A 72,089-nucleotide genomic window follows, 5' to 3' on the forward strand; every position below is an offset into this window, starting at 1 on the left:
TTGGGGAGAATTAGTAGGTAATTTTATATATATATATATATTTTTAAATCACTTTTAGCATGAAAGCCCAAATTTCTAACAGTGTTGACTCCAGAATATAATTATAAATGCCACGTTGAATCTCTGAACCAGAAATAAGAGCTTTCTTTTAAGATATAATAAACGCTTTACGTATTGGGGCACTGTTTCTCAGTAGAGATGAAGAGTAGAATTATAGGCTACTATTGAATTGTAATCCCTCAAGTAGTTTATTATTTATTTTTAAATTTCCATAATCTCCCAGGGGTAATTTGTGTCTGAAAAAAATGTGGCAGGTTCTGGAAGGAGACTCAATGAAAGGACCAGCACGGCCTCAGGAAAGATACAACCCAAGGTTTGGGCACTGATTTGGCAAATGTAAGACGCCCAGAGTTGCAGTTTCGCTCCTGTACTCCTGAAACAAAGACAAGAAGAGGGTTAGAACACGGGATCCTGACAAAGGAAGTACCTTCGAAGGGAGGGTAGCCTGGGGTGTCCCCAGGCAGCTCAGTGGAGGCAGGTCCTCCTACCTTCACACTCTCCTGGGACCAGTGCGCTGGGGCCACCAGCTGGAGGTTTAAACAACAAAGGCTTCCTTTTGTGTTTGAGGCTGAAGTCTGAGATCAAGGTGCCTATAGGACTGGCCTCCTCTGGGGCCTGTGTCTGACCCGTGGATGGTCACCCTCTGGCTGCCTCTTTTCTTGGTGCCTTTATCACAACAAGGACACGAACTGTACCGGGCTGATGTCCACGTACTGTCCCGCTCTACGCTAACCACCTCCCTGAAAACCCTGCATGTAAACAGGCAGCTTCACATCCGCCCATATAAGCTCCCTTTTACCTTAGTTACGTCTTTGTAGACTCACGTTCTGGGCCACTGGGGTCGGGTCTTTAACAGGAATCTGGAGGACACACGCTAGCCCCATTGCTTTCTTGATGCTGCCGTAGCATGTTTGGGCAGGTGATGTACCCGTGGTTCACAGATGTAGGCTGCCTCTTATGTGGTGCTTAAAGGAAGAGTTACAGGAGATGGAGGCTGTCCACCTGCACAGAGATGCTTTGGGCACTGAGAATTGTAGGAAACGAGCTTTATTTGGGCTGAACTAGTTTTTAACTTTTGGAGTGGACATTTGAGCCGTGCTTCAAATGGAGAAAATAGTACAACTATTTTCTAATGGTGCAACTGCCTGCGTTCCTTGACTGGGTTCAACAATTGTGAACCCAGACTCTTGTTCCATCCATCCTTCTCCCTTAAATGTTTTTCAACATAAGCTTGGTTGCTGTGTCATTTTATTCCGTGCCTCTTAAATATGAATATTTAATCATGAGACTATTAAAACACAAATACTATCTTACATGATGATAATGCCATTCTCATGCCTTAAAAATGAATACTGATCTCACACTTCAATCCCAATTCAAATTTTCCTCATCTCAAGTAAATTATAATTTATTGTACAAAGCAGGAGTCTAGGCAATATTGTTATTACATTTGGTTTTTAGAAGACCATTTGTTGTGGGAAAATGGTATTTCCAGAGACAGCCACTTAGCTTATCCTGTAAAGTTGGCATTGTGTTTAGTTTACTTGGAACTGGTCCCAAATACCCAAATACCTGATGGAGTGGGCCTGGATAGAACTGTGTAGGTTTTAGACTTGATGGGTTCTGCAGGTTGACCTGGTGAGTGGCCAGCCTTACCACACACACACACACACACACACACACACACACACAAACTAGCTTTCTTTTTAGAGTCTCTATTCCTGTGTCGTTGTAGTCTATAATGTTTCCTCTAAGCATAGATAACTTCTCTAATACAAAACACAATGCTCCCCAGTTTATTCTTACATAGCCTGGATTTCAACTGTCCTTCTCCATCCCTCTTTACAAAAACTTGTCGTTAGTTCCACTGCCACTCAAGGCCACTGCCCTTTATTGAGTCTTCCAAGCTCAATGTCTGTCTCCTCATGGACACTCCACACTTGCGGCCACAGGAACTGCCTGTTTTATCCACACAACTAGACAAGACCCAGCTCCCTCGGGGGTTTCCACAAACTGTCACTCACACCCACTCAGCATTGTGAGGGCTTTGTCACTTTTAACTATAGGAGTAGAGCCAGCGAGATGGCCCATGGAGTTAAAGACACTTGCTATACAAACCTGAGAACCTGAGTTTGATTCCCAAAAGAAATGGTGGTTGGAGAGGTGTCTCCAAAAACATAGTTGTTCTCAGACCTTCACACCAAGTGTCCCATGTGTGTGTGCGCACACACACACACACACACACAAATAATAACAACAACAACAATAATAATAAACAATAAAAATAATTTGGGGTTGCCACATGGGTCAAAACCACTCTCTCTCTCCCTCTCCCTCTTTCCCTCTCTCTCTTTTCTCTCTCCCTCCCTCCCTCTCTCTCTTCTCCCTCCCTCTCTCTCTCTTTTCTCTCCCCCTCTTCCCCTCTCTCCCTCTCTCTTTTCCCTCTCTCTCTCTCTTCTCTCTCTCCCTCTCTCTCTCCTTCTCTCTCTCCCTCCCTTTCTCTCCCTCCCTCTCTCTCTCTCTTCTCTCTCCCCTCTCTCTCTCCTTCCCTCCCTCCTTCTCTCTCTCTTCTCCCTCCCTCTTTCCCCCTCCCTCTCCCTCTCTCTCCCTCTCTCTCTGTGTATGCTCTCCAGTCTACTCCATCACACTCTCTTTTTACTTCCTCTTTTTATCTCATCCAGAGCAACTTAATAGCATGTCTAGATTAGATTCTTGGTTCTCACTCTCTACTTTGGATGGCTTGCTAAAATCCTTCTCCATCCCAGTATGTGCAGGGCTTGCCTTCAGATGAGTGTTGACGAATGAGCTCTTGTCCACCTTCTTGTAAGTAGACATTGATTAGCCCCTTCTTCCAAGCCAGCTCCTGTACCCGCCTTCCACCATCCCACAGTGTGCTGTAGCTGTCTCTCCAAAAGCCCTTCCCTAATGGAGCAGGGCTCTGGGAATGCTTCATGCCTGGTACATCTGCCACTGTTCAGAAAATACAATCAGAAAACATAAAAAATGATGTCCCTTACGCTGAATGGCTTTTAAACTTTGTTGAAATGCATCACACCATGAGTATAGAAGTTCCCAGGGTTACCTGTGTGCAGCTCTCACCACCACCACTGAAAACCTGCCCTTTTGGGGCATTTGAATTTTCTCAACCTCTAGTCAGTATTCCTGTGGCCAAGGAATTCCCACTTACAACAGAAACACAGCAAAAGCAAAACAAAATTCTGAATAACTGTGTCTCACCCAATTCAGCAGAGCACAAAGGCTAAATGGAATGTTCTCTTTGAACTTGGCTTCAGGAGGATATCCAATAATACAAGAAACCCTGGCTGCCCAAATCCATCAATATGAGACTCAGTTCTGGCCCCCATATCTTGAATCTTTCCCTCCTGGAGTAGGATGTGTACTTATAGTCCTCTCTCTCTCTCTCTCTCTCTCTCTCTCTCTCTCTCTCTCTCTCTCTGTGTGTGTGTGTGTGTGTGTGTGGTGTAGGTTTGGACATGTTTACATGTGGGAATAAGTATGAAGATCAGGAATGGACATCAGGTATCTTCCTCAATTGCTTTTCTTCTGTAATTATTTATTTATTTACTTATTTATTTATTTATTCTTGAGATAGGACTTTTCACTGAACCTGGGCCTTCCTGAGACCAGGCTTTTCCTATTCCATCTCCTCAGTACTGGGATTATAGGCCCAAGCTGCTCCACTGAGCTCAGATTTTTATGGGATCCTGGGGATGGAACTCAGACCTTCATGCTTGTGTGGCAAGCAGTTTTCTGAGGGAACTATCTATCTTCCCAGCTCTGGTCCAGGTTCTTCATCTTTCCCTTCCTCCACGGTCCTCTGTCACTTTCCTCTGCTTGCAGTCAACTTAAACTTGCAGTTCCCCCGAGGACTCAAACACCAGCTGCCATTCCAGCATCCAAAGACAGCTCTCCTTACGAGTGAGAACATTGACTGTGAGCGAGTGCACTTGAGCCACATAGTTTTTTCAACTCATCCAAACTTCCTAACACAGAGAAATGCACCTCATGGAGTGGGTGTGTGCACATAACAACGCCTGCAAGATGTCCACATGCACGTGGGAAGCCATGGTCAGGGTCAGGAGCCCCTGACTCTAGTCCTTGAAAGAAAGGAATCGCAAGATCTTAATTCCCTCCTTTCTAAGCCACAGTGTTGGCCATTTTTGCTATCAGGACTTCCTGTCGCGAAAATGCATCTACCGTCTGACCATGCATCCCCTGGGTCTGTTTGCAAAGGGTATTCTAATGGCTGCACTATTTGAATCACTCTGCATTTCCAATGTGCTGGCCTCATTATCTTACAAAATCTGTCTGTCCTTTGTTTGGAAGTGTGCATACTGTGAAGGCTGGTACATCTTACATCTCAGGTGAAAATAGTAGATTTATGAGCTGTCCTCCAGTTCTTGCCTGTCCTCTCCAATGGCCACAACCTGGAAACATCGGTCACTGAAACCTGTTTTGATGCTAGCTCTGAAATTCTGCTTTTTTAAGAACAGTTCATAATGAAGCCTTGGAAACAAGCACACAGAGGTTTCACTCCTGACATACCCCAGAAGGTCACATGCTCTAATTCAGCTTAAAGGGACACTAATCATATTCAGTGTGTGAGCAGAGAGGCTTACAGTTGGAGATGACACCATCATTTGCATAGGATGTAAAAATGAAGGACCATTAATTTTATAGCATTAATTGAAGAGCAGAAGTGTTAGACCTCTATAATTATCTTCAGTGAATACATTTCAAAGACATCTCCACAAATGAGGCTTGTGCGTGTGAATGTGTGAGGGCGTAGACACAGAGAGCAAAGCCAGGCCCCCACTTTGTCCTCCTTCAAGATGCACAGATTAGTGAATTGTTAAGTTAAAAGCCTAACTTAAATTTGAATTGCTTCTTCTGTGTGGAAACAAGACGTGTGAATTCTAGGCTCCCAGGGGGATAGTTTTCACAGAAGGAGGCTACCCAGCCTGAATGCCACATTTCAGAGCCACTGAGATGGAGAACAAGAGAAGTGGCAGCTCCAGGGGGTAAGCCATGTCCCCATATGTCCTCCAACACTCCAAGCTCCATCAATCATAGCTTCACGGGGACCAGAGACCCTTCCTCTTAGCATGCGTTTTTTTTTCCAGAAGCTGTATTTACCCGTCCTGTGTGTGTTCCCACAAGCTGGTGCCTCGGCTCAATAGATAGGGGTTCAAATAACTAATTTTAGAGGTTTGCAATCCAAGGTCAAAATGAAAGTGTTCTCTCTCTCTCTCTCTCTCTCTCTCTCTCTCTCTCTCTCTCTGTGTGTGTGTGTGTGTGTGTGTGTGTGTGTGTGTGTGTGTGTGGCTTTGAGGCAGGGTTTCATGTAGTTCAGGCTGGCTACAAACTTGAAGCCTTGAACTACTTGATCCTTCTGCCCCCCCACCTCATGAGTGCTGTCGTGAACCACTATACCCGGTGGGAAACTAGCATTTCTAAAAATTTAAGCAGAGTATTATAGAAGTCATTTAAGTGCCACTAGTTTTGGAGTCAAAAAAGTCAAAGTAGAATAAAGGATATGGCTTATTGGGGAAGGGAAAAGAAGTGACAGAAAGGAAAGCCAGCTGTGTGATGGAAGCTTGACACTGAGCTGAGTAAAAAGCATCTCTCAGTTCTCAGGGCTGCTGGCCCATTGTTTTGAGTGCTGAGGTCTTGGGAGCAGAGGAGTCTGGGAATGGGAGGTGCAGCCTGAGGCTTAAGAGCTACTTGGGAGTTTTAGTAATTATATTGACATGAAAGACTCATCACTTTTAAAAATATGAGCTACCTCTGAACCTTCGAGTCCCAGAATCTCCCTGGGGTATAATTTGGGGTTCCTGAGGGAAAGGTTGGAAGCCAGTGGTGTAAATCTAGAAAGCCTTTAGCTAATGAGCTAACCCGATGCATACACTCAGTTTAAACGCCCCTGTCCCCAGGGTCCCTGCAGGAATGATAACATTGGTGAGAGTCTCAGGTACCACTATACACCAGTAGAGGAGGAACTTGGGAGCATGATGGGCTGTTAAGGTATCTTACCCTATGGAGCATCGTCTAACTCTGTAAAAAGCATCTCTGGGTTTAAGGGGTTACTAGGGGTGGTGACAGCTCCCAGCTCAATTTGCTTTTCATTTCATGCTTCATTTACTTAGTCTGGTACGACAACCTTTTCTTTTTCTAAGGCTTCCTTGAGGTAGATTGTATATACAATGAACTTTACATATTTAAAGTGTGCAATTGGATGTGTTTGGAAACACACATGCACACGCACACCTACTCGTGAAGTCAAAGCATCAAATATTTCTATTACTAACCCAGAGCTTCCTGTCCTCTTGCAAGGCTACCGCCCTTCCGCCCTTCCCCAGCAACTGCTGACCTGTTTGCTGTTGAAGACTGGCGTGCGTTTTCTAGATGCACACACGAATGCCCATCTCACTCCTTTCGGCAGGGTCCTCTGCTTCATCAGTACTGCATGCTGCTAGAGGCATTCCTCCATCGAGCTAAAAATAGCTTCACACTCTGAGATGGTCCTCGATGTGACATTATGTGTCTTACAAAGGATGTGAGCACTAGTCTTTGTATAATGCTTGTTCTGAGACATTCATGGAACTGGACAGATCATTTGCTTTTTTTTTTTTTTTTTAAAGATAAATTCTTATCATTTAGTCTTCTTTTGAGGTTTAAAATGAGGACTTGGGGGGGGGTCCTTCAGATCAGTCCATGAACCTGGGTGTGAAACATCCTCATTTCTTTCTATTAGGTCAATAAAGCAGCATGCTGACCTTTTGTGTGGAATGTTAACCAACCTGGTGCGCCTGTGAGAGAGACTTACTTCCTGATTGTTTTTCTGGCAGCCCCTTGCCCACGCGCACGCACACGCACAAGCACACACACACACACACACACACACACACACACACACACCTTCAGAGCAGCCTCACTTCAGGCTGAAGTCTGTTTAGATGTTCCAGGCCACACTTCTACGCTTGTAAATGGCAGAAAAGTAACACAAGGCAATGTACGTGAAAAATGAACCAAACCAAAGTAGGCTGTGGCCCAAGCAGTTAAAAGTCCTGGGATTGGCTGGACTGGATCCAGAGGCTCAAGCATGTCCACACCCAGCTCTTTTTAGCCCTGTCTTTCTCTGTATTGATTTTCCTCCCAGGCCATTCTCTCTGCATAGCCATCTCCTGCAACTTCGGGCTCAAGCCTGATGACTTCAAGACTAGGAGTTTCTCAACCCACTGTCCCAACACAAGCAAAACAGGAAGAAGGAATATGCTGGACCCGCTTCACTGAGTATTCACCCAGGGCTAAGGGTGGAAAAGGGCAGACAATCCCTGGGTGCCTTTTCACCCCAGGGAAATTAAGTATGTTAACTAAAAAAGGAATTTGGGGATGGGGCATAGATTCTAATCACAAAATGGGAGATGCTCACTGAAATCATTCTAGCTTCTGCAAGCCAGGGCACAAGTATATTAACAGGACCTAAAAATCAAACACACTTGGAGAATTTGAAACGATGCAAAGAAAGGAATATTGAATGATCTCTGTGGTGGAGAGGCTGTCATCTTTCAGAAGAGTGACAATGTCCTAGAGGAAGTATCCTGTGCTGAGTACCAGCTGCATGCTGGTATGGGGTAAGGTGGGGGTTCTCCCCTAGAGCACGAACACTGGCTATGGCTCTATAAACATAACTACTTTTTAGCTCTCTGTGAACTGAACTGATTAATGTGATTAATACATCATATATCTGTGCATCTTAGCTCATATGCACTGACTTCTTGTTACTGACATAGCAAAATAGAGAGTTTAACTGTTCTGTTTCTGTGCAGAGCGTTTCTACTGGGTTCCTAGGGACTTCCACATATTGCTATGTGTGGAGTAGAACTCAGTAGAAGACTACAGCAACTTTAAGAACCCTTTGACCAATACATTGATCTCAAGAGCAATTTTAGGCTATTAAACATATAAAGAAATGAGTGCCTCATATGGATTTTCTAGTGGAAACCTCAGATAGCACTAAAGGCCAGGTACCAGGAGAAAAATTCTTAATGTTCTTCTAGATTATCATCCTCTGAGAGTGAGCCTTGGGGATGTTGTAACAGGAGGAATTTAAGTACATAGATGATGTTAATTCCTCAAGCGTACATCAAATTGTGCCAAAGAGTTTAATTTCCATCCTCAGGACATGATCATAAAAAGGGGGACCTCTTGGTACTAAGCTAAACTAACCCTCTCAGGTACAGTGATGAAGCTCAAATTTGGTTATGATGTAGTAGCCAAATTACAATGCTAATGGAAAATCATAGCCTTATCGAGTCTTTCATGTCAAAGTTAGGGCATACTTAATGGAGAAGAAAGGGGCCTTGGGAATTTAATTTAAGGACATATAAAAATCTTCCAGTGGTTCAAAGAACCCTGACTTTTCAGTGGTTCTAAACATCTGGCCTATCACCAATGAGTATCTGGACTTGCAGACTAATGGAATGTCCGCTAAGGTTGCAGCAATGATGTTGGCTGGACAATAGCGTATTCAAAGCTTGGGGTAGTCTGTGTAGCATAGAGTGTATCCTCAGACCCATAATGTATTTTGGTTGCTCTTTGACCTTTTATAACATAAAATGCATGGACTCAGAATCAAAAAGTAGAAGCTCAAAAGGTACAGAAAATCAAACAAGCCTACTGTAGAAGGTCTCCCTGCAGTCCCTACAATTCTGGGATCTTCCAACTTAAGGGACAAATTGTTCTGCTGAGAAAGGACATGCTACCATTGAATTAGAAAGTGAGACTCCTCTTAAAGAGGGGCTCGTTTAGACTCTTTATGCCCCTGCAAAATCAGGCAACAAAATCAGTGTTGCCTAGGGAATTGGTTCTTACTGACATAGCAAAATAGAGAGTTATACCATTCTGTACAATGAGAATACAGCTCTGCACAAGCTTGCTTCTGGGACCCCAGCGACCCTCTGGGTACCTCCACATATCACCATGTCTTGGAGTAGAAGACAATAGCAAAAATATATCAGAGGTCCACCAGGAAGCATTCCTCACCCCCAGATGATGGATGAAAGAGTCTATTCATCAGGTAAAGGGTTTTCACCTGCTAGTTTTAAAGAGCTCTAGTTGTTGTTATTTTTAAGCATAGCATAATTAAGTTGAAAAGTGTCATAAAATCCACGGCCATATGATTTCTTACATAAATGATATCATGGCTCCTCATTTGTGCTCCTTGCCGTATACAGGTGTGTCCACTTTTCTTCCCCTTTCTTTTTTTACCTTCCTCTTATTTCTATAACATCATGTGGGTAGGAACAGGCAGTACCTGGCCCACAGAACATCAACATGGATTGATTCAACTGAAGGCAGTGTGAATCCCCCAGTGACCTGAGCCTAGAACCAAAAGTGTAAATGGAGGAAGCGCTAACTCACTGCCTTGGGGTGGGGTGGGGGTGCTGCCTATCTCTTAGTCATGAAAAGAATTACTGCGGGATGTTAGGCAGTAGCATTTGTTCTCGTCTGTGTTGTTCAGAACTTTAATATAGAAGAAGCCGAAAGGAAGACTGGGTGGCTAAAAGGTAGATAGATGCTATGGCTGTACTTCACACCACGAGTCACCATTCACCTCTTTAGTGTTTGGAAGGCCTTCCACCTGCCCATGGCAGAGGTTGGAAACTTGCTTTTTCTCAGCAGAAGATGAGCCATGTGACCAGATATGCCATGTGAGATTTCGTTTTGAAAGAGAATGTCATTAACATGACACCTGAAGAAGGTAGTTTGGTCAGGGAGGCAGAGACTCATTAAGCTGTCTGAGACATCAGAGTCAGATGTTCTGGCCATGGTAGCCATGCCATTTCGCTGGGGGAATGACGGCATCTGTTTCATGAATCACCCCAGTGACACATCCTGAAGACTGTTACTATACCCCCCACCCCCAACTTGATTCTGAGGCCATCTAGAGATTTTCTAGGCTACCAAAAAATTCATTACCGAGTTCCTTGTCCTGCTTCACCTAGCTGGAGTTGGTTGGTTGTTCCCTGCTAAGGACTCTTGCTGAGAGTCACAAAAGCTCTTCCTGCCTGTCCTAGCCCCTGCTGAAAAAGGAATCTTCTACTCCTGCAGATGTTTCTGTATCCCCATTGTCCCCTGCTCAACACTCTGGACACACATCAGGTAAAAGGACGTGTTGCAACTTAAACAGTTCTTTACACAAAGGGACATTAGCACAGCTGTGGTTTGCCTAGGAAACTTAAGAGTGGCCCATACAGGGAAAGCCCATCTGTTTGGGGACATTAAATCTGCTGGCAGTCCGCAGGATGTCGCACACCCAAAGCAGGGACTCTAACTGCGAAGCCTAATTCTATAGACAAATTGTATTTGCCCCTTCTGGCAGCCTAGTGGGATACATCACTGTGTGCAGGAGCTGTTCATTGCATCAGTCTGTAGCTGTTATACGTTAACAGGTCTGCTGTGTAGTTCGACTAAATGTAAGTTTCATACTGGATTTGAGAAAAATTCTGAAACAGCTTATCCCAAAGAACGCAGAATGTGTTTTCAGCTCAAAATTCCTAGAAAGCCCTTTAAAAAAAAAAATACCTCAAGATTTTTAACTAAGAAGAATGCTTAATAAGCCAGATTCCTAAGAATTCTTAATTGTCATTTATCAGGTGCTCAAAATGAATTTTTCTTGTAATTTGTGCTTTTAAGGTCTGGATATGGGACTTAAAACAGTCCAGTCCGTCAAAGCTTATGTCATGCTGGGTTAGTGGACTAGAACGAAGACTGTTATCAAAAGGGTAGCTTGTTCTCTGATTACTCACACGTACAAACTATCTTTCCTTTATAGCCCATTTTAGTACAAGTGCCCAACATCCGCCTGCTTTGCTGGTACCATATGGTGTTGATGTAGGTTTATTTAGGCTCTGTGTTATCTGGGGAACTGAAAATTGACTGGGGAGTTAGGCAAACTCTTATCTCCTGCTGGCTCCTTTGCTTGCTTATGCTGCACTTTAAATAAATCACTGAGCCCCTGAGCCTCTGTTTTCCCATTTAGAGAATGGGATGGGTGAATGTCTTCTTCGCAGGCTCTTGGGAAGCCAGGGACTGAAGATGTGCTGTGTGCCGGAAGGCGAAGAGCTATTGGAGACAAATGCATGCAGAAGTGTTGTCTGTGAGAAGGCCACACAGGCCTGCAGAGGAGAGATACTGCCTCTCCCTAGACTCATTCAGAGAGCTCAAAAGCAAGCATGACCCCTTTCACATTTCCCTCCAGAGGATTTCCTGTCCTTTCCCTGGTATTAATTGATGGTGGGCACCCAAATTCCACATCCTCAAAGGAAGGAAATGAAAGTTACTCCCTTACTCTCCCTTGCCCTTGTTTGGATTATTTGTTTTCTCAGAGGCAGAAAGGAGAGGAGCTGTGGCTCTGAGGGTTAAATTTGCAGACCCAAATGTGTATGCACAAAGTGGCGGGGCCCATCTTGTCCTGCCCCCTGTCTCCACAGAGCTATCCTTTCAAGAAGACAGTTGGGACAAGAGATGGGGAACTCACTACCTCTCCTCTAAAGAGGCATAACCCCATGCATACCAGTTAAGGTGAAGGTTACAGTCCATATCAAGAGACCCAACTACATAGTGACTTTTCACACCCACCTCACCCCATCTCTCTGAGCAGGCTAGCCTAGCCTAGTGGCTATCTCCTCTTCCCCTTGCTGGTATTCTACCTTCCTGAGTACAGTTCTGCTCATGATGTGAGATATCAGTATAGAACACTTTAGAACATCGTTCTGCTAAGTCAAGGATACTTGGTGATGATGGGAATGCTTTATCTCTTCTTTGAATGTCTATTTTGATGGGATCAGAAACAGTTCCCTGTTTTTTTGTTTTTTTGTTTTGTTTTGTTTTGTTTTGTTTTTTGACATTTGACCCTTCCATTTGATGAGAACCTTGGGCAGTGGCTTTTCTAGGCCCAAACTGCTCGTAATTTATGGTCCTCTTCCTAACCCAGTTCCCTGGAGACTTGGAGACAGGTATGTGAACAGGCACTCTGTCCAACAGGGACTCTAGTTCTGGTGGGGATACCCACAGGATAAGAATGAGGAAATCACAGGTAAAGTGCCTCAGTAGAGGCTCCAGCAAAGCTCTCAACATCTAGAGGACACTTTCTCGGGAAAGTGTGACCAGGTTTCCCAAACAGAAGGAGCTCACTATAAGCTAGCTTGACTGAAGAATGAAAGGGACATTTTGGTTAGCACCTCTGCAGTCTGCAGTCTGCCTGCATCAAAGAAAGGTCACAGCACTCGTCTCCCTGGCCAGACTTAGAATCAGTGAACCGTACTCGGAAGACTGGAAGGCGTTTTGCAGATAGACAGCTGAAGCCTATAAGAGCCCAATCAGAAGAGCTTCATTTCTGCAGAAACCACTATCACCTGCGTCTCTGCTAGAGCGGTTGATTCAGCTTTTATGTATTTTCCCTGTAGATGGGTTGTTTGAGCATCCACCCTGTAATTTTCTTGGCTGAGTACCCAAAGCCAGTGGGGGGTAGATCCAAGAATAGAATCTAACCTTCTCACTACAGCCTGCCACAGACTTGCCCAGTGACCTCAGACCATGAGTGACCTTTTCCCAAGGCACAGAATGCCAAAGACAATAGGAAGGCATTTTAGAATAGTGTTCTCTTCTGTCTTTAGTTGTTACAACACAACATTTAGAGCATTGTATTTGTTCTCATTTCAGGGCAATGTGAATTATAGCAAACAGACAAATCAATCCTCAGTTAGGATGACGTGATACAAAGGAAGTTCTTTTTTCCTTCTCCTAACAGCTCCTGGAAAGTGCTCAGTTGGTTGTTGAAGGGATGTGGGGAGGGATTTGCTTCTTATGGTCATTTAAGGATGGCAGAACCCAAGTTGATTTCAACCCTTGCTTCCAAGGGCACCTGGGAATTCCCTAGGCAGGAGAAAAGGAAACCTGGAGGATGGAGCTTCAAACATCCAGACATGGAAGTACTACGCCCATTGTAATGAAGCCAAAAATGAGGGGAGAAATACAGAAGAAATAAATCATTATAAACAAATAATTCCTGAGTGACCTGTAAAACAAAATGAAGATGCTTTTAGGAACAGGTGTGGGAAAAGCCAGTGGAATCTGGAGGTTCTCTTTTGGTTTATTTTCTACAATTTCCAGATTGTTCATGCACCATCCATTCACAAACGTCTATTAAACTCCCTTTCTGAGTGTATGTATGTATACCACATGGATGTAGTGTCTACAGAGACAAGAAGAAGACATCAGGTCCTCTGGAACAGAGTTACATGTGACTGAGCTGCCCAATGTGGGTGCTGAACCCAAACTCAGGCCCTTGGGGAGCATTCTCAATTCCTGAGCCATCTTTCCAACCTCTATTCAGCTCTTGCTGTATATCCGATACTGTGCTAAATGCCTAAAGGGAACTTGAAGCATATAAAATTTGATCTCTAGCACAAGGAGTTCACAGACTAATAGGAGAAACAGTAACAAAAAGCAGTAGCAAATGTGCTGGGGATGCAGAGTACTTGCTTAGCAAGTTTGATTTCTTTCACAGCATATAAAAGTAGATGTGGTAACGCGTATCTCCCTGTAATCCCAGCACTAAAGAGGTAGAAAAGGAAGATCGGAAGTCCAAGGTCATCTTCAGCAACATAGGGAGTTCCAGGTTGGTCTAAGATACATGAGACCCTGTCTTAAAATGCAATAATAACAAATAAAACAATAGAAGGATTTGTACGTAAGGGATGCTGAATATAAAGGATTGCATAAACACAAAGGGGAGGTCTGCCCACATGGGCCCTTAGTTATGAAGAACTTCCCTATACAAAAGGAAGAAAAGGACAGTTTTGGATGGGCACCAGCAAATACATAAACTAGTGAAAGGTTAGTAAGTACTTAAAAAGAATGTGGGGGAAGCAGGCAGCTGCTCAGTGGTTTAAGAGTTTGCACTGCTCCTCCAGAGGACCAAAGTTTGATCCCTAGCACCCCTGACAGATGCCTTAACTCCATCTCTGTGGGGACCTGGCCCTTCTGTTTCCTTGGGTATCTGCACCATACATCCACTTTACCCACACAGACACAAATAACATGCTCAAAATTATTAAAAACTAAACCCATACAAAATGGAACGTGGCGAAAGTGGTGGGTAGAGCAAAGAACGAGGAAAGAGATGCGTGGGCAACAAAGTTGCAAAGGTAGGTTATTATTAAATTACTAAAGCCACACACACTTGTGACAATTTTTTTTTCTTTTTCTAATTACACACTCTTCCCCTTCTCAAATACCTGGTTCAAACCCTCCATCTCTGAGTATTCAGGCATGGCTAGATTCAGACCCAAGTGCTCTCTGTCTCTATACTGTCCCCTCCATCTGTTTGTAGCAGTGAAGCCTCCAGCTTGGTACAGTAGCCAAGTAGAGGTATACTTGGTCTCTCCATGACTCATCTTCTCACTCAACAGAAAGATACAGCAAAGTTACTTGGTTTACAGAACTTGTGTCTCCATCCCTAAACCATCTCATTCTCCCGTTAACCAGTTGCTGAGACTCTTGCTCTGGTTCTCAGATTGGAGTTGGTAAAGGTTGGTTATTCAAAAGAAAACCAAGGTACAGTTACAGGGTAAGGGGTGAATGGGCTCTTAAAAGGGGGAAAAAAGTTCACTACCCAGAATTCCACAGAACAGGATCTCCAGCCCAACTGGTAGATTGTCAGTGCCCAAAACACACCTTGGTTCTCTAACACTTCTACCTTTTAGCAAACCATATTTCTTTTTAAATTTCCCTACTTCTTTTAAATTCCATCTTCTTTAAAAATTAAGCAAAAAAAAAATCCATTTTTAAGGAGGTCTGGTATGTTTAAACCTTCCTATAAGTAAACAACACTTCATGTCTATGAGTGCTATTAAAGAACACCTAAGAATTCTTTAGGGAAACCACTCATGTGTGTGTGTGTGTGTGTGTGTGTGTGTGTGTGTGTGTGTGTGTGTTCATGTGTGTGAGATCAGAAGACAGCTGCAATTATTTGTCCTTCTCAGGCACCATTCAGCTTGGTTTTTGAACCACAGATATGGGTAAGCTGTCTATTCAGCATGCCCCATTGAGCCACCCATCACCATTGCCCCAGTACTGGGATGATAACCATGAGCCACCACACCCAGCTTTTCTATGTAGGTTCTAGGGGTTGAGCTCAGGTATCCAGGTTTTCCAGCAAGTTCTTATCAACTGAGCTCTCTCATCAGCCTCTGCTGTCTCTTGATAGTTCATTTACATTCCACTTGATTTACATGTTTCAATTCTGCCTTGTTCTGAAGTGAGTTTAAGATAGCTTGCTAAATGCATATGCACCACAAAGTTGAATAAAACTAAAGCGGGAGAGAGTAAGGTTCTTCGGGGAATTCAGTTACCATCTAAGAAACATGACTACTCTAAAATTGCCATTCCAGGCAATACAGGACTGCCCATGGCAAGTGGTCTGTCTGCTAGCCCTTCATTGCTTCACTCAGGCATCAGACTTATGAACAAAGAAATAATGTTTGGCAGTTCAGCCCAGAATATAGACAATGAAGCAGAATAAGGAACTCTAATCAGTAGCCGGAAGTTAGGATCAAGAAATAGGCAAGTCTTCCTTGGTGTGCCCAGCATGGAAACCATTCCTGTTGAGACCTCAAATGTGATGAGGTACATATAAATCCTACATATATGTCCTGATAATTCTAGACACAAAATCACATTCCAGGAACTTCATTAGGCACAGAGGTGGTGCGGGGAACATCAGTCTTGTGTTTAACCGTCATAGAGTATAGAATGCAAATCTCTGAGGAAATGGAAAGCTAAGATTTGTACACAGTAGTCTTGGTCTAGATAAGGTAGAATAATCACACAGTGTCTCTCTCAGCTAGAAAACCCGCAGAATGAGTCAAGGACTTTGAGAGGTATAGACCTAAGTACACTGGAAAAGACTAGAGTTTGAAGGACCATTATTTGTCCTGGTCTTATTCTTCAGACTGGACTCCACATAGCCCAGCACCTGGCAAAGGTATGCACAGACAAGCCATCTTGTTCTGTTTGAACAGCAGGAAAAGCTTTCCTAATATTTTCTCTATCTCTGTGGTTCTTTCCATTCTCTCATACCCTACTTACTACCAAGCAAGGTGTTGCGGTGGTATCAGCCCAGAGGTTCATGGAACTAAAATCTACAGGAGGGTTATCTCCCTCTCTGATCGGTGGATCTGAAACTACTGCTGTTTTCATTCCAAGTCTGGACCTGGGCACAGCTGCAGGAAGTGCACACAAGGGTGGGATGTGCAAAGTTCCATGCAGAGTTAAAACAGGAGCCTGGAGAGTGCAAAGTATCTGAGTGATTCCAAATCTTTTACACGTTCTTGGTCTTACTTTGAAACTTCAGTCTGTGAACTTCACCATAAAGAGCATACCAATATTCAGAGAGTGAATCATGAGATAATCTACCACCTAGGCCTCCAATTAGCTAATGAGCAGCATACATATGGGACAAATTTAAATGGCAATGAAAGGTCTTTACCAACCATCAAAATCCTCTAACATAAAATTGTCAATATTCTCCATAGACTTTAGAAAAGACAAGAGTTCATCACAGAAATTTAAAATATCCAGAATAAAATTTAGAAAAGACAAGAATTCATCACAGAAATTTAAACTATCCAGAACATGACCCAAATTAATCAGCATGCAAAGTCCCACAAAAATCTCACTCAACTCACAGGATGTTGGTCAATCGATGTCAATGATAAGATCAAGAATGCAAGCATCTACCATTTAGTTGCTCCCTCGGGGAAGGCTAAAAATTAATGAAATAATATTATCAGCAAGGAAATAAGATACAACACATGGACATTTTAGTTGAAGAAACACCTAAAGATTAAAAACCAAACCCACTACATGGAGCAGACTGGAAATGAAGGAGTAAGAGCCAACAAAGTAGAGAAGACACTGGTAGAAATTATCTTAAAACAGTGAAGGGGGAAAGTGTTAAATAAGAAATGCATAACCCCCCCCCCCAGAATTGTATATATCAAAAGGCATAATATTCTTGTCACCAGAGTCTCTGGGAAGACAATAGAGATTATGGTAAATAAATAATATTTGAAGAAATAATGCCTCAAAACATCAATTTGGTGAAAAGCACAATCTAAACTCACAGAACTAAGCAATCCCAAAAGAACTAAGCAATGGCAAATAGAATAATCTTTAAAGTCACACCCAGAAATAGCATAACCAAACTACTGAAACCAAATGGCAAAGGAGACACACCTTGGTAGACGGACTTGTTACTAAGTCAGGAAGGCCAGGCAGAAGCGGTACAGATGTTTGAAGTACAGAAAGAAATACATCTCTAGGAAGAATTTTTGCCCAGAGAAAATGTGCTTGAGGAATTAAGGTGGAAAAGGCATCTACACAGGAGGAGAACTAAAACAGAGTGCTGCTAATTGGTCTACTCCAAAGGAATTGCTTAATTTTTTCCCCCAGAGAATTGAAACTATAAGAAAATGTATGGTATTAGTGACTGGAGATACTGTTCGGGTCGTGCTTGTCACAAACACATGAGGACTTGAGCTCATATCCCCAGAACACATGTAAAATGTCAAGCAGGGTGGCACACAACACTAATTCCAGTATTTGGAGTGAAAGTGGAGTACAGAGATAGGAGGGCCCTGGGGTTCCCTGACCAGCAAGCCCAACAGTGAGAGAGCCTGTCTGAAAAATAAGAGAGAGGGTGATTGAAAAATATATGTAACATCTGACCTCCACACTCAAGTGCTTCCCCATAGGTGAAAGCAGAACACAACAGAGAGAGAGAGAAGGAGAGAGACAGAGACAGAGACATGGACAGACAGATAGACGGAGAGACAGAGAGACAGAGAGAGACAAGAAACTTTACTATATTATAAAGAACAAAAGATGGTAAATATCTGAATCAATATAATATATTTTACAAGGTTTTGCCACATGGTAATATAATACACATGCAACTATGATACTATGATGGACCTATAAAGAATGGTAAAGATTTTTTGATTTGTTTTGTCTTTTGATTATTTTTAAGACAGGTTTCTCTGTGTATCCTTGAATACCCTGAAACTCTCTGTATATATCAAGATGGATTTGAGCTCAGAATCCATCTGCCTCTGCCTTCCAAGTCCTGGAACTAAAAGCATGTGGCACCACACTCAGAGGTAAAGGGATTTTTGTTTGCTTTTGGAAATGGTGAAATTTTGATTATAAGTAGGCTAAATATGTATACTACCCACTAAAATATACATATACATACAGCAATTGAAAAGAATCCCATGTAAAAACACAGCAAGAAGTACAGTAGATAATTTAAGCTAGAATACTAAGCCATATTCAAACAACACAAATTAGAGTAGGATTCAGGAAATTAAATGAAGAACAAATGATAAAAACAGACACAAGTACAGAATATAAAACATAGCATTAAATATAAATGATCAGCCTGGTGGTGGTGGCACATACCTTTAATCCCAGTACTTAGGAGGCAGAGACAGATGGATCTCTGTGAGTTTAAGACCAGCCTAGTCTACAGAGTGAGTTCCAGGACAACCAGGGCTTCATAGAGAGACTCTGTCTTGAAAAACCAAATACATATTTTTTTCACATATGTGTGTGTGAACAATTTGAAGATGCCAAATAAAAAGCAGATATTGATGCAATAAAAATATAGCCAAACTATATTCTATCTATAGTCTACAATGGTAATGGTGTATTAAAATGCAAATTATGATATGTTGTGAAAGACATTATTGATAAAGGCATGTATAATAAAAGAAAAAGGACAGAAAATATTCCATGCAAAAAACTAATTCAAAGAAAGTTTGAAGGGCTGTATTAATGTAGAACAAGGTAGACTGCATACCAAAGAAAATTAACATGGGTAAGAGGAATATTATATAACTATAATAGAACCAATTCACTAAGAAGAATGTGAATACCTAATTGCAGAGTCAAGATACATTAAGCAAAAGTTACAGAACAGAAAGGAAAACTAGATGGATTCCAAATTATATTTGATGACTTGAACCTTTTGTTCAGTGATGGGAGATGTCATTCTGTAAATATGTTTCTCTTATTGGTTAATGAATAAAGCACTGTTGGCCAATAGGAAAGCAAGATAGGTGGGACTAGGAGACTGGAGGAGAGAGGAAGTGGTAGGGGGGAAGATCCAAGATGGAGGACAGAGAGAGAAGAACGCCAGCCCCTCTCTCCAGTAAGATAAGACCACGTGGAAGTACTTAGATTAATAGAAATGGGTTAATCATTAAGAAAGAGCCAGCCAATAAGAAATGCTAGTAACAGGCCAACAGCATTATATCAAATACAGAGTCCCTGTGAATTATTTGGGGCTGGCACGGCGGTGGGACCGGGCCGTTGGAAAACCTACTCGTAACAGTTCAGTTTTAATAGAAGTTGTATTTAATGACCCAGGATAAAGAAATGACTAGCACCATCAACTGAGTGCCACCAATATTTACAGACCTCCCCACTAGAAAACAGTAAATTCATATTTTTCTATGAACACAGGAAGTTCACCAAAGGAGATAATATCTGTGCCATAATACACACATTTTAAATATGTTTTTAAAAATTCAGGTCATTAAAACTATGCCCATTGATGATCATTGAATTAAAGTAAAAATTAAGAACCATATAAGAAAAGGCATTTTTTTTTTTTTTTTTTTTTTTTTTTTTTTTTAGATATAAGGCTGTTGGCCAGTTACTAGTTTCTTAGCTAGCTCTGTCTTAAATATTAACCCATTTCTATTAATCAAAGTATTTCCACGTGGTCCACTGGAGAGAGGGCCCAGACCTCTGTTCTCTCAAGTCTCTAGATGTTGACTCCTCCCTACTACTTCCTCGAATCCTTCTTGTCTCCTAGTCCCGCCTATCTTGCTTTCCTATTGGCCAACAGTGCTTTATTCATTAACCAATAAGAGAAACATATATACAGAATGACATCTCCCATCATCTCTTCTTTTCTGTCTGAAAAGAAGGGTTTTAACCTTAACATAGCAAAATATATAACAAAACAGTTATCAAATAAGAACTACAGTTAACAATATTTAGTTCATTAACATTTAGTAAGACTTAAAGAAAATATTTCATTATCTATTCTATCTTTGTGAGTCTAAAGTTCTATATGTAATTTATCTTTAATCCTAACTAGGGAAAACTATAACCATAACTGTCTTAAACTCCATCAAAGACCACAGAAGGATATACAAACTCTAAAAGGAAAATTTTTATACACAGAAATTAAGTAATTTATTTCAAAATAGTTCATGGTTCAAAGAGGAACTCCTGAGACAATTTTCCTATCTTTCTTTTATTGAAAATAGATGTTTTAATCAGAATAATATCCTGATTAAAGTCTCCCTTCTCTAACAATCCTGAGATTCCCCCACCCCGTACAAATCCATACCCTTTCTGTACATTCTTAGGAAACCAACAGACATCTAAAGGATAATAATAAAATAAAATGAAACAAAAACAAACAAATCAGAATAGAACAACAATAACAAAAAACCCAAATAAACAAGAAGAATAGCCAAATAAAAAGTGCAAGAAACACACATAGATGCAGAGACACAGAAGTTTACACACAAAGGAATCCCATAAAAACCCCAAGCCAGAAGGCATCATAAATATGCAAAGGACCTGTAAGGTAGGGGGAAAAAATGTCCTGACAAAACATTGTGAAAAATCTCTGCGTTTGTGTGTTTGTTTTGTGTTGGCCATCTACTGCTGGGTACTGGGCCTGCCCTTAAGAGTGGTTTGCATTCCTAATGAGACTCTAATTTTCATTTATGCATGGTAATCAATTGGAGCTGGCTTCTGGGTTAGGAATGGAGGCTTATGTTCACTTCTCCCTCAGCGATGGGACCACCTGACATAGACACAAGCAAGCCCTGGGTGCTACTAGTGTCTGTGAGTTCATCTGTGCATCGATCTGCTGTGTTTAGAAGGCCTCATTTCTTCGGTGTCCTCCATCCCCTCTGGCTCTTACAAATCTTTCTGTTCCTCTTCCACAGGCTTCCCTGAGCCCTGAAGGGATGGCTTAATGGAGACATCCCATTTAGGACTGAGTGTTCCAAGGTCTCTGACTTCCCCATAGATGTGTAGATGTGGGTCTCTGTACTTGTTCCCTCTATTGCAGGAGGAAGCTCCTCTGATGATGGCTGAGCAAGGCGCTGGTCTATGAGCATAGCATTGCTGCTGTTCATCTGTCTAGGTTGTAAGTTATTTCTCCCTGAATAAACATCTATTCAGCCTATTGTTTATCCTGATCCTTATTAAACTGCAATAGTCATGAGCCATTATTATGTTCTTTTAGCAAAACAGTAGTATTTGGCTTTCCCATAGGAGCCTGATCTATCTGATCTCAGGTCCCTGGCCACCTGAATAGGTAGGGGACAGGTTCTGTCATATGGAGTGGGACTTAAATCCAATTAGATATTGGTTGGTTACTCTAACAAGCTTTGTACCACAATTGCACTAGCACATCTTACAGGCAGATAACCATTGTAAATTAAATGATTTGTGGCTGGCCTGGTGTTTCTTTTTCTTCTCTGGCAGTGATGAAAGTTCTTTCAATACCATGAACACTGGTCCATCCAAGAGGGAGAATGCTCTAGATAAGCATCAGCCCAAATCTCCATTTTTAATGAGTTATATAGGTGTTGTCTTCAGCAATGGGGCTTTACCATCAATTTGTGGAGAGCAATCAATAGCTTTGGCAATTGCCTGGGTTGTTTGGGTATTCCCATGGGCCCTCTTTAGCCAATTCAATTAGATGTAACCCATTTCTGGAAGGCTTCATTTGGTGACAAGGCATATCCAGTTGGGAGTCTGTCACCCTTGTTAATTGGATATTTCATTTAGATTGCTTCATACATGTATTATTTTAGGAAATTTCTACTATATTGAGTTTTCACATGACTTCTCAAATGTTTAAATATTTTAAACTAGATATACACAAAAATACAGAATGTCAAAATTTGTGGAAGAAACAAAATGGGATCCAGGAACATATTGATAATAGTTAAGTGTCACAATTTGAAAAGAAGAGTTCCAATCAATACTTAATCCGACAATTGAAGCAATTAGAAAACAAGAGAACAATGAAGCCAAACATACAGAAGAAATATTATAATAAAAAGGAAAGCCAAAATCAATAATACTGAAAATAAGAAAAATCAATGGAACTAAAAGCTGGATCTTTGAAAGATCAATAAAATTCATTAATCTTGAGCATAGTGTCAAAAAAAAAAGTCAGGGTGCATGAACGAATAATATCAGGAACAAGAGGAAGACATTGTGGCAAACCCTCCATACAAGAACAGAATGTCAAGGAAACTCTTATGCCGACTGAAATGGAACAGACTAGGTCCCCAGTAACCTCAAAGTACCAAATTCACACAATGAAACGGGTAATGTCAACTGTCTCACACCTACTAAAGAAATTAGATTTATAGTTAAAACTCCACCCAATCTCCAGGTCTAAATGGCTTCATTAGTTATCAAGCATATGAATAATATATGTATATATAATTCTAGACAATGTATTTCAGGAACTAGAAGATTAGTATACCTTCCATCTTACTTCAAAGGACTAGCATTACACGGTTACGAATCAGATGAACAGTAACAGAATAACAAAACCACAGACTACTATCCCATTATCCCTCCTAATCTTTTTCATAAAACCTCAATGAAAACAAATCAGATTACACAGCATGTAAAACTAGAAATACAGCATGCAAAAATTATGTTCTGTATGTTGCAGTGCACAACTAGAACTGAAGAATCAAAATAAATATAAATTATAATGCCAAGTATAAAATACTTGGGCATAAATTTATCAAACACTTTCAGCATCTATATGGTAAAAACTACAAATTTCTAATCAATGAAAGCAGACTTAAATGATTAGAATTCTATACTATACTCATGGGTTGAAAGACATCCAATGTTAAGTATGTCAGGTCTCCCCAAATGGATCTACAGATATTATAGAGTTTCAGTCAGACTCCCAACAGGGCCTCCATTCTAGCAATGATGTAGAAAGACAATGGAGCCAGAAAAGCCAAAATGCCTTTGAAAAAGGAGAGGTATATTGACTGTGAAATCACTACAAAGCTAGAGTTGACATATCTGCAGTTGGAGAAGGGTTAGACACATAACTTTGTGTCCAGAGATAGAGAGCCGCATAAAAATACAATTACCTTAAACACGATTATTGGCAATATACAAGTAATTTGATGAACAAGGTTAACTACTGAGTGACTAAATCCAAAAGGTAAAACTAAAAACGACCCTTGGTTATAAACCTCACACTTAACTTAAAAATCAATGTAAAATTGATTATAGGTCTAAACCCTGAAAATATCAAAACATTAAGATGTTGTAAAAACACAGTGGAGAAAGCCCATGAATCACGGCTAAACAAATACTCCCTAGGCATCTCATCACAAGCATAGTCAATTAAGTTAAAAATGAATAAACAATTTCATCAAAACTAAACAAAATTATATTGAGAAAGTGAAAAGACAAGCTACCATTGCATGAAAACATTTCCAGATCACTTGTCTGACAGGACATCTATACAGAATAGTTAGGTGATTCCTAAAGTTCGACAACAAACTAATAATTGAAAACCAATTTAAAAGTGAGAGAACCATCAATAAGCACTTCACCTTTGGAAGAAATGCACGTTGAAAACTGAGACTCAGGGAGCGTAGCATGTTGGTGAGAATGGATAAAACACAACCAGAGTGTGTGTGTGTGTGTGTGTGTGTGTGTGTGTGTGTGTGTGAGAGAAATATCACAGCCACTCTGGAAAACAGCATGGCCATTTTTTCAAAACAATTAAACACATGTGTAGTGTGTATGTCAGCAATTTCACTTCAAATGTGAGATAGCAGATAAAGGAATAAACAATATATTCTTACAGAAGAATATGACCTTTATAAAAATATGATGAATGTCAAAGACGTGTCAAATGAAAAGAGCTAACCTCTACCCATTACGTACTGTGACGGTCTATGCATGTGATGTTTTCAAAAGCCAGAACTTTACTGGTGGGGACCAGTTTAGTGGTTGTCATTAGTATGAATGGGGAGAGGATTGTAACAACAAGAGGAAAGAGAAAATTTTACTTTATGTTAATTTTTACTTGTTCCATTTTACTGTTGAGACAGGCTCTTACTAATTAATCCTGAATGGCCCAGAATACTCCATATAAACCGGGCTGGCTTTAAACGTGTTATGATAACCTTCCTCTGCCTCCAGAGTGCTGAGATTCCAGCCATGTGCACCACATCTGGATATGTGCTAATGGAAAGGAAAATACATGTAAAAACCACCATGTTAAAGAGCACACTTACACAATAACCTTTAACACCAGTGACAAAGAAAAAACCAAAGTCCTGGAAAGAGCAGGAGAGCAGAGACTTCTGAGAGGAACAAACCTCACCGTCAAGCTTTGACATCCCTAGAATGTGACCTTCTGGGTCTCTTTGCCTGCAGAAGGGAGCCACCGGAACAAACCAAGGGTGTATGTGTGCTCACAGCTTAGCGGAAATGTTCACCTCTTCTCAAGGAGGAAGACATAGTGTTAGCTGACCTCTGTTCTGTGACATCTCCGGCCATCTGTGCCATCCCCCATGAGCCTGAGAACAAGGCGCAGCTTGCCCTTGTGTACCTGAAGACTCTTCCATAAGTGACACCACTTTCTAATGTCACCTCTATGAAAGGCAAGATAAGTATTATTATGATTTCCATGTTAGGAAGGAAGATATAGGTTACCATAACTCTCTAAGATGAAGCAGCAGAGGAAAGGGCCGCAGGTGACAATCCTTGACATGTGTTGCTCATTCACTCACTCACTCACTCATTCATTCATTCATTCATTCATTCATTCATCTAAAAGTATTTATCAAGGAACTATTTTCATGGTGGGGAATGACAGTCACTACTCAGCTAAATTCTGTCTGAAAAAAATTCCTACATATGTGTGTGCATATAGAAATCTTCAAAATAAGGTGTTAAACGATAGCTTTGTGGCCATAAGAATGGAAGCAGTTGTAACAAGAGTTTCAGCTGTTGGAAAGATCTAAGACATCAAGGAGGAGATGTAGCAGTCCGACTCATCACTGCGGGGGCACACAAAGTACCTGGCAGACACAATTGAAGGGATGAGTGGCTCACAGTCTCTGTGGTTTCAGTCTGTGATTATTTGCACCTGGGTGCTTGGCCGGAACATCATGGCGGCCAGAACGTCTCCTCAGAGCCAATAGGAAGTGGGAGAGGAGTCCAGCTTGGGTTACTTGGTTCTATGACAGTCTCAGTGCACCTAGTAAGAAACAGATACAAAGTGTCAGTCTTCTAGACGTGGTCCTCAATTAGTGATGCGCATTTGATAAACATATTTTGGTTGACTAGCAGAGACACTATGGTTTTGAGGGTGAAAAGGAATATAGGAAGAATCCCAAATACCCTGGGGTGATTGTGCTGTCTCCCATGCTCCATCCGGATGCCTGGGTCACCTGGGGTCTCCCCTGCTCGGAGAGTTGCTGTTTCCTCTCAGTGCATTTCCTTGGGGTGGTGCAAGTAGGAGCGCTGCCTGGAGAATAAGGAAAGAGGGGTAACAGCCTAAAGTGTAACTGTGAAAAGTCCTTATGATATGCTTTCAAAGCCGGTAATTACCACCCCAGCTTTTCATGGAAATCACTACTAGTACTTTTATTTAAACTACAACTCTGTTTTGTTATTTGACACAAAACGCTTTTGAGAACATCTGCCCACAATTGGATTCCTTTCCAAGCATTCCTTGGAAGAAGAGGAAAAGGATCCGTACGTCAGGGGGTAATTTAATGCTTGTAGTTAAGACATTGAAAAGGATCCATTGTAAAGGGGAAAAGCCAAAGGGAATGAATTATGAAACACGCAGAATCGTTTCTGGTTGCCCTTGGAAAGCAAGGCTGGAGCTTTGCTTTAAAGTGAGAGCCTTCACAACCGGCTTTTTACAAACCCAAGAGGTTGGAGTCCACACTGGGAACCTGACATGCTGTTGAGGAGCAAGAACGGTTGGCGATTGGCAGGACCTGAGGGTACAAGGCATGAGAAAATACAGGAAAGCTGTAAACCTAGAGTCCTGGGTAAGCAACATGGTAACTGCAGTCAGTCATTTCAACGAGCATTCAGAGGAAACTAGAGGAGAGGTGGTCTTTGAGAAGGGGATCCACAAGAGCAGACAATGTGGGGCTTGCAATCTTTGGCTACAGAGTGTGGCAGGAGGTGGTGACTGGAATTAAATGCATTTAGAATATGAGTTGCGCCCTGTGTGGACTGGGAGTCATTTAGATTCCACTAGAGTTAGGCAAACTAGCTATGACTCTGGCAACCAGATAGATAAATTATTATCCTGACAACTGGCAGAGCTAGAGAACTACTCCAGCAGCTATGACAGAAGCAGGTCAGGCTCGAACTCAGCTGGAGCTAAGTCACATATATTTCCAGTATTTTTTGCAATACACTGTTCAGCCATTCCTCTTGTAGTCCAGTGATGCTTAGAAACAGCAAGAGATGGTATTTATGTGACTTTGGAAGAATTCATACGGCCTATAAGGACACCTGAAATCAAGACAGTCGGTGGGTAAATACAGATTCACCTTGTATTCTTTTAAGTGCTGTAATCTTAGGGGCCAGGTCAGCTTTCAGAGTGACATAGACTCCTTTCTCCAGGCTTCAAAACATCTTCCTCCCCCCAACTACAAGGTGACTTCTACCCCAGGCCCCTGGACTGTACTGTTCACTCTCTAGGCGATACTGCAGATTTCCTTGACCCCCAGAGAGGGCTGGCACCCCGGTTACTTATTAACCCTACTCCTTTTCCTTACAAATAAAAAACATAAGTTTGTTTGGCAACTCAACCTCTTTCACCCAGCCATATGCTTCTCTGAACAAATCATGGTAATTGTGCTGACTTGCTCAGTCCTTTCTCCGAGATTGTGCTGCGTTAAGATGGGAGGAGGAAGCCATTGGGAGGATTTTAAGATAGGCTCCCTAGCTTTGACAGGGGAATGGCTGGGGGAAAAGGCGTTCCAGTTGCTGAACCTTATCATGTCTATGTGTGTTTGGAGTTGTTAACGGTCCTACAAGCATAGGAGGTACTTCAGGAAAAGACAACAGAAAGACAGAGAAGGCAGAAAGACTCGGGGAGTATACAGGGTTGGTGTCTCAGGGTTTTCTATTGCCGTGAAGAGACACCATGAGAGCAACTCTTATAAGGAAAAACATTTAATTAGGGCTGGCTCACAGTTCAGAGGTTTAGACCATTGTCATCATGGTGGGAAGCGAGGCAGACTTGGTGATAGAGAAGGAGCATTTTGACTCACAGGCAACAGAAAGTGGTCTGAGACACTGGGTGTGACTTGAGACCTCAAAGCCCTCATCCACAGTGACACACTTCCTCCAGCAAAGCCACACCTCCTAATAGTGCTCCATTAGGGGGCCATTTTCTTACAAACCACCACATGGGCTCACAAACCAACCCAACAGGACTTAAAGAATTCTCATTGTTTAATTCATTTTCACTCGTGTTTCCTACAGCTTGCCACAGAGACTATAACTGATAAACCCTCACAGCTGTGTGCATATTATCCTCATCTGTAGTGAGATAGTCCTTCTGTGGCACTGACCACGCCCATTGGGGGTGGAGCCATGGGCGGATGCGACCTGTGGAAGGAGGTCGGAGGGGGCCAGGAAAAGCTCCCTTGCTGGTGTGACTCGGACAGGAGAGCATTGGGTTGAATTTCCTGGTGTTCATCTGTCTAGGTTGTAAGTTATTTCTCCCTGAATAAACATCTATTCGGCCTATTTGTTTATCCTGATCCTTATTTAACCGCGATACTCATCTCCATCATAGTAAATATATTTGTTGTTACCCACAGTACTTGCTATGCACCGGGTATCAGTGAATGGTGGATCCCTAAAGAGACACAAGCATGGATGGATACATAGATGTGCTGTGTTTTGATACCAACTGCATCCCCAGTGCAGGGAATTGTACCACTCTCCTCCCAGGAGTGGAAGCCACGGTTTACATCTGCATATTTCCCTGTTTTTCCTTTCCCTTAACCAACCCATCTTCAGGTTCTATTCATTTCCCCTTCTAGATTCATTCCAAAGCTGTTTCATTTCATCTTCGTCCCCATTCAATTTCAAGTTGTAGCATCTTTTAACTACTCCAATACATCAGCCTTCTAATTAGCTTTCTGGACTCTCTTAAATCTCTCAAAATGACAAATTCTCTACTTCTCCTGGTCTCCACCTTAGACCGAAGGATGGAAAAGATAACATCAAAATGCATTGTGCCCCCAGGCTTGCACAGCCTCCGCCTTCTATCACTCCATGCAGCTTCTTGCCCTTGATACCCTAACAGGACAACCCTATTGACCACTTGAATATACCTTGCTTCGCACCTACTCTTGCATGAGTCTGACAGAATCCTTCCACCAGCTCCTCAACGCAACCACATGGCCTTTATGTTTTCCCCCCTCTATGCTCAATCTTGGCTTTCCCAAGGGAGCCGCCCTGAACCCACCAAGTGGGTATTCCTCCCTGCCATACCTTTCACTAATATCATGGGCCTCTCAGGCAGGGTCAGGGTGACCATCCAAACTGGCACACACCTCTGAAATGACGGGTGCTGTTGATAATTAGACTAGGACAGTAAATGTAAATCCTGGGATAGCAGAAAGTCTGTTTCTCCTTTCCTTAACACTGTGTTGTAACTTTTGTTTACTAATTACTAGTTCACTCATTTAAATTTCTCTACATCTGAGCATGGGCATAGACCATAGCTCACTGCCACATTTTTTCATGTCAGGCATGGTGCCAGATTAAATTACAGACAATAAGTATCTGTAGGAAAAAAATGTAAGAATAAGTGAATATGCAAAGTCCGTTCACATTTAACTTTCTATTACTTTTTATCATCCTCCATAGACTTCGTGGTGGACAATAGCATTGCTTCTCATTTTCGTAACTTTAGGGACATTTGACACAGCATTGCTTTATTATGGACTCATTTAGTCAAGTATCTACTGAAACCCTAATGTGATTCTGGCAACTTAAAACATTAAAACAACAAACAAGACATGAGTCTTCTCTTAAGAACTCACAGTCCTGTGCGGAGGGCATCCCCAACACCCACCTGGATTTCAGACTAGTTTGCATCATAAGAATGCCTAGTCAATCTGGAAATGAAAGGATAGTTCTCAACTCTGTTTTTTGTTTTGCTTTTTTAATTTCTTTCTCTGCTCTGTCACCTCCTTGCCTCCAATCCAAGGTCATTGCCCTCATGGTTTTCATTTCTTAGTAAAATCTAACTGCAGGAAACACGCGGCTACATTGTGGTAATTTTAGATCCTAGCAATATGTCAAAAATTACATTAATGCATATCAACCTGCAAGAAATAAATGGAAATCTCAAGGAGCCTGAAATTAAGTGCCATAAGCATAGGCTCTGATCCCAAAGCTTCCCCATGGGTGCTTAGCAAATTCAGTAATAGCTAGTAGTTTGGGTTTTAATATACAATCAGGCCAGATACGAGGCCTTGGGTCCTATGAGACACTGAGTCAGAAACGAATACCCCTTCATGAAGCTGTAATACTCAAAGGGTATAGCCTGAGTAATTAGAGGCATTGGGGGAAAAGTTCCAACCACCTTAACAGGGAAACAATGAAATTTGGTGTTCTAGGGTACTAAAGCGATATATATATTTCATTCCCCTAGGAATAAAATTATAGACTTCTGTTACATTTGCTTGTTAAAGTTAAAAATGTATATTTCTATAGTGGTATAGAAACCATCAAGATGAGAAATTTACATATAAATTAATCCAGGCACAGTGATGTCACTGGAGTACCAGAAGACTGACCAGAAAATGGTTAAGGGGTGCATCTGTATCCTTAACAACACAGGGTTTTCATAGGTGAGTTCCCACTGAGGGACAGTATTGCGGTTAAATAAGGATCAGGATAAACAAATAGGCCGAATAGATGTTTATTCAGGGAGAAATAACTTACAAACTAGACAGATGAACACCAGGAAATTCAACCCCATGCTCTCCTGTCCGAGTCCCACCAAGAAGAGAGCTTTTCCGGGCTCTTCCTCAGATCTCCTTCCACAGGTCGCATCCGCCCATGGCTCCACCCCCAAATGGGCGTGGTCAGTGCCACAGAATGACTATCTTACTACAGGCCAGCCCTATGCCACAAGACATAAGCACACAAGCAAGATAGGAATGCAATGATCTACAATTACAGAAGCATCATCTAAAAAGGATGGCTCCCTGAGCAAAATCCCTGGAAATAGAGTCTGAGATGGGGATTTACAGGCAGGGGGGTTTCTGGAGAATGCTCTATGGAACACCACTAAGAACACGATAAAAGTAGACTCGACCAGGAGATGATACAGTCATACAATTGCAACAGAGGGTTCAGCTAATCCTGTAGGGACCTTGGTGGCTGGAGAGGGCTCTTAAGAATTATCACAAATTGAAAGAATTAAGCTAGGCCTTTCTTCCCTAATATCAGCTAGGTATTAGTACAAATTGCTCTGGGAAGAAGCCATAAATCTGGGGAAGTTGGTTCTCTTTGGCCAAAGATAATTTTGAGAGAGATCTAAAAGTAAGCCACCAGCAGCCAGAGCATGGAGGGAAAGGAAGGAGGGCCTTTGTTCTTATAACAGTAGATGGGAGCTGAGGGCACTGAACGTCACAGAGAAGCACTCACTGCAGCCTGCCCTCTTGAAGTACTTGGGCCCATTCCCTTTTGAGCATTGTATTTTATTCTGGCTAGGAAGAGCATCCTCAGATTCCTGACTGCTCTTAACCCTTAGCAATCTAGGTAAGTAAATGTACTGGAGAACTTTGGCAAACCTCCATGCTGCAAGTAGTTTCAAAAGTACAAATAATGTTCACCACTTCTGGCTGCTATTATCCATCTTAGATCTCTTCCTGATTACCAAGCACCTCTATTGTCCTTGTAGCTTAACTGATGAAAACTCTGAGGATAGAGGCTTTCTATCACTATGCCCTTCTAAGACTGTGTTGACTGTACTTATCCATTAAAAATTGGCAGCAGAGTCTCAAGAGGTATGCCAATGGTTCATTTGAGTGTGAAACATATTCTTTTTCTTCATTACAGAACAGCAGCAGCTCTAGCTTTATCTTCTCCTGAAGTACAAATTACCTCTGCAAGCAAGGCATATCCTTTCCCTGGCTGCTAGCCTCTTGAGATACAGAGTCCTGTAAAACATGGTGCAGCCATAATTTAAACCAAAATGGTTATTACACCCTGCAGCAGCAGCCTTCACACTCTGAGCATCGGAACATCTAATTAAACTTCTTTTCAAGTTGCCAGGACAGGAAACACAAATTTCGTAAGTGGGTTACTGTGAGTGGAACTAACATTAAAAATATCAAAAATGGTGGGAACACCATTAAGAAACTTCACAGGTAGAAAGTGAAGATCCAATACACATATACTATGAAATATTCACTTCTTCAAATAAACACTCCAACGATGGTATGGGCTACAAAACAACCAAAGTGGAAATACAAAGTTATTAAAAGCAGCAAATGAGATGACAGGAATAGAAACAAATATAGGAAATTACAACAAATATAAATGGACTAAACTTAACAACCAAAATTCAGAAATGCTCAGACAATTCTATATTAAAAACATAATGGCAGGGAAGACTCAGAGTTAAGAGGTGAGTGAAAATTACCAAGCAATTTCTTTATGAAATAAAATCATTATATTATCTCTATCAAAGAAATTGGTCTTTTTTAAAAAAAAAAATCACAATTTTGTTAACAAAGAAGATGATATAGAGAAATGTTTACTAGGAGGATGTATGATCTTAAGTACATATGTACTTATCACCATAAGATTAAAATCTGTAAAGAAATTCAGGGTAACTCATCTCAGTACTACAGCTCCTATGAGTTTTGTCTTTTTACAAGGGTTGCTACCTCATGAAAAGAGGGCTCAAATTTAAGCAGTGGTTATTTGGTCAATTTAATCCAACTATTCAAAAGCAAGGTTAATTTATAAATATATTCTGTAGAGCGAATAAATTGATCTCTTTTTATCTTGTTAAATTTGTTTGCCAAGTGCAGCTGTGTTTATGAAGCTGAAGTTTTGCTTACTGATTCTAGGAAGTAGATTCAGTAAATGATTTATGGAACGGAGCTGAACTTTTGTAAGGAAATATAAGCCTGTTGTTAAACACTCATGCACCATAGTGAACTTTCTAGGTGGGGTCCCTATTAAATGGAAATTATTTTTCAGAAATTTGGGTTGGCTGGCAGCCCTGTAACGGAGCCAAGTTCTGGAAATAAAGATGTTACTTTTCACGTGGGTTTTTCTGTCTCTTTATTTTGTTTGTTTCTGTTTTGCTTTTGCTTGGCTGGGAGATTTTTCTTCTTCTTCTTTAATGAAAATAAATCTCACTGGCAAGGTTTATACAAGCACAGTCTCAATCGAACAAGCTCTTCCCTTGGATTTGTATTCTAAGAGGACCACATCCCAACTATAGTTTTCAGCATCTATTTACCAAGATAAGGAGTCTCTTCTTTCCAGAATGTGGTGGGTTCTTCCCCTTGTCCTTTACAAATAAAAGTAAAATCAAGTAAGTTGACAGGGTTTAAAGTCAGGCAGGATTTAATATCTGATAACAGTGAGAGAGACTGAGGGTGTGGAAAGAAATTGGAGAGAGGAGGGAAAGATAGCAAGCCCTGGGGGACACAGAAGGGAACACTCAGGGTGGGGGCAGTCGCCTTGGGAAGGGTACTGATATATAGGCTCTTGATGGCCTTGCTAACGGGGAGATTTGACTGCTAAATTTGACCTTGCTCCCAAGTAATTGATGAGACATAACATTATCATCAGAATGATGGTAATGAGCTATAGATGCAGACTCTCTGCCTGTGGAGGTTGCAGAAAAGATAGACTGTAAGGCAAACGCATTATTCAGGCTAAAGAGATGGGTGCAGAAATCCCTGTTAGGAAAGCTTTGGTGGGGTCGTTCTGAGTACTGTAAGCTCAATTCTCCTGTATCTGAAACATAGGAAAACTCAGCAACTACAACAGGAAAGATATCTTAAACGAGACTTAGTGGCGACTGTCCCTCGGGCATCTCACTTCTGTCATAAAGAACCGAGTCTCACTGATCTGTCAAAATCAGGTTCAGCATCAAGTTCATTACTAGGGTCTGTCTTAATTATACCTTTTGGTACTACATCTCTGACATTTGAAAATACCAAATATTCTCCTAATTGTGGTTTTAGAATAAATTAACTTATTCATCTCTGCTTTCCTTTCATTTCTCCTTGATGGTTTCCCTTTGAAATGATGCAATGTTTTCAGCCACAGTGACTTCACTAGACACCCAGCCATTACAGCCTCTCATTTCTGATGTGTGGTTTGTCTTGTGAAATGAGATTTCAGTCGTGCGTGTTTGCAAAGCTGTGTCTCTGTAGCTTTGCTTTGTACTTTGCAAATGTTCTCACTAAGTCTGGAATGGAAGCAATTTCTCATCTCCCCCCTCTCTCTCCCTCCCTCTCTCTCTCTCTCTCTCTCTCTCTCTCTCTCTCTCTCTCTCTCCATCCCTTTCTTCTCTTTCTCCAGCATTTCTGTTGGTATCTACATTTTAATTTATGGTAATAGCTGACCAGCCCGTTCTCTTCTGTCATACATGAGCTGACCTCCTTAGCTATGGTTTTTGAATCCAGTGCACAATGTGTAAGCACACACAGCCTTGTCAACTCAAAGGCTGCCTCCACTGAATTGACTCAATACCGTCTATGGACTAGCGCTTGAAACGCTGAAATTTTAACCGTGGTGCTTAGTGCATCGGGTCTCCCACCATGACTAGTTACCACGACTCTGCTTTACAAACTTAGGGTTGTGACTTCACTGTAAAATCTGGTGTTCACAATGACAATCCTTTCTCAGAAAATTGGAATGATTGAAACTGTTTCAACAAGCACATCTAGAGGCTTAGCCTAGTCTGACCTCTATATAAATACTGTTTATTAATATTCAGGGTTATAGAATCGTCCTCCTGCCTCATATATCCAACTCAAAGATCTGATGGCCAAACCTTTCCCAAGACTACTGATCCCATCAGTCCCTCCTCACTGAGATGCCAATATTATTCCCATGGTACCCCTGTTCCCTCACTGTAGTGAGTAATGTATTGAGCCAAACTGGCTTGACTACAGCTGAGTAGATGGCGGTATTCAGCTGAAGGATATTCACAGGCCCACCAGCTTCCCATTCCTTGACACCTAAGATATGCCAACCACTTGTAGCTGCTAAGCCCTTCTTTCTGTGGAAATGATCAATGATGAGCCACACAGGACAGTATGGGGTCAATGACACTGTCTACAAAAGATGATGAGACACCAGGTAGTAGTATCACCAAAAAGTTGTTTCTACCTAGGCCTGGAGGTGTAAGAACAAAAAGAGGTTACCAAAAACCAGGCAATTCCAAACGGGGCCCCCAAGAAACTTAGTCTTCAGAAGAGACATATGGCCCTTCATGACCGACTGACTAATGTGAGGAGCAAGGGGAACAGATGTCCTAATGTCCCTCTACTTTCTCCCTTTAATCTCCTCCCCAGCAGATCTACAGAGGATACCTGCAGCCAAAGGGTGCATGAGTTCTTACTCTGGCCTGCCTCAGCATCTATTTTGAATGTAGCTTTCACTTTCCAGCTCCAGAAGCAAGGCTGAGTCACCTTTGACACAGTTGACACAGTTTCCATTTCTCCATCTCCTCTCAGCAGCTCAGTGTGGCCAGTCCAGATGTCTTCTAATGACACTTCCCTACAGGATGTCTGGATTCAACCTGCTTGACTTGCCTCACTGACCCTCAATCCACACCGCCTGTGTGATACACCACAGTATTACCTCTCAGGCATGCCTCCACAAGATTTCCCTAGAAAACTAACTCGGATGCTTCAAAAAGACTGAGTAGCAACATCAACAATAGTAACAACAAAGAAAGTTGCCGGTTATTATGTGCCAGACATTGCTTGAAACCTTTCATGTCTATTGAATTAGTTTCTCATTGCTACTGTAACAAATTGGACTGCTCTGGGGGGTTAAAAACTCCAAGATGGGTCTTACAGACTAACGTTAAGATGTCAGCATGGCTGCATTCATTCAAGGCCCTGTGGGGAAGGAATTATTTCTGCCTTTTCCAGCTCCAAGAGGCTACGCACATCCCACAGCTCATGCCTCCCTTTCAGAAACTGTATCATTCCAAACTCAGTTTCCATTACTATACCTCCTTCTCTGATTCTCCACTCCTGATTCCCTGTATGACTTCAATGGGTTCATGTGACTGTACCTGGAAACCTATTGTGATGTTCACTTAAAATACTAGCCCTGTCTACAACCTCTCCGTCAGGGGGTAACACATTCATATGGTCCTGGATCTGTATTTCCTACAAACCTACAAACAATGCCATGGTATATTACTATTGTCTAGTACTCACACCCTGCTCCAACTTCAACAAGTCCCCATACTATCCTTTGCAGTAAAAGGAGTCAGCTAAAATCACAGAGCAATTAGTCACCATGTTTCTCTAGCTTTCTTCAACATAGACATCATCTTCATCTCTTCTTGGCATTCATGACTTGGACAGTTTTGATGACCGTGGGCCGGCTATTATTTTATATGATATTCTTCAGCTTGTCCAGTGATTTTTCATTCTTTTACTCAATCACATCGCGTAACTGATGCTGTGTTTCTTTCTGTGCATTTATCAGTGTTTGAGTACATTTTATTTGTACCACTATGGATGATACATATCCACTTACTCATTCAGATCATTTAAATAAACTAAACTCGGAAAGACTATTCCTATACAGCTACTATTTTTCCTTCATAGTCAGTTTTAATTGGTATCTATTTGTATGTGTGTGGGCACTTGAACAAGAATGCATGCCACAACAGGCATGTGGTGGTCAGAAGACAGCTTACAGGAATCAGTTTTCCCCTTCCGTCTTATAAGTCCTAGCATACCGAATTCAGGTTGGCAGGCTTGGCAGGCAAAAGGTACTTTTCCTGCTGATCCATTCTGCCACTCTTGTGAGAATGTGCTTTGAAACTATGTTCACATTGATCCTCACCAAACTTTCCACCCCATCTCCATAAGCTTCATGAGGATTTCATTCATAGGTTATCATCTATTGATGTAATTATTTGGGTGCTTATCTTGCCACCGGATTGGCAGTAGAATGCCTTCAGATTAGATTAACACATTTCCCTTGATTTTTGCCGTTCAAGATGATCAGGCTTATCTTGTGCTTTCTCTGTTCACGCCTTGGATTTGGCCATTTCTTCATGCTTGGGTTCTTCTAGTAGAGAATGCTGAAACAACACAACGTGGGCACTGTGTGTACTCACAGTCTTGGTTCTCGTGATGGACAAGGGTGGGGAAGGCAGTTACATCTCTTTTATTTTTCTTTCCACTTAGATTGAAGATCACTAGCCACACGGGTGTCCCCAGTTGCCACCAGCGCTGAAAAGTGCATTCTCTTCTCCTTTCCATCCCATGGGGCTGGGGGAGGGGAGGCAGCACTGGTTTTTGTTGTTGTTGTTGTTGTTGTTTTGTTTTGTTTTGTTTTTCTGCCACGTGAATAAATTTGTTTAATACAACACCCTTTTCTAAAACATATTTGACCTGATCACAGAAATGGAAAGGGGGATTCTAATTAGGGACAGGGGAGATAAATACAGAAAAAGAAGGGGAAAGGAACAGTAGAGATGTTCGGAACAGTCATAAGGAATCATACTGTTAACTTTCTACCTCAAAAATAACCCACATACACACACACACAACCACATACACATATGGCTTAAATGATTTTTTTTTTCCAATCTGGACCAACAATGCTCCCTCCAAGAGTCAAGAACCATCTAACAAAAACTCCCACACCAGGTATGAGAAGACCTCCTTTGAATTGTTGGTCAGGGTTATCCAAGAGACTCCCAAACATTACAGACTATTGCTATTGCCCTTGGTTGTCCCCTTGGGGTGATAGATAAGTTCCTATTGCTGAAGACATCATGCACTTCAGACACAGGGCCAGGGGCCCCTGGCCCAAAAGGCTCCTCCATGAGGACTAGCTTCTGTGGTATCAGAAGGCGCCATGCAAGCGTCTAAAGGAGGGAAGTAACCAACAGTGTTACCCAGCTATGGTGCAGAGGAATCTTCAGTGACTAGCAAGGCACAATAACCCTAAAGTGTTGTCAGTGTACAATAAAATTGCTCAGATTTTAATCCATTTCCCTTGAGTTATTTCATCTGTCCTATTCTATGTGTAGCTGAAGCAAGCTACACCTCTGTGTGTAACTCTCTGGGCCTGGATTGGCCTTTTTGAAAAACGTGGTGCTCCAGGCTTGTCTTAATTGGCGTTATTCCAAACCAGAAGCCAGTTGTTTCTCCCAAGAGGCTTGGCTCTGTTTAGCTGGACAAGGCTTTAAGGGCGAAGATTAGGCACAGGTATCCCATTCCTGCCAGACTGTTGCTGCGTCTAGGCCCTGCCTCAAAACAGCAGTCCAGGAATGTCTGTTACAGACATATTTGTTTCAGCTTCTACTCATTTGTGATGAAAACCCAACTCTATAAAAGTTATATGTAAATCCTTCCTCCAGCCAGGAGTGATCTGCTTTTCCTTACGTTAATGTTTACACATTTGATCAATTCTCATGCATCTAGCCAATATACTGTCATCCACTCACTGTGTGAACCCTGTCACCCAAGACTATCTCTGCCTGGCCACCCCTAATCTTAAGGAGCTCTGGCATCCCAGGCTGAGTCTCCTTCACCTATGGATGCCCACTTCCCTCTCTTTGGACTGGAACTCACAATGCTACACTCTCCACTGACAATATGTCCAGGCTCTAACTGCACAGATATCTAGTCCCCTGAGCATGTTGCCATGCCTAGGCTCTGACACACCCTGCCAAGCTGCTCTGCTACTCTCCATACTAGCCTCAGTTTACCAGAGTCTGACATCCCTCCCTATAACACCATGGTTTCTACTCTTTTTTAGAACAGATGTCAATCCTCATCACTTAAAGAATTCAGGACTGGATTGGCAAAATGGAATGTTTACATCACTCCATCCATACCTCACATCTTGACCTATAAAATGCAAAGAAAAATATATCTATATTTATCTATCCCCCAACGTGAACTGCCATCAAAACCCACTGTTTGTTCAATCAAATATTCAACATCATAATTGTCAAGACCACTAATCAATGCCTTCATTTCTTTTTCACTTTATTTCTTCAGTACAAAGACTTTACGATCTCTGTCATATTTACTTCCTTGCCTTTTTTTTTTTTTTTTTTTTTTTTTTTTTTTTTGATACTCTTTAAGGTCTGGCACAGTTTGTATACTTCACAATCAGTATAAGCTTAGAAACAAGACTTACTTTTAAATGATTCCAATTTATTTGCTGTGTAATTTTGGGCAAGTTAATATGCCCTAGTATGCCTCAGTTTCTTTACCTTTAAGATGGGTTGCAATATTTAATTTACTGTAAGATATATATATATATATATATATATATATTATGTAACAATGAATACTATATGTAATGAAGCATTCTCGAGATGTCCATTCCCAACACTGCTACCTCCTTGGCAAAGCCCTGTGTGAGATTCTGTGTTCCACTCACCTTTTATTCTTTTCCCTTCGAAACTTGAGGCTATGTGTGAAAATTTCTAGCATGAAAAAATTCCCAACATCATCCGCCATCAATAACAATGGCTCCAAGAAGCTAATTGCTTACTGAACCTTAAATAATTCTATCAACATTTCTTTTCCAGAAATCATTGGCTCAACTGTGTGGACTGGATTTTCCTGAAGAACTTGTGCTCTGACACTTCCTAGATTGTTCTGAGGTCTTCAGTGCTTCCCTGATGGTTTTCTCATTATCCCCAACAAGGGAAGGCAGAAGCATCAGTTCTAAAACCCTGCCCCTCCCTGCACTCCATTTACCAAAGCTGCACACTTCTGTGAAAGCCCTGCTTCATCGTGTATACCTCTCCTTGTCCAACCACTTACTACCAAGCAGGAGCAAATCCCTGATGCTTGTGTTTCGAGAGGAGCAGAATTGGAAGTCCTATAAAGAGTTCATTGGGCTTCTGTGCCCCAGTTAGTTGGAGGAATCTATATAAAAATATAAAATATCCTGTGGTATCCTGCATTCTGTTATTGTGTTTGAACCACTTTTGTTGAAATGAGTCTGTGTCTCTCCGTTATTTCGTTGTAGTTTTACAGTGTTAACGCCTTCCTTTGTGGAAGGTGAATCCTACATCTTGTAGTGCAGTGACATGGAAAGTCATACCCTTGCCCCACGACAGCATAGCCAAATAAGAAGCCACATTGAACTAATCATTAGACTTCAGATCGTGCAAGCAGGATGTAGAACGGTTTCCTTTTGAGGATGTAATTAAAATCATTACTTAAAAATACACATTGTGACATCGTGAATGGGCTATTCTGAAAGTGTAGAACACCTATGAGAATTCAAGGTTCCAGGAGAAGGTAACTCTCCATTCACACATAGAAGCTTGCTGATTTTAAAATTTAAAGACGCCTGTCAATCTTGTGGTTAATGGCAACAACGACCTTTATAGTCACCTAAAATATGAAGCATATCAAAATCATTTAATATTTTATAAATACTTTGCAGGTCATTCTAGGACCTACTCTTTTACCCAATAAGGATTAAATAACCAACATTTATGTGTTTTGTTGCTGATTTCTATAATTAAAGCAAATACATATAGGCTGAACTGATTGCAATATAAGGAATTCTCTTGGGTCCTACACTATTCATTCTTTTTCTTCTGCATTAGGAAAAAAAAAAAAAAAACCACCAATGACTCTGCAGTTGTGCCACTACTTGCCATGCACATACTGTCTCCTCACCTCCCGTTACGTTCTTCCAAAGTCGCCTGTGCGTGTGGATGCGTATACATCCGCCCACATCCTCCCTCCCTCCCTCTCTCTCTCTCTCTCTCTCTCCCTCATTCTCTCTCTCTCTCTCCCTCATTCTCTCGCTCTGTGTGTGTGTCTGACTGTCTCTCATTCTCTCTCTCGCTCTGTGTGTGTGTGTGTCTGTCTGTCTCTCTCTCATTCTCTGTGTGTGTGTGTGTCTGTCTGTCTGTCTCTCATTCTCTGTGTGTGTGTCTGTCTGTCTCTCATTCTCTCTCTCTCACACACACACACAAAACACAATGGCATCTGAACATATTTATCCATAATTATATTCTAGACACTTCCTACAACACAGATAGCTTTGCAATTTTCTCTAGAACCTGCAAGGAATCCATGCTAATGTTTGGAGTCTTAAAGCAAACTGTAATCTTATAAACAGTGAGGTGAACCTCAGAGGCAGGAGTCTTTGATATGCAGCATAAGTGAAATGCTGCATAATATAAAATGATGGCGCTATTAATCCTTCGGCACTCATGGTGCCCAGCCCCCCTAACCCCCCCACCCCCCACCCCTGCTATTGATACCAACACCATTGTCTCTGACTTTAAACTTCATCAGTATGCAAACGGAGTGTCACTATGATGGGTGGTAACTTGGTTGGATGCACTTTCTACATTTCTGGCAAATGAGTATAATTATTTTCAGAGCTGCGGGCAACTCATGCATGTTTTATCCCCCATCTGGACCAGCACGGTACACAATAGTGATAAAAGATGATTTTCCCCCTTGGATGTTCACAGGCCATCATCGACACAGTCCTGATGAAATGGCCATGTATCCCCTAGCAGTTCTATATCTGCCACAGCTTGACAACAAAATTATTTCCCTATAGTACTAAAACACTTCAAATATTCAAGCCCTCTGTGCATATATTTGTGTTTTGAAGCATTCAGCGTTAACATAATGTGGTAATTTATAAACTGACAAATTAACTATGCAGAAATCACAGAGAGGCCTTATGAGGTCTGCAAAGCAGCACAGAAGAAGACAGCGGCTTTTTGCGTCCAGCAACAATAATAATCCTATCAACTGTCGCGGATTGTCCAGCCTCCCATTGTTAAAGCTGCCTGCTCTGAAGCTTGCTGACTGTAGGTGATTGCGCCACAACTGCCTGCCTCCAACAACGCCGGCCTCTTGGCTGGCTCCGGGGTGTCACAGGGCTGCCCTGCTCCAGCACTGAGGCTGACAAGCGAAAGTTGCCGGTATTGACCACTTAGTGTGGACAAGTGCGGAATGGAATCCGGTGACTGCGAGCTTTGAGACAAGAAGTAAATTTAGGACCCGCCAAAGCAGAAGCAACAAAACTGAGATTGCGCACGTGAAGGGAGATCAGCCTTTTTTGTTTTGTGGGTATAAAATGATTTTAATGATTAAAATCCATCATCTTGCTGGCCCGTTCTAGCAAAGGCTGGCGATCCTTACAGGCCGACTATTGATCCTCCGGCAGACAGCTGAGGGAGGCGGCATCCATCACAGGACCCAAAGAGCACATTTTCGCGGTTATTGTATTAGCCTAATTCTCTTTCAGATGAATTAAAGACTAATTTTGCTATACCAAGGGGTGAGCTGTGCTTCTGCTGCTGCCCCCTCTGTCTAGTGTGTGGGTTCTTAGAAGGCAGGATTCATTTTTAGAGGCAAGAATGTACAAATTCTTTATAAAACGCACAGAACATTCCTTCACGATCGGCCAAGCCAGTCTCACATCCTTCCTCCCCCACTGCACCCTGATCTCCACGCATCCCCCTCCAACCCCCACCACGTGGACACACTTGCTGTCTTGCAGATTCACACATGCAACACACACACACACACACACACACACACACCATTCTTTAAATGGTATGTACCATTCTACGAGGCCTACCAAACATCAGACACTCTTTATCAGCAGTTGTGCCAGGGTCTCCATGGCAACAGTATAATAGATTTGCCCTTATTCAATCCCAGAGGCCACATTGAAGTGCAATGCAAAATTTGCTGGGGCCCGAATACCTTTCAAGCCATGGCTCATGTGTCAGGAAACAAGTCAATGTACAGACAGCATTGCACATAAAGATGGAAAGGAACCTTTTCTCCTCACTGCTGTTTGCTCATAGTGACATTCAGAGGCCCAGAGTCTTCTAGATCTCATTTCTGTCTCGTTTTCTAGTTATTAATTCACTCCTTTGGGTGGAGAGGCGAGTGGGGGAGGGTAGCGCAATGCTTCGTAATAATAAACGGCCAACAAAAGTGCAAGCCAGCTGCAAGAAAGCGAAGCCTGCCTCTCAGCCTGCAAGGTTACACAGGATTCAATATGGCTGAAGCCCATTGCTGCTGTAAATGGAATGCCAGGGTTTGATGCACCTCAGTGATGAGCAGGGTCGAGCAGCTCAGGCAACCTCTCCACCCAGACTGGAGCGGCATTTTGTGATAGTTCAAGCAATCTTCCCCCAGAGAAAGGAACGCAGAGGGATGGACGTGTGTCCTCTCATTCTAGATTCAGTCTCATCAGGCAGGAAGAATTCCCGGGAGCTCACACCTGAAGTTGACAGTGGCTAAAACAAGCACAGCTTAAAAGTTAAACAATCATTTGTTTCAGGTTTATTTTAATCATGAGCTTTGAGACTTCCAAGATGATTACTTTGTGGGTTAATTATTTTCTGTGCTATGGCTTTCCAAACCTAATTGCTCAACTTCATTATTGCACATAGTGATCCATAGCCACTTCCCAAAATTACCTGTCCAAATATTTTCCCTTTTGATTATCACTGTGAATTCGCTATTTTTTCTCCCTGAGTTGAAACTGCACAAATGACTTGGTTAGGGCGTGAGAGAGAGACAGAGATAGAGACAGACGGAGAGAGAGAGCGCGCGCTATTGTGGAGATTAAACTGGGGGTTAATTTGGGAAGAATAGTGGACAGGTAGAACTGAGTTGACAGTACTATCAGGACTTGGGAAAAGAGGCTTCACTGGGATAAAGCCTTGTTAACATCAGGCCAGTGGTTTTCATACCTTAATCATACTTTAATGCATGTAAAAAAAAAAATGTATTGCTAACACTCAATTCCTTGAGTCTTAGCCTTAGAGAGTCTGGTTCAGAAGGTCAGGGCTAAGGGCTGAGTCCAGGGATTTTCACTTCCAACAAGCTCATCACAAAGCCGTTGGTCCAAAGACCACACAGTGAGAACCAAATTGTTGGGGCTGACCTTGAACTCATGAGATTAAGCAATCCTCCTGCCTCAGTCCCTAGAGTAGCTAGGGCTATATGCATGCACCATTGGACCTGAATATATTTTAACACAGGACCAATGTCTGTGAGTTACACTTCCTTGACTTCTGACTTAAAGGTTGTTTGGAATGTTTGTTATGACATCTATGTTTTCCTTGAAAACACTATTTATTAAATCTAATATATTTAGCTCCTTCTGCAATACATAGACCCTTAATTTCTCCCAGCCCCTAGAGTTCAAACAGAATGGGAGCTGTAGGAAAGAAGAAAAAGAAAAACATCAGGAAATCCAGATATATTCTCAGTAATAGGGCCAAATATGCCAGGGATTAGGATTTGATCAGCAGCCTGTGGGTGAGTACATGAATGAGCAAATAAGTCACAGTAAGGAAGCTTCCAAACTCCAGGTAAGGAATCATAAGATATATATGTCCCATGCTTAATTTACACTGAAAAATATATTTAAATGTCTTACATTTGTGCAAGTGACACATGGATTTTTGTGGGGCATGTGGAGTATTTAAATAATACTTTGGATTCTTCTAGGAGGCTGGAACTACACCAAGGATCACCATAGAATGCAAAATTAGAACAAAACACAGTCATAAGTGGCAGAGTTACTTGAACCTAGGAGTTTAAGATCTGCCTGGACAGTATAGCAGGGCCTCCATCTCAAAACACACATCAATTAGAAATACTACTCTCTATTGTGTATTTTTGGAAAGATGAGATCTCAAGTGGAAAGCAGGCAAGTGTGTGCTTGCATACATAAGCACACACACAAACACACACACACCAATTTAAAAAATTAGAACCCATGCAATAATGAATTAGAGAGAGAGCAAAGGACAAAGAGTTGAAGACAGGAAAGGAAAGAAAGAAGATGGTATCATCATATTTTAATTTCAAGAAGTAAAAGAACAAAAAATAAAAATAATGAATCACCGATTATATTTTCTTCTAAACAAAGTAGAAGTTTCTGTTTGATGTTTAAACCCTGAAATCACAGAATCACAAATAACTTCTTTTCATTCCCTATGCCTGTTGATTTGACCCTAAAATCTGGGTCACTTAAATAATTACTCCTAACAGCAATGAAAGCCCACTCAGACCACAGCTCACTACTAAGAGCTGAGTAAGCTACACCCCAGAAAGTGTCTGCTGGGGACGGCGTGGAACTGCAGGGCCGGGGAACTGTGTTCTGCCTTGCAATTATCTAACTGAATTCTTGATAAAGAGGCTGACAGTACATGTCATGACAGTTTATGCCCTAAGATTTTCCTCCCAGAACAAGGCCAAGTGCTCCAGAGTTTTCAGCTCTGGACAGTAGATGGGGAAGCCCCAGATTCCTCTCTTTCCTTCCAGGGGGTGAGGTACCCTACAGGGTAGTCAAGAGAATACCTTAACTCTATCCCCATCCTGCCATGGATTCAGTCTTCCAATAGCAGCATCCCACAAGGATTGGGGAGAAAGGAGATTCCTCAAACATAAAACCTGGATACACAGAACTCCTCAGGTTTTTCTAAGCTGATCTTCTGTCTGCACGGGGCAGGGGGAAGGCCCAGAAAAGGTCATGTGCTTGGCATGGCTCTGTTCTCTCAGAGCAGGTAGAAGTCGTATTACTTCCGTTCCTGCCTCCAGGTTCCTGCCCTGCTTGAGTCCAAGCCTTGGCTTCCTTCAGTGATAAAGTATGATGAGCAAGGGTAACCCAGACAAGCCCTTTCCTCCCCAAATGGCTTTTGGTCACGGTTACCACCAACTCTCAAGTCAACAAGTATGTACGGACCACCTGCCACCTGCTTGGTTCTACCTGCTCTGGCAGCACCAGGATAAACATGACCTAGCATTTCATTACAAGGTGGTCCGAGCCAGGGAGGTCTGTTTTCATCACTGTATCATAGGCTTCTGTTTGCCTCTCACCCCAGTATGCATGCAGTCACAGACGGAACTGGCTGTTATCCCTAAAGTCCCGCCTCTCTTGATCACGATTACTCAGTTTCCGTAGCCTGTAAGAGAGTTTTCCTATTCAAATCTTAACCTTTGGGTACCTGGAACGGATCCTTCTCAAACTCAAAGTGTGTGTTAAATAGGTGGCTGTCTTCTTATTTTGTGATATAGACGGAGTTTGAGGGTGGAGAATTGAGGTACTTAAATGGGTATAGAAATCTGACGTGTCATGTTAACTATTTTATGCCGCCACATAATGTGTCAGCTTGGAATGCATTTTTTAAAGGATAAACAAGAGTAATGAGGAGTCTCTTGCTTGTGAAGGCTCTGTCAGCTTCATGCTGGAGCCCTGAACTTCAACTTTAGTTCATCTGCATCTGGGCTTCTTGGACATGCACAGGTCTCAATCATGTAAACATCCAGCTCAGGAGGATAAAAGTGAATCTAGAAGAGAGTTGGGGTGGGGGGGGGAATGGTTCCTGATGATTTCAAATGCTGCTGAACTTGTGCTAGCTCTGTTACATCCAAGGAAATCAGATTCTGTCACTTCTTGCCATAATTCATCATGCCCTGCCCAGAGTTTGGATTCTGACTCCCACACTGCCCCCCACAGCCACCTGTCATGCCTGAAATGGTCAGCAAGGATCAGCAGACCATACCTTTCTGGCCAAGTGGACCCAACTCTATGGACCATTGTTTCATGGGGGCCACACTGTCCTCCCCAAAGCTGTCCTCTCAAGACCCTCGTCAATGGCTGTGGGAAGTTTCCCATCCTATGAAAGGAAGGATGGGAAAGGCTTTCAGGAGCATCAGCTCATAGGTCACTCCAACCAGCCTAACAATGCCTGATTATTCAAGACACTCCAATTCATTTTCCTCTGCTCCTCCCCCACGGTTACCCTTGATAGAAAACTAATTTGCAGAAAAATAGCCCCTGCCAACTAACCTCTTCTCTGAAATGTATGCTGACCCTGGAACTCTTATGTCAGTGGTCCTTATTCTCCTTGTCAATGCTTCAGTCTTGAAAAGTAGACTTCTCCTTTAAAACCCTCCCTCAGCCCCCTTGGCACCTTGTTTGGGAGATGCTTTCTTTCTCTATTCTTTGCTTCTCTTTTTAACATGTGTGCCAAAATTGGCACTTTCTCTTTTGAGCTCACTCCCTTTCGGGTATTAATGCAGGCAGCAACGGAGAGATGTGGGCAATTTTTTCAGTCTCTGCGCTCGGCCAGCCTATGGGTGATGGATGAAATGTAACACGCTCTCCCTTACATATCACTATTTAAGTGAAGCTCCTGGGCCGCCTGCTGATGTATGGTGTTATCCAAAGCGCCTGACACTAGCAGGGAGCCAAGGCAGCCTCCGCCATCCTCTGTGTAAATAATGGTACTAATGGCATTTGGTGCAAATGAGACTCCTATAGAACATGTTGGGCTTGTTTATCTCCTTATTGTTTCTCTTTGTCAAGAGGCCTTTCTCTTTCCTCTCTGGGGCTTCACCGGTGTGGGCTGCCTGAATTATTGGGGAAGGAGGAAGAAGGTCTCCAAGAGTTCAAATTTTGTAACTAATATTGAACACCAGGGAGAATGGAAGCCAAGGTCAGGTTAAGAATAAAGGAAATTGATTTGGAGGTCAGGGTCACGGGTGCGAAAGGCCCTAAACATTGCCAAAATATTTTCATTATCACTGCTTTTGTTGTGGGAAAGATCAAGCCCTCTGCAAGGAGGCTAGGAGAGGAGAGAGAAGACATCACGCAGAAACCAGCACAATAGGAATTTCTGTGTGGTTTGTTGAGTTTGTTTCCCCAGTTCCTTTGCCTGGAGTCTGACTCCTTTGTATGTGGCTGGACCTTGATAACGAATCCCCCACTTTTTTTACAGCATGGGGCCCTGAACTCGAAATTAAGTCAGCCAGCCCATGGGTGATGGATGAAATGTAACACGCTCTCGCCGTCCTTTCTCCCCTACCCCACCCCACCCCTTCTCTCCACAGAAGCTTGGAGACTAACTCTTCCAGTTCTGTTTGAAGGCGTGAGCTATTGAATGCATCACGGTGATTCTTTCTACTTTCTGCCCGTGCCCACGCTATATCCACAGCACAGGGCTGTATATTTTAACAACCTCTTGTTATTATTGGATCGCTGACCCGATTTCGTTTCTATATTCTGAAGCAGAAAACACTCCGGTGGCATGGAATTAGCAACACATTCTGCTAGGCTCTTAATTGCGTGAGAGCTGTTGGCAGGAGAATCTCCTAGCACAACACATCATTTATTTTGTATTTAAATTTGGTAGCAATTTCATATTGTGTTTGAGAAGAGGTGCCATGACTTAACCCACTTGGGATTTACTGTACATTCAGGGATGGGGGAAGCTCTGCCTCATGCAGTGTTGTAGAAGGAATTATGTAATTTTTTTTTTCACTTAGCAGGAAAGCTGCTAGAGCTGTTTTCTAATTTTTTATGAGAAATTGACATCCCTGGCAGTGGTTTGGGACGTCCTTGGGCCCCAGTGCAGTGTCTGAATGCAGTGGTAGCTGGCCAGTAGCAAATTCCTTACTTTGATAAAAAGCAAATACACATAAAAAGCAGAAAAATTAATATCTCCTGGACCAGATGGACCAGTATTCTCTAAAAGCCAGCCCTTTTGTAGCCTTCAAAGATCAGAAGTGACATTGGATGAGCATGGCTAAATCCATAAATGTGTGGATAGGTGTCTTAGTTAGGATTTCTATTGCTGTGAAGAGACACCATATCCATGACAACTCATAATGGAAAACATTTAATGAAGGCTGTCTTGAAGTTCCAGAGGTTTTGTCCATTAACATCATAAGAAGCAAGGTAGCGTGTAGGCAGACATGGTGCCGAAGAAGGAGCTGAGAGTTCTACATCTTTATCAATAAGCATGAGAAGAGACTGTGTACCACACTGGGTGAAGCTTGAGCATATATCACCTCAAAGCCTGCCTCCACAGTGACACACTTCCTCCAACAAGGCCAGCTCCTAATAGTGCCACTCCCTATGGGTCAAATATTCAAACACATGAGTCTATGGGGGCCATTACTATTCAACCCACCACAATAGGGGATCCAAGAAAGGGGAAAGGTGCATCAACAGATAGACCCTTCAGAAGAGGGTGGCCTCCCGTCCTTACCTTAAGAGCAGGCGGTATCTCTAAATAAAGAGAAAGGTAGGGTACATTTAGCATGATGTGTTATTAAATACTGCTATCTGTCAGTCACTGTACCAGTTGATATACATCAATTTGTTCAGCTTTTGGTTATATCTAGATGTGTATTCTATATTCACCCCCAACATGACACCATCAACCCTCCTGGTTCTGAGCCTCCTCCTCTCTCTGATTTCCTGTTCTTGTCCATCAGTACCACTGATCCTCTTGTCTGAAATCTACCCTGGCTGTCTGCTAACTGTCCTCTGATTGACACTGTACAGTTCAGCCCAGACGTTTGAAGCAGTACAGACAAAGGCTATCTCCTCTGGTGCCATCAACTTGCTGTCAACTCTTTCTCCAGAATAATCCATGGCCTGAATCTCATCTGGCATGCAGTAAAATGACTGGAACCCCAGCTCCTTACTTCCACCCCATGTCTTGCCTTTAGGTATATGGCTTCTTCCTTTGCTCTAGGATTCACTATGTGGACAGGAACAGACATAACTTAGGTAAGAACTAAGTAAGGTGACATTTGTAGAGCCTCATTGGTGGTCTGGCCTGGAAACCAATTAGATTCCTATGCTTCCTGATCCCTGAGTCATGGGAGTCACATTTACTGAAATCACGTTAGGGGCCATGTACCACACCAAGCAAGGTATTAACAGAGATGAGCCAAAGGGAACATGGAATACAATCCTCATAGCACCTCAATTCTCCTACAGATAGGAAATTTGGGACTTAGCCAAGGGAGACCATGCTGTCAAGAACAAAAACTATGCTTTCATAATGACTGTCCTATTTTGAAAATCATATCTGAAATCTTTGCTTTTCAACTATGACTATTTGGGGTAGCTGTCAAAATAATGACACCAAGGCCCCTGTCCAGACCAACCGAGTGGTAGTGTACTTGTAGACTTTAAGAGTTAAAGAAGGATTTAGTGTGTGAGGAAACTACCGTCTTCATCTTGTTCTACTGCAAAATCATCTGCCACTGCTCATGCCTACAACATAGGCCCTTAGCAGAGGGAACTAAGATACTGGCTGCTCAATAACATTTACACTAGTATCAATGAAAGAACTACTGTGAGTTCTTATGCTATCTCTGATTTCAAAGGAGCCACACAGAAATGACAGTACTGTCAATCATCATCGCTTCTGGAATCTTTACAGTAGGTCCCGTGCCTGTCAATTTTATTTCCTTAGCATCTCAGAGTCGCCAATCCTCTTCATCCCCATCACTACCTTGTTTACCTGAATAGCCATCATCCCTCACCTGGACAGTTACTACAGTCATCTCATAACTGTCTGTATCCAGCCTCATCACCTTCTAACCCCCTTTCTACAAAACAGCCAGTGTGATATTCTCAAAACATAAACATTGGACCTGCCCTGGCTGTGAAATAGTGGTAACTGTCAGGGCTGTAATTTGAGATGGCAGTGTGAGTCCTTCATAAAAGTACCAGTGCAAGGGCAGATTGTTGCTACCAGATCTCTATCGAGACTAGTGTTCTTTATAGACAGATTTTTCTTTGGGCCACCAGCTCACAAAAAGATGGCACAGCTTGGCCTGTACCGTAGGCTTCTCCCACTAGGTCTTATAACATTAATTAACTCATTTCTATTCATCTACGCGTTGCCATGTGACTCATGGCTCTTACCTCTCCTCCTGCATGTCTTTCTCTCTGCATCCAGCTGGCAACTCCTCCTTCTTCTTCCCAGGGTCCTCCCTCTGCCTGTAAGTCCCGCCTAAACCTTCTGACTAGCTATTGGCCGTTCAACTTGTTATTACACCGATCACAGCAATTCAGCAGTTCTTGCCATCTTAAGAAGCACACAGAAACGGCAACTTAGAAAGGGTTGCTGTTGAGCAGCAAAGCTAAAGCATTATGTAAATATACTGCAAGAGAGCCACAGGCAGTAAACAAGAACTATCCAGAGCTTCCACTTACCTCTGGGCCCTCCTTAGTTGGTCCAAGTATGAGTGCTTTTCTTTTTTGATTGATTGGGTTGTGTTATGTATTTATTCACTGAGCATACCTTTGATTATTATATTTTTTATTTTAGTCAAATGCATGCCCAATCATTCATAAATATAAGGTGGTAATTCAGGAGTTTTTGTTTTGTTTTGTTTCCTAAAAGTTCATTCATAAGATCATTTGCTTTCTTGCATAAGTACCCAAAAACCGATCCAGGCTAGCTTGGAGCATGGTTTGGATTCTAGTTCTAGGACATGTTTGTTCATAAAGGTGAATTACTAGGGGTTACTTGGGAGTCACCAGGGCTTATTAGGACAGAGTGAGTACTTGCTTAAGGTGTGTGTGTAGCTCAATGCAGGTGGAGGGACTGGGTTGTCAAACTAAAACCTGTAACTATCTCCCTTAACTTGGTTCTTAAATCACCTTCCCTGCTTGCCAGGCTCTGAGGTGAGGCCACTTGGTGGGCTCTGGGGACAGGGTATGTGTTTATGCTTCATGGGTTAATAGCACATGTGATGTCATTTGGTTTTGGGAAGGAGGCACACACTTTTCTAGTTCTCCCAAAACATTTGATCTTAACCACAGCTGCCCTGACACTGAACCTGCCTCCCTGAGTCATCGTGCTAGATAAATGTGAAATTTAAATAAAACACGAAGGATCCCTAAGGGAGTTCCAATTTGAACCCAGGCTGTCAGTCTCTCAAGCTCCAGTTCCCAGGAATTCAGAGAAGTGGTATTCTCTGGGGGATTCTACAGAGAGGCAACTCTGAGCAAGGCAGCCAGGAGAAACAATGTGTTCAGGGCCACAGGTAGGCCCATGTAAGCCAGCCATCTCATCTAGTTAAGATGTCAACTTCCTTGACCTTCAAAGGTAAAAAGTAAGATAAAACTTTTGAAGAGGAAATCTTTCTTGGTAGATGGTCACATGGGAAATGGTTATGTTTGGTGTCTGACCTCCATTTCAAGTAGATTTGTCCAAAGCTACCTACTTAATAGGTGAAGTAGAGATGAAGAAAATGAGATTTTAATGAGATAATCTATGATTGCTCTTTTCTATCAGGTCATTGCTTCTCTCCACAGACTGAATGCTTGGCACAGCATTTTCAAACTGGAAGGTTCCTTGGAAATAATCTAGTCAATGGTTGACATCCAAGAACCCCTTTAATGATTGAGGTCTTTACATAGCCCTTCAACATTTCTGAACTCTTATATGCATTAAATTGTCTCCAATTAAAACAAGACAAAACAAAACCACACTTCTTTGCTTTCACTGGAACTTTCAGTATCTCAGGGGATGCAAACAGCATTTCATGCTGACTTCCAGCAAATGCCTGTGTCTTTAACAACTAAGAATAAAAATGGAGCCGTATGACGCGAGCCTCATGCAAATTCCACAGCAAATTCCTGATTCCCAGGCCTGGGTAATTTGTACCACAGCACCCTGTCATTTTCTTGACATCATTCAGGTCAGTGCTGACCTTTGTCTGACAAACTCAAATCAACTTGAATTCCATGCAATCGATTCTCCTACTCCTTCTCCTTCTGTTGTTGTGGGATATTTTGTTTTGTTTTGTTTTGTTTTTTTATCTTTTCGAGACAGGGTTTCTCTGTGTAACACCTCTAGCTGTCCCAAAACTTGTTCTATAGTCTAAGCTGGCCTCAAACTCACAGAGATCCACTGGCCTCTGCCTCCTGAGGGCTGGGATTAAAGGTGTGTGCCACCATTGCCGGGCTTCAAATTTCATTTTAAACAAAACTATAGCTTTCTTTTTTTGTCAGGTACAAATAGCAAAGGAATTGGAGAGATGGCTCAGTCAGTAAAGAGTTTGCCATAAAAGAATGAGGACCCAAGTCCAGATCCCCATAAAAAGTCAGGCATTGCAGCAGGTGCCTTCAATTACAGTGTTGGAGTAATGGAGACAGAAAGACCCATGGGTTTAGTGACCAGTCCCATAGCCTAATTATATTGATGAGCTCCATGTACATCGGGAGCCCTGGTAAGATGCTTTAGGTTGATAAAGGCACTTGCTACCAAAGATGATGGCCTGGGTTTGATTTCCTGGGCTCAAACAGAGAGAACTGATTCCCGCATATTGTTAATAGACTCCTACAGGCACATTGTGGGAGGCGAACATATACATACATATGTGCAAGCATGCACATACAGTAAATAAGATGTAATATTTAAAAATTAGATTTATGGTATTTGAAGTGTTTTAGTGTTTTGCCTGCATGAGTATCTATGCACGACATTTGTGCTTGGTGCCTCCAAAGGCCAGAAAAGGGTGTTGGGTGCCCTGGAACTAGAGTTATAGAGGGTTGTTAGTCACCATGTTAGCGCTGGGAATTGAATCTAGATCCTCGAAAGAACAAATGCTCTTATCCACTGAGCCACCAATCCAGGCCAAGATGTAATTTTTTAAAGTTAAGAAAAAAAGTGGACAAGTCAATGAGATAAGGTACATGATATCAAGCTTGGCACCCACGTGTGTGTGTGTGTGTGCACCAAATCTCTCTCTCTCTCTCTACACACACACACACACACACACACACACACACACACACACACACACAGCGGGGAAAGGGGGCAAAAGGGAGGAAAAGGGAGGAAGGGATAAAATTCCAGGATCCACAGGAGGCTCTTTGTTAAGGAAAGAAGGTAGAGTGGAGGAGAATAGGAAATGGTTGGGTGGTATTAAAGGAAAATAGGCACAACCAAGGCTCTCTCTGGGTTTATTTGGAATATTGAAAGGCCATAAAAGTGTAATGCTTTTCTTATAAAAATTATCTTATATTCCTACTGTCTTCAGCTCATGGGAGAAATACCACATTTACAGAGGTCATAAAGGATGTCAGAAACAGATCCTCGGCATATATTCAGACTTCCCCTTTCTGGTTTGTCCAAGGTGACCTTACTTTCTCCTTCTCCGCCTACTTTTGACCTGTTATCTCCTCTCCTACCCAGTCACCAGAACTTTGCCTTCACTCAGTGGACTCAGGGTCTCAAGCCCCAGGGTTCCCAGCTGTGTGGGAGAGGTGTAATACAGCAGCCAGCTGTGCCATTGAGACAATACAGGAACCCGAACAACTTAGGGAGAAGCACTCTTTTGACTCAGGGTCTCCCAACTTCAGCTTGGTCAGTTGGTTCCATTGCTTTTGGAATGAGTGGAAGCAAAGCATCATGGGAGAGAAGGTTTGGCAGAACCTTGTGGCAGCAACGAGACAGGGAATTTAGGGTCCCACATCACCGTCCCATGCAGGTGTCTGATGACCAGTCTCCTGAAGATTGATCCATGTCCGTGTCCCAGTCACAGTGAAGATCAGTGGCCTGCCTTTAAGACAGGACCCTTTGGGAGTCCAGCGTGTATCCTTTAAAGCAGGACCCATGGAGAAAACAATGCGTGTCCAAACCCTATCAGGTGAGGAAAAGGTGGCGGTGGCCACGCCCGTCTTTGCGCTACTGTACATTCCTGCTCAACAGTCAGAGCTTGTTTTAACGCTGCACTTTCTTCTACAGCCCATTGTTCTTTGTGAATCTAACTGGTAACTCCTAGAACCCTAATGAAATCATTTGCCCATGTCCTTCCCCAGCCCGCTTTCCTTTTGCCCCTACAGCAAAAAGGATACTCGGGTCTAACCGACACAGCCTTCTTTCTCATTCAGAGGCTGTGCTGTATTTTGTCATTTGATGATGCAGGCAAGGCAGCTTATTTAATCACCCAGCATGTTCTATGCGATTACCGTCTTACCTGGCTGAGGCTGAGAAATTCAGCCGTCTGAAGCCCTGCAGTATGGGGTAAGGTACCATGCTTCCTTGTACTTAAAACTCTCCATCAGCTTCTCGTCTCCAAACAGGAGTCCCTGGACTTGTTTATGCTGGAAAGCCTCAGTTACCTAAATAAAACTCCCTTATCCCAAAACCCCACACTCTGAACTCACGTGTGGCCGATATGTGTTACTTTGAAATCCACGTGGTTTAGTTGAACTCTTCCTCTTCTGGTTTATTTCATGGCTTGCCTGGACTGTTTGCATCACCAGGGCCTGGAGGATCCAGACACCATTTTCTTATTGTTCAGCCTGCCCTGCAGACTGACTGCATTGCTGCCCTTTTCCTGTAGAAGCACAGGCCAGGTTATCTGAGCTGCACCATCTTTGTTCCTACCTCCTTTCTAGAAGGAAACACATCAGAAAACCAGCAACTGGACTTTTGAAGCCTCCTAGGGTAGATTAAGGCACTAGAGCCAATGGAAAGGATGTTCGTTTCCCTGCACCGAGGAACTGTGCCAGGCGCCTGGGTCTGCAGTCACAGGAGACTTAAAGCGAGTCTCCTGCCCCATCCCTCTCTGTCTGCCAGTAGGGGATAGCAGCATCCAGACTTCTTTGTTACCCTGGGTCTTGCGAATGATAAGGAGTACAGCTGTAGAAAAGATTTCAAAGGAATATCCTTTTTCTAATTAACTGAAAGACAGGATCATTCATAATTAATACTCTCAAGTCCTTAGTGATTATTTTTTTATAATATCTCAGATTTGGCAGAAAGTAATAAGAAGGGTTGTTAAGAGAAAACCACCCCTGGACCGTGGCTTTCTCTGGACCACACAGGGATTCCTCCTACCAAGGAGCATTCTCCGTCTACTCACACATATCCCATAATAGAAAGATGGCTGCCCCCCCCCCAACATTTCTTTCCTGGCTCTCAGATGTTTCTTTTGAAAATTTCACCCACTTGCCCTACTACAATTCAATTTACCTGCCATCCTCCAAGCCCCTGGCATAGCGAAATCGTCAGACGTCACCTGAGGCTCCACAGATAAATTCAGGGTGCCTCTTTCCCTCTTGACACACGCTCTGCGGGTGAAAAGTCAAATGCAGTACTGAACTTCGTTTCATGTATTTATTTATTTTTAAGACAGAGATTCTTCTAGTGCTAACTTGGAGTCACGGGGCCCAGAATTAACCTTCCCTTCCTGGAGCTGCCATAATCATGAGTGAAACACAAAGCAGCAGAAAGGTTCGAGGCAGAGGCTATGAGATAAAAATAACAGAAGCTACAGAGATGCCTGCGTCTAAAACCGAGACCCTTAAGAGCCTTTCTTTGTAGGTTCCATTTGGAGAAGGGAGTTAGGGGAGTCCCCTGAGCTGCCGGGGGGGGGGGGGAAATACAGGATGGAAGTCTGGAGACCAAAACAGCTAGAGTTTGTAGGATAGACAACTGAAAAAGCTGCTCCCGGCCTCCACGAAAGGATGTGAAAACTACCGCTCCCCTACCTCGAAGCCCCAAGTATGCAACCAGGCATCGGTCAATGAATATGTGTTATAAAGCTGCCCAGTGTGGGGAGAGACACATCACAAAATTAGAGGAACTGGTACCCGGAATAGAGGCCACTTCCTCTAGACTGGAAAATCTCATAGCGTTTAGGTCATTGGGTAGAGGTTTCAGTGCGCCCTTCTATCAGTAAGGAAAAATATTCACCCTAGACTAAACACACTCCGGGTTCCATGAAAGGAACCTTAAAAAAAAAAAAAAAAAAAAAAAGACCCAGAAGGAGCAAATCGTTTATAAGCTACGTAACTGCACCCCAGAACAAAACTCAGAAACATTTATAGGAACATAAAAATAGCCAGTACTCAACGAAGGAAAATTTAGAAAACATTATTATATTCTGTTAAAAAAAAAAAAAATTGCCAGATATGCAGAGGCAAGAAGAACCAATAATGAGGAGAAACAGCGACCAGCCAAAACAAAGCCAAAATTCACATAGATATTAAGGACACTTCAACAATTACTGTCAGTATTGCTTGTCGTCATTTAGTGAAGTATAAATATAAAAGCTATTTCACAGCCGCAAAGTGAACTTCTTGCAATAACACCTAAGTTTCACCATAAATAATGTGTTCCATGTACAATGTATGCTTACATAAAACTTTTTAATCCCAGATAATTACATACATGGAACCGTTGGTGGAGTGCTCGCTGTGGACTCAATCAAGTTCTTTAAGAAATGGCAGGAAACCTTAGCTTCAAAGACTGAGAGGAAAATGAAGGAAAACACAGCGGGACAATTTCAAGCGGCCAGGGGTTCCATAACTGTTGCTCATAAGGACAGTGGGAGGGGGAGGGGCAGAAGCCATAAGGAGAACTAAACCAAGGAACATGATAAGCAAAACCATTTAAAGTCTGTGTAGAGCAGATGCTAAAAAGCAGCCATTATACAGGCAGCCACCTTAGGACAGAGCAACTAAAACCATCCCCATGGCCAGTCCTCATCAGAAGCACTTTGCGGGGAACAACAGTGGAGTGATGCCTTTGAAACAAAAACTGCCAACCTTGATGCCACACCCAGTGAGGGCACCTTTCAGGACGGAAGGAAACGCGAAGAAGTGGAAATTTTCACTAGCAGATTTACACTACATGCACACACACTATTTTGACTATTTTGGTGCTGATATATAGAGATATATGCATCAGCATATATATGTATGTGTTAACACACGTATGCATATATCAGCATATATGTGTGTATATATAATTGTGCTATATTGTAATGCACTACCAAAACAGCACAATTTTGGGGAGAAATGAGTGAAATCTATTATAGTTTATAATCTAGTATATAATCTATTAACTTTTAAGTTGCATGTAGAAGCAAAGGGTTTTAGTTAAGAAAAGAAGAAACATAAAATGGAATCATAAAATAATCTAAGAGAAAGCAAGGAAAAAATAGAGAAAAAAAAGAATAGAAAGAAAATGGAATGCAAATAGCAAGGTGGTGAACTTAAATTTAACCAGTATCTCATTAAATGTGCTAAGCATCAAGATTCATAGGCAGAAGTTGACAGACTATCAATAAGCCGAACTATATACTACCTATAAGAAATGCACTTTGAAAGAGGAGAGCAGAGAGGGGCATATGGAGGGTGTAGAAGGAGGAAAAATACTGTGTAATAATCTTATAGTCCCCAAAATAAAAATTTAAAAGAATAAATCCACTTTGAGGGAGAACTGACTGTCTAATGACAGTTTTCTAAACCATAGATGCAATGAACCTATTTACTTACATTTTAAATGTTTCTATTAGCAATACTTTTATTTTTCATTCCATAGCTCTTATACTTTTTCGTCAGATTTGTTATCAAATGTTTCAAGTTTATGATGCTGTTGTGAATTATATTATATTTTAGCTTTTTTTTTTCTTTTCTTTTCTTTTCTTTTTTTTTTTTTTTTTTTTTTTTTTTTTTTTTTTTGAGGCAGGGTCTCACACGATAGCCCAGGCTGGCCAGGAACTCACTATATAATCCAGGCTGACCTCAAACTTACTGTAGCCCTCATTGTTTTAGCCTCCTTCATGCTAGGATTACAGACATGAGGTAGCATGCTGGCCTTGTGTTCTACATTTTAATCTCCAACTCTCTGTCATTAGTAAAAAGAGACACAATAAACTATTACCTCAGTCATTTCTGTGGCTTAATTGTAAACTGTAGCATTGCCCACATAGACTCTCTACAAATGAAGATTGTTCCTTCCAACGGTGCCCCTCCCCCTTCGTGTTATAATTTGCTTTCTGTGGCTGGGATAAACGCCATGACCAAAAGAGTCTTGGGGAGGAGAGAGGTTTTCTTTTTCTCACATTTCCGGGTCACACCCCATCACTCAGGGAAGTCCGTGCAGACACTTGAAGCAGGAATCTGGAGGCAGAAACTGGGAATGGAGAACAAGGGATGTTGCTTCCTGACTCTTCCTCCAGGCTCTCACTGTTATTACACAGCCCAGGCCCAGAGTTAGAGATGGTGCCACCCAAAATGGGCTAGGCTCGCCCACATCAATTAGTAATCAAGAAAATGCCCCCCACCCCAGACATGACTACAGGCTAATCTAATGGAGGCAGTTCCTCCATTGAGGAGTGAAGATTACTCAGCACGATCGCATTATTGCATGGTCTACAGCTTTAGCACAGTGTGGACTAGAAAGAGCATTCTTGGTCTACTCTGCAGCTTTTAACCATTCAGTATTTTGTTAGGTGAATTTTTCCACCTGAAAGAAAACAAGATGAATAAATGGGGGGGGGGACTGTGGAATGAAAATATGATATATTGAATATCCTATGTCAATAATGATATTTAATAATCTAAGTGTTAACAACACTAAGTGTTTTCCTCAGCGAGGGTATACTGGCATACCTGTCAGGTGCCATGCACTGGGAGACAGCAGCAAATCGACAGACAAAACCCTCTGCCCATCATGGAGTTTGCATACATTCTGGAGAGGTAAATAGACAACAAGCAGGACATGAAGGTTTGTGTCCTGAGTATCAGCCCTGTCGCGGCTCCCTGAGAAACGGCTGAATAGACTGGCTTGCACTCAGTGTAGCTGGGTCAATGTAGTCCATGGCTAAAGAATGACCTTCCTTTATCTGGGCACTTTTTAGAATTAATTTAGCACAGATTGTATTGAATCTTTTGGAAATGTGCCACTCTTTGAGTTTATATCAACTCTGTGGTCAAGTAAAATCCCCTGCCGGGCGGTGGTGGCACACGCCTTTAATCCCAGCAATCAGGAGGCAGAGGCAGGCAGGTCTCTGTGAGTTCAAGACCAGCTTGGGCTACAAAAGCAAGTTCCAGGACAGGCTCCAAAGCAATACAGAACAACCCTGTCTCAAAAAAAAAAAAAAAAAAAAAAAAAAAAAAGTAACCCCCCCCCCCCCAGTCTTTCTCACTGATTAAAAGCAAGCCTCGCCTGTCCAATCCACACTGGCTGGGCTTTTCTGTACAGGAGGTAAAACTCCATCCCCATTTTCCTGCTCTTGCTTGCAGTGTATGACCCTTGGATATCTTTGTACTTTTTCCTTTTCATTGTGTTAAACCTGTTACCACGTGGAATCATAACAGCAGCCACCAAGGTTCAGGCTGCAGATTCTGTGACAGTTGACACTCAAGGCCGCTGTGGAGTGATACTACACTGGGAGTCTCAGGAAATATTCACGTCCCTGCCCTGTGGGAGCCATTTTAACTAAGACCCAATCTTGAAAGCTCCCTTCTTGACCAAAGCGGCTAATTTTTAAACCTTGTTTTGATCTTTAGAGTGAAAAAAGAAAAAAACCACAGTACAAAGAAGTAGGATGCAAATGCATCTGATCAGACCATACAACAATCAAATTAAAGCAAGGAAGGAGTCTGTAGCCAGACACCAGCATGGAGAAGCTGCTGCCCTGAATTGAAGTAACTGATGACACACTGTTAGCCCGGAAGGAAGGAAGGACCCTCCTTCAAATAAGCTTTGAAATATAGTGCTTAAAGCAAACTCATTCAGTAATATCTTAAGCAAAAATTGAAAATATTCAAATGAGATGAGGGGTTTCTTTTAGTATGCAAGAATACTTCAGCTAATGGAGGTTACTATAAGATTATTCAAATTATGATACATGTCGCGTTCAGACTTGGTAGAGGACTGACTTGTGATCTTGTCTTTCGCCTCACCTCCTCATGGCTTTGCCTTCCTGAGGGTCCCATTGCTTCCCAGCCTGTGGTCCATCATGTTCTCCCCATTTGTCTCTGAGCACCATTTGTCAGACAGGCTCATCTCAACCACACAACAGTTTATCAAGTTCTTGTAAAGCAACCGTAACTTCTACAGCTATGAGACAACTTCATTTTTAAGGGAGGGGGTGTGTAGGACAGCAGAGCCACCTCAACAAATCTTTGCCAAGATTGAAACTCTTGATAGGAAGACTAGAATCCTGAGAAGACAATGTGGGTAAGTAAACATGCCTGAAAAATGATGAACCCTCAAGATCTTGGAGCCCTCTAAAGTCAAACAGAAAATCGCCACCCACCCCCACCTCCATTCTAAAGAAAAACAAACTCCATGCATGATAACACTGACACTCTCACTGGAGGAAGATGCTTTACGCGATGATGCTTATATACTCCAGGAGCTGTTCTCTCTTTCCTTTTCTAATTACTAGGACAGATCTCAGCACAGCGTGATCCAGGAAGCACAATGCCTATTCCTTTGGTACCAAAAGGCTTACAAGTCCTGTCAAACAGTTCAGAAATCAGAAATGTCCATGTAGAGTACATCCTGAGAAGACGTACAGAATGATGGAATGCAAAGATGGATAGAGAATTAATTGATACACAGCTTCCTTCTCTGACTCGTGACTTGACATTTTGGTGAAGTCATCAGGATCTAATCCTAGCACACTACTAGATGACTTGTGGGAGGCTGGACACAATGATGGACTATGGTGAGTAACGTAGTACTGCTAAAATGACCTTGGCAAAGTATCAAGGCAAGGTCAAAGGGAAGTGAAAAGTTAAAAGGGATTTATCGGTGAGATCAAACAGCCGTCCATCCATCAGTGCTCCCTGGGGAGTTTATTCAGGATGTTATTTTGAGTAAAGCAACTGGAAGAGAACACAGATTTTCTGTTTTTTAGAATTCAAATGGTGATTATCCCCTGAAAAGCATGGTTGATTACATTTTGTGGCCATGGAGAAACCTTCCCAACAATAGGATATAGGATGCAAGGAACGAGTAATTTCTTCAGTAACTGGAGCAAAGTATATGTGATTATTGTAACAGAAAAAAAGCGGGGAGGGTTGGATGGTTCCTTAACGTTTTGGTATCTGCCATGGTGGCACACATCTTTAATCACAGCACTCAGGAGGCAGAGGCAGGCAGATCTCTGAGTTTGAGGCCAGCATTGTCTACAAAATGAGTTTGGAACAGCTTGGGAGACACAGAGAAACTTTGGGGAGAGAGAGAACCCAACAATCCATAGACTCACTGTATAATCACTTCCCTATTCCACAAGTATGAGATTTGGATACAGAGGCTAGCATATAACCTTCCTGCTGGCTCTCTGGCTTATTGAATATTCTATTTTTATAGAATAGAAGGGCCAAGTTGGTGCCTCTGAAACTATCCAACCATGACCCCATCATGTGGCTGAGACAACATCATGTTCTGAAAGAGAATTGGTGTCAACAATAGACTCAAAGTATTTGGGAATTGTGTGACCCTGCATAGCTATATTCATACATAGTCCTTTCAAAACATAAGCTAACAGATCATGATGGATGACAGTGGGCTACAAACTTAGCTAAGTGGTAGTCCCAACCTCAGCTTCTGTTATGTCTTTACTAAAACAGGCCAACACAGCCTCTGGCACTGTGTGTTGCTATTGATCTGGTGAATATGTTCTTTTCAACCCTCATCAATAAACAGGATCAAAAGCAGGTCTCCTGTTAGTGGTAAGGATATCAGTTCTCACTGATAATCTTGCCAAAGGCTATGTGAAGCCTCTTGTGCAATGTCACAAAACAGTCTGCAGAAATCGTAATTGTCTCACTATTCCAGAAGCATGTGGGATTTGTTGGGACATCATTATTATCAAATCTAACACAGTAAACTGAAGTGGCAAATGTCAGAGGTAAGAATAAACCCTTACAAACATTCCCAGTTCATCCCCACAGTGACCCTGTTTGGAGTCTCATGATCTTGGCCATACTTGTACAATACCTTTAAGGTAAAGAACAAGACTTTGGGTCTTCTATAGTATTCCAGTTTTCCATTGAAAACTCATCCAAAATGCAGTGATAGCAAAATACCACCATTTTACTGCACTCAAGGATGAGTTTGAACATAAGAAGAATATCTCATTTCTACTCTGATTACATTCAGCTTTCCTAAACTGGGTATCCATGAAAGAATTGAGCTCTAATGCCTTAAGGCATCCCTTCTAATAGAATGAACATGTTTCTCTTCTGGGCATCTAAAATGGTATTAGTAGTGTAACATATTGGGAAGACTGAGAAAATAGTCATTTGGGCCACTTTCTGTCTTCTGCGGCTCTCCCTCTGAGAAAAGCGTACTAGAGCCTCAAATGGCTGAGAGTGACTCAAACTTGGGATCTTGTAGAAAATGTAATAAAAAAAAAAAAAGCATAATCAGATTCTAGGAGATAAGACATTCTCTTGATGGAAGGAGTGTCAAAAAATTTTGGCTACTTTAAAACCACAAAAATTTTCAGAAGTTCAAAATAGCATGTGTTTCTCTTGGGAAGATTTGCTGACCCATTTGTTGGATAACTGTGATGTCTGTTAGCTATGAGTATCTGAGATCTGCAGCAAATCTGAGCTATGGTACAAAGGGCCTGTCACCTAAGTAGATCAAGCAGTATTATCTGTGGCCAATAAAGTTGTCATGTGTATGAATCTCTGTAGCATCCTATAAGGTTAGTCTCCAGCAGACCCTAGATTTGGCCTGCCTTCAGAAGAAAACTTAGTGTCATTTGAAATCCAGCTCCTTCCACAGCCCTAACAGAGATGGGTTGTCTTACCATGGAACACTGACTAATCCGAGAGATGGATACTCTCAGATCTAAAATGATGGTCACAATATTGGGCAGATAGCATAGGAAACCATTCAACAGTTGAAGTGTCAATGGTGGGAGATCAAATGGGCACAACTAAGTCCGATCTTCCTCAGATGCCTACATTTCCTAGCTATGCTCATACCCAAGGCCTTATAGTTCCCTATAACCAAAGGAGGAAGTTAACTGACCATAACTCATAGACAGGTTGCTTTGGAAGGATGTGAATAAATAAGTAATAGGGGGAAAGAAAAGGCTAATGCCAGGCTATGGACCATTCAGAGATGTCCCTAAGGGCAGTAATGGTCACTTCTCCCAGTAAACAATTTATTTGGGAGAATTTACCTGAGTTAAGGATAGGCCTGGGGCCATTAGTGGTGGCAAACGGCTTGCTGTATGAGTGAGAATCTCAAAGAAACAACTTTAAAGTGAAATATGGAGACAGATCCATCTCACAGAATCAAGGCCCTCAGATGCAAGTACAGCACTGAACAACCAGGTGACAGAATGTCCTACTATCTGGTCTCTCTCCCCAGATGCTTCAGGATGCACAATGCAGACAGGAGATACAGCAGGGCTAAAGGGCATGGGTGCGACACTAACAGCGTGAATGATATCTCACCGAGACCAGCCTGGAAGCCCCTGTGCTCACGTCTAGCTTTCTTGGCAGAGACTAGCATGGAGACCCTTTAGAACATGCAGCTCTTAAGATGGCCAACCAGCTGATAGGCTTTTTTTTTTTTTTTTTTTTTTTTTTTTTTAACCGTGACTGTCCTCTGTCTGGAGGAATCTATGGCTCATTCTTACTGACATTCTTTTGTGTATGGGTTTGTCTTTCTTGCCTCGGCACCTCTGTCAACACTACCACCAACTTACACATTCTAACATATTTGCACAGGATGTGCCAAGAGTAGGGATCCGGATGGTAGACCACATTCCACTCTCCTACCTGGGGAGGGCAATCCTGGAATACTTCTTAAGTTTCTTCAGTTGCCCAAGCAATATGAAGTTCTGTTTGAAGTCAGTACGGAGCAGCTCAGTCAAGCACACTGGTCATCTTTTCTTCTTTAATGTCTCTCACTCTTCTGCCTACAGTGCTTGCATTTCCCAAAGGGAAGCCCTGCATTCACACTCCTTTCTTGAGTTTTGTCTTTTGAGCAAACTATTGCTCCACCTACACCTACTAAAAGGCATGTTTTATTTCTATAAGGTCCATAGTTTGTAATGGGCAATCTCTACTCACACAGGCCCTGACATACAGTGGAGACTGTGTGGGCTTTGAAAGGGTTATATTTATAACTGTGATGCCCATCTCACTGGTCTTGGGATGGGTTGTGCAGGTGGTACCCTCAGAGTAGTTTGAGCTTCCTTCACCAAGCACAGCATCCTGGCAAAAGCTGCATCTCCCCACAGGAAAGGCATCTGTTCTGATTTGAAAAAGAGAACACCAGCTCACTATGCCCAAGAGAAACTTCCACTCAAGGAAGGCACTGTTTTTTGTTTGGTTGGTTGGTTGGTTGGTTTTGGTTTTGTTTTTTTCTCTAGAAAATCATCTCTATAGCTTACAAAAGATTCAGCATCCATCCATGTGTTCTGGTACTCTGCTTTTAATGCCCCTATATTTGGCTTAAAGAGCTTTTTCAATTAAAACTCAGAACACAGCTCTGTATATAGTTTACTCTATGGGACACAACTGGTAAGAAAACCATACATTTTTAAGTTGAGACAACCTTCCAAATTATTTACAGTTAGGAAAACCCTCCCATTTGCCAGAGGAGTAAACTGAGTACAGAACCATTTCCAAATCTCTTCCTCTTTCATGAAGCTAGGCTCCAGACTCTAGCCACAAACTACCTGGCACCATCTATGAACTGGTGTCATTGCCTAAATCAGAGTTTCTTAAACCTTTTCTACTCAAAACTCCTTTTTCTTTGAGTAGCTTTTACAAGACTCCAAGTACACAGGTACCAACGATAGGTACCCATCAAACATTACTGACAAAAGCATAATGAAATTTTATAACAGTTCATTGCTATTCACATAAGCTTGCTGGTAGAACACAAGCAAATTTGCATACTAATGGGGTAGTTTTGATCATTTATTTTCTACAAAAGAATTAAATCTTGGCTGAATGTTTGAAACTGCAGGACAAAGAGTCTCTTCGATGACTTTCAAAGTCAATCAACATTTCATCTTTATAATCGTCAATAGTGAGAACACCACTTTACATAAATATATGAGGTGCAAAATGGCGGAACTGTGTTTGGAGCCATTCCAGAAGTTGTTGGAAATTCTGTCACAATCCCAAGTCAAAATTCACTTAGCACTTTTTGGTGAAACCTTGGTCAAGAACTCAGACAGTTACTCTTGAAATCATTCTAAAGGTACACTAATATTATCTTTACATAGGAATGAGAATAGGAACATATTTAAAGTCTTTGTGTTCTATAATTAAACAACCATGCTTTTGTAGGAGCAGACAACTTGGTATATACAGGGGAAAACCCCCATAATTCATTGCACATCTCTAATCTGAGCTGGAGTATTTCAGATAGTGTTGATTGACAGAACATTGTATGACACCCTGTGCAGTACAAAATGTACATGTTGTATGCACAGAATTGAGGCTGCAGTGAAGTCACAGTATGCAACGTGGGTTCATGATGCATTTTACTTTGGACTAATTTTTTTTTTCATTGAACATTCAGAAACTCTTGCTAAATTTCTCATTGCTTACAGGGTAAGAAGCTGGGGCCTAAATGGCCCTTTACTAAAAGCAGCTACAGGATGAGAAAAGTAAGAAAATGAAACACCAACCAACACAGTGAAAATTAAAAACACACACTTTGTACAATGCATGATGTCTCTGGCAGGATTTCATGTAAACACTAGGCAACCTCCTTTGAGTGATTGCTAGACACCTGCACAATTAGGGAAGGTGATTGCATTCTTATTGCTTCAATGTGTATTGAATATTGGGTCAAAAAACAAAGGGAGAATGAAAATGAGTAAAATAAAAGAGATTTGTTGAATGGGTATTTGATTGTTGTGTTTTCAACAACCTGGTGGACATTACTCTGGGGCCTTTGGCTCACTGGTGACATATCTTTCGGTGTGTTCTGTTGTTTGTGATAACTGATCATATTTCACTCTAAAATGAAAGGCAAGACCGACAAAAAAAATCTAGTTATCAAGCCTCTGGCTAAGAGGAAGCCAAAAAGGAGATGCAGGTAAGTTAGTTTCCCAGAAATCAAATAAAGAACACAAGGGACTGTGCTACAACTCAAGCTTTAAAGAATTCTTGAATTCCAACCTGTGCTCTCTCACTGGCCTGTACGTGGTCTGGTGGCTTCTGTCCTTGTCCTGCCCAGATGACTGCTCCTGATCCTACAGAGGCTAGGGGTTAGCTAACAATCACCATGTGCCTGTCACCTACACTAAAAGAGTGAGCCTGCCCCATCCTTCCCTCCCATCCACAGTAGGCAACTGAGCTGGGCCATGCTCACATGACTCTTCACAGTACACATTTTGTAAACGTGGCTCCATTCTACTGGTCTCCAGGAACATGAGGCAGAAAAGATCCTATGCACTGTCTCCATACATGACCCGAAGGGTCAACACATGCTGGAGATGGTAGGAAGATGGCCCTGGAGGAAGTGACCTTTGAATGAGGGATGGTGTTTCCACATCTCGGGCTGTGGTGAGGGCATTCAGTGAGGGACAGGCTTTGCATCTTAAGCAATCAGAGACCACAACTCAACCTCTTATCTTCAAAGGAACATAGCAGGAAGGAGAGGATACCTCCATGCAATACTAGATAGTGGCTAACAACACGTTAGCATCTGCATTCATTGATTAGAATCCCAAGAGCTGCTTACTAGCTCTGTGATTGGTGCAAATGTTTTAATGTCTCTAGGCCTCTGATTTGTCATGAAGGACTGAGGACAAGAGTAACTAACATTGATTCATGCCTGCCGTCTGCCGAGCTCAGATCAAAACCGTCGAACCCTCACCAGGATTCCATGAGTGAGACATTGCTATTGGCCCCACTTCACAGATGAGAAAACAAAGTTGTGCATCTGGGAGTGGCAGACACAGCATCAAACCCAAGCAGCTGGTCCCCATTATCTGTGCCAACTTCTTCCCAGGGTCCCTGAGTCACTCACCTAGAGCATAAAGCAGGCATGCTACCACCTGCAGGTCGTTATTATCTGCTGTCATTATTGCTGTGGTGGGGACACTGAAGGGGAACGGTGGAGAGGGTAAGGGAGGTGCAGTTGGCTCTGCTATCTTTTCCCTCTTCCTCATGAGCAGTGGGGACGATGCTATTGGCGCCCGAAGGTGAACAGTTTTACCTCCTATAAAATCCCACACAGCTACTCGGTGCTCAGTTCAAAGACCAGGAGAGCTGTGATGCTCAGACTCTGGATCTGCAGGCAGATCCTCAGACTGCAGGCAGGAAAGTCACATCACTCAGCTCATGCCACTTGGGCAGGTGTTTCCTTCTTGTTTAAGCTTCCTCACTGACAGACACCTCCCTCCAGGGGAGTGACCCAGCATTCTGCTCCCCTCATTGGCTGCTCCCGCCATTCTCTGTCCCTGACTTCAACTGTTTACCCACATTGCCTTGCCAACTGGCTTCCAAAGGAGCTCAGCCAATGGGAAGCCCCAGCAGGAAATGAGAAGACAAAGGAGAAAGGTCAGGGTATATCTTCCTGCTTTACTGGTTTCTGACCTTGGCCATGACCCATCACTGTTAAGGCAGCCATCTGGGGTGCTCAACAGTCCCAATTCCAGTCCCTCTACTGCTAGAACTGTGTTTTCTGCTTTTATTCCTTTGTCTTGGGGCCATCCTAGTGTCAGGTGCCTTATGCCCCTTGTTTGGCTCCATAACCCTTCTCACAGCACGATGGCCCTGTTTTTCTGCTGTTCTCGGGAGTGAACCCAGAATCTGAGCCTCAGGTATTCAGCAATCCGTTACTTACCATGCAGGGCCGCCCCTCTTAAGAAATGATCATCTCTGCCTCCCTCCAAAGCTGTGAGAGTCAATCGCGGCCCCGTGAGTTCTTTATAAACTGCAGAGGTGCGGGGTATCGTTACAAATTGCTTTGAATCTCCCACATGTGTCCAAGTTGAGGAGTTGGCGTCTTCCTTTGAGAAGTTTATGTAAGTATTTCTCTGTAGAAGAACAAGCAGCCATCCCGTAGCAGAGTAAACTGCCAGCTGTGTGTTAACTCTCTTCATCCCTTCTAAAGAACAATGACCAACACTCAAGGAGTTTGAGTCCCTTGAAAGGTCTCTCACTGCTGATGGCTGCCCCAGCTCCTGGAGCTGATTAATCATAATGACTGCTCTCTGTTCCTTCCCTGATAGCCTCCTGTAAAGAGCACTTTAGATAACTCGGCTTGATTAAAAAAATTGAGCAGTAGTTTAGTTTTTTATTTTTTTAATGGGGACTTTTATGTCAAGCACAGAAGCCACAATGACATCCCAAATGGAAACTACCTCATCACCCAGGAGGCACTCCATTTTGGATGAATTCTTGATTCACCTTCTATGAGTCTGAGTTCATGGATTTTTTTTTTTCTCTCTCTGCTATTGCTAAGACAATACTATTAACATGTCAGAACAGTTTCCTGGAGCAAGAGTCTTAGAGTGTTCTCAATTCTTAATGAAAGGCACCAGACGTGATTTCAAACTCTGACTTAAATCATGCTTAATGCTACCTGTTAACTAGTGTGAAAAGACGCTCCTATGTGCTGAAGCAGTTGCACTCTACAAGGAAAAGAATGTTCCAGGGCGTGATATTCGATCAGGTTGATTACTCCCTGTTGTAGTTCAGGTTTGCCACAAAAATTCAATAAAGGGGACAGAACCCTACTTTAAAATGTCAAGATGGAGTTTTACTTTAACCCCCATGAATTAAGGAAATACACAGAGCCTCCTCTTGGACTCCTCTCAGCCAGTTGGTAATTTTTGTCTCTTCTGTGAAGATAGAAAGGGGAAGTAGGGTATGCATGACATCTCTGTGCCTGATGTGGCTGGCCCTTCCCATCACAGGGACTTGTTTTCTGTCGTAGGTAAACAGGCACCTGCTACCTAGCAAGACAAGCCTGGTATTGGCCAGGAAACATGTGGGGGCCTTGCAGAGAGATTCTGAAATTGTTTCTGTTTCCTTCCTTCCTAATTTTATCACGGTTTCCATGCACTGATTCATTTCTATCACCACCAGCACCTCATTCTTTTTTCAGTTGTGTATTCAACCAAAGAAAATGAATAGGAAAAACAATTATGATTGTGAAGAAAAAATAGATTCAAAACTGCCATATGTGAGACCCTTGGGAGTCCCTGATTAATTTTCATTTTCATCATTTAGTTCTGAGCTTGGCCCGTTTCAGTAAATGTGTGAATAACTCTGGTCATGGGCTAGGTTTGCTTACAGCTCCAGAAATAAAATGAACCAGCGTAAGTCTCATTGATACTGTGATGGGTTCCTAGAAATGCAACTTCATGAGCATGTGTTCTCAGAACATAGTTGTGGCCTTTTCTCACACAGCAATTCCCAAAATAGGAGGCCTGGCAGATCTTTTTAGGTCAATCAGTTAACCTGATTCTTCATGCACAATTGCCCATGCTTTTACTGGCCTTCTTGGCCTTTCTTGGATTCATGTTTGTCTATACATCACACATGTTTGAAATTCTAACTCCTAAAAATGTAATCAACTAACAAATAGCCACCAAAAAAAAAAAAAAAATAGAATCCTCAAGGGGTCTAGTTGGAAAAGACAGGCTCCAACAAAATTGCAGCAAAACTACTTGTAAAAATTCAAAATTAGGGAAATCATAATATGCTGGGGAAGACTGGCAAAGGCTACATATAGGAGCAGAGGTGTAAGCTGAACCTTAGGGTAAAGGGTTGGATGGGGCTCCACAGGATGGACAGGGCAAGGGAAGACATGACATTTGTAGAATACAAGTTGACAGAGGAAAGGCAATAAGTTTGGTGAAGGTGGCAGAGTCTAACTGCAAAGGGATTTTCACAGAAGAGCAATGACAAATGGGGTGCATTAGGAAATACTCTAATGAAGACAAGGATTGAGGTTATGCCCTGCAAGTTCTAGAAAGCCACTGGATATTTGGGGGCAAGAAATTGGCATGGGGCAAGATGTCTTTGAAGATGATTGATGTGACAGCAACTGCCCACATGGGCATGAGGAGGCTTTTTCTGGTCCTGCTATGAGGCCTTAGAGAGGCCATGATGTCTTAGAGTGTGGTGACTGTGACAATGAGAGGGAGGAGTGGACAGCTACTGCCTGGCAGACTGGATTGAACTCTGGTGATTTCCTGGGGACCCATTAAGAAATGCTTGATGGACAAAGCATTTTCTCTTCCTCCAAGGGCCCCACCCACTACCCTTGACAGTTGGATAATCTGTGCTTCCCTGGGATGCTATGGGTATCCCAGGACTTAAAGCCGGTCAAAATTCATGATGAGCTATATAGAACTGTAGGCACTGCTTGAGAAATAACCTCTCAGGTCACTATCAAAGCATCTCTAGTGACACACGGTCTTCAGTAGGAAGAAACAACATCCAAGATTGCTGAGAGCTTTGAAGGGTGTCTTGGACAAGAAACTACGGCTCCATATTTTTTTTTTCCATTCAAGTTGTGGCCATTTGGACTTCGGTTGATTGCTCTGACACCAAGAAAAAGAAAGTTTGTTTGGATTAAGTATCATTTTTCTGCTTTCCTAATTACCTAGATTGTTCAGGGTCATTGTCTTTTCCACATCTGGATGAAGGAATGACTCATCTGAGAGACACCCCCAAACAGAAATTTCTGTTCTCTGCAGTAACTCTCTATTCAGACAGCCAGTTAAACAAATTGGGGTGGAGCAATTGTGCAAAGTTCCACTATCCAAGGGTCTCAAAGTCACTGGGCCTGGCCCAAAGGACCTCAGGTGTCCTCAAGGGAGAAGAGCCATGTCTCTAAGAATGTTCTTTTCAACTTCCCCATTTCCTTCCATGACAAGCATTAGCGGGGTGACAATTAGGTGTGGTGGGTGGGCACTTCTGTGGGCTGGCAGCCTATTTTAACTTCCAACTGTGGGAGTGAGCTTTAACTCTGTGCTAAAATTAGGGGAATCCAGCAACTCCCGTGGTTATTTCAATCAGCTCCCACTTATCGGGTAGCAGCAGCAGAGTTAAGTAATAATATGGTAACCTTGCCAAGACACAAATGAAATGCAGCATGGTGCCCAGTTGGATCTGAAGTCACTTCAATGATCTAAGTGGAGAGCCAAACCAACAAAGGGCTGCTAGCCCTCTGGGGGCAGAGGAGCCAGGGGCATGGGACAGAATCCTTGGCTGCTCCACTAATGCCAGGGAACAAATGAACGGAGCAGGGGCCGATTGGTCTGGAAATTCAGACTTCACTAAAGAAATGCCAAAAGCCCCAGCGGTCGGGAAGGCTTCCTTTAATCTGCCAGAGGAGACCACCCCAGAGCCAGGGCAGCCAACACAAACTTTGCCCCTCCTGCTGGAGCCTGCAGTGTTGTAATGGATGTAATAACCACCCAGGTGAGCAGCTTCCGCGGCTGCCCTGTGAAGGATGCTATTCTGACTAACTCCACAGTGAGAGGAAGATTTTTCTCAGCTGAGAGAGCAGGAGGCCGTGATGCCAGCTTCCAGTTCAGCCAAGGCCATCCGCGTCAGCAGATAATGAGAAGAAGGCATTGACAGAACGAGACGCTTCGAAAGAAGGTTCTGTGAGGGTGTGCAGAACACCAGTGGGTCGGCAACCCCTACATGTTCCCGGCAGGGCGGAAGTTAGAGTAGGGAAGAATGAGGAGCCAGGAGTCTGACTTGGCAAAGGCCGTCCGTCACGAAGGGGCCATCGCACAGGCTTTCCCTCTCTCCTCCTTTCTTCTTCCTACTGGCCCTTTCCCTCTAGATGGTTAAGGACTAGGTGAGTTCAAGGCTAACCTCTCCTAAAGGGGCACGGTTTACATGAAGAGAGCCAGGGTCAGGACCGTGGGTGTCTGTCACTGAAGTCTGCCCGACACACAGGTCATGCTTTAGTCTACCTGCGAACTAGAAAAGAAGCAGGGGAGAAGGGAGAAGGGAGCCACTCCCTGGCACTCCTGTGTCTCATTGTG

This window comes from Phodopus roborovskii, unplaced genomic scaffold (assembly GCF_943737965.1).
Source record: "Phodopus roborovskii unplaced genomic scaffold, PHOROB, whole genome shotgun sequence".
In the NCBI taxonomy this organism is placed as follows: domain Eukaryota; kingdom Metazoa; phylum Chordata; class Mammalia; order Rodentia; family Cricetidae; genus Phodopus; species Phodopus roborovskii.